At 41.7% G+C, this 72089-nt stretch overlaps 1 protein-coding gene and 3 non-coding genes across 4 annotated transcripts in view; 3 read left to right on the plus strand and 1 right to left on the minus strand.

Moving 5' to 3' along the window:
* Nucleotides 1–2608: 2608 nt before the first annotated feature.
* On the minus strand, nucleotides 2609–51409 carry LASP1 (LIM and SH3 protein 1). The gene is made up of 7 exons (XM_063458813.1): nucleotides 51059–51409; nucleotides 23335–23429; nucleotides 15981–16065; nucleotides 8522–8629; nucleotides 7801–7954; nucleotides 6173–6276; nucleotides 2609–6087 (listed from the first exon to the last, which is right to left on the minus strand). The coding sequence occupies exons 1-7, from the start codon at nucleotides 51125–51127 to the stop codon at nucleotides 5914–5916; spliced, it is 789 nt and encodes a 262-aa protein (XP_063314883.1). The 5' UTR covers nucleotides 51128–51409; the 3' UTR covers nucleotides 2609–5913.
* A 1680-nt stretch (nucleotides 51410–53089) lies between these two features.
* TRNAC-GCA (transfer RNA cysteine (anticodon GCA)) lies at nucleotides 53090–53161 on the plus strand. Its single transcript has one exon. It is a non-coding gene; the product is annotated as a tRNA-Cys (tRNA).
* Nucleotides 53162–71467: 18306 nt separating this feature from the next.
* TRNAC-GCA (transfer RNA cysteine (anticodon GCA)) lies at nucleotides 71468–71539 on the plus strand. Its single transcript has one exon. It is a non-coding gene; the product is annotated as a tRNA-Cys (tRNA).
* Nucleotides 71540–72040: 501 nt separating this feature from the next.
* The window catches only part of TRNAC-GCA (transfer RNA cysteine (anticodon GCA)), a 72-nt gene continuing 23 nt past the window's right edge, over nucleotides 72041–72089 (plus strand). The window contains exon 1 of the tRNA in view: nucleotides 72041–72089. This exon is cut by the window's right edge and continues 23 nt beyond it. This is a non-coding gene — a tRNA (tRNA-Cys).

The raw sequence follows: 72089 nt of genomic DNA on the forward strand, positions 1-72089 counted from the left end.
GCAGAATACAGTAACATACTTTTACCCAAAACGAAGGTTTGGCAGGCGGCCTGTGGTTAGACCAAGGGCCGGGTGTCATGGTTGATGGCGTACAGGTAATTTAGGATTTTCTAGATATAAATTGTCTTGAGACCAAAGTACAGCGTTCTTGAGCCGTTGGAGCCCGGAACCTGTGGGTCTCCGATACCTTATTGCTCAATGTCCATGGTGAGGGTTCTGGCGGGTCCCTGGGACGGTCCTGTTTGGGTGTAAGTGGGGGGGGTCCCCCATGATTTGAGGGGTAACCGGGGGGGGGGGATGTTCGGTCGGCTCTCGAGTAGGCCCACTGGTTGCCTAAGAGGGTGGAGAGGGAGGGTGGGGGGGGGGGTCTCGTTGCTTCTCGGGCTTGCCCAGGGGATCTTGTCTTAGGCCTCTTGTTTGCCAGGCTAGGCTGGAGGTGTGTGGGGCTAGGATTGTTGGGTCCCAATGAGTGGTCTCTGCTGGGTGGAGGGTTGGTTCCCCTGTGTCGGCGATTGTCTTCAACGGGGTTGGATGTTCAGGGAAGCGGGAATGAGGGGGGGGGACCATGTGTTGGGGATATAGTTCAGTGGGGTTTAAACCTGTATTGCAGTCCTGTGTGGAGGTTAGTCCGGGTAAGGTTACCGGTGTCCCCGGTCTGTGTCTTCATGAGTCCCGTCCTGCTCACTTCCTGGGCGTCTGCATCGACCGGCTTCTCTGAGACTGGCGATGTGCTGTAGTATCATCTCCAGTTGCTTGGCGGGCTTGTTGTGAGGCGGCTCTGGTAGTAGGAGCTGCTGCATGGGTAAGTTGCACCCCGATAAGCTTGGCGAAGTCCAGCATGTCTGCTGGGTAGTGGAGGGTGTAGGAGTGATTTTCTTTTCGGACCATTAACTTGAAGGGGTGGTCCCACATATATTTCCAACCATTTTGTGCCAGGGCAGTTGTGAGGGGTTTAAGTTCCCTCCTTTTGCGCAGGGTCACTGGTGTTAGGTCCTGGAATAGTTGTAGCTGGTGTCCCTGGTACATCGGTGGATTTGTGCGGGCCGCAGCCATTAGTTTCTCTTTCGTGGTGAATAGGAGCAGTTTCACGATTACATCCCTAGTTAGGGTTGGTGTGGGAGGCCAAAGTGCTCGGTGTGCTCTCTCTATCTGGAGGTCGTTGGCAGAGGCTTCTGGCCAAAGATTAGAGAAAATTTCTTTGACGGCTGGGAGGATAGCTTCCGTGGTGACCGTTTCTGGTAGGCCCCGGATTCGTATGTTACTCCGGCGGGATCTGTTGTTGAGATCCTCTAGGCCATCTTCCAATTGGACTATTCTGTCCTGCATGAGTAATAGTTCATGGTCGTGTGATTTAGTTGCCACAGTTAGGTCTGAGATGTCGGTTTCAGCCTGCGCGGTGCGTTCTGCCAGTGCGTCTATGTCTGTTCTGAGGCCCGCCATTTGCTTTTCGAGTTCCGCTGCTGTGTGGGCCTTGATGTCTTCGGACGTTTCTTTAAGGAGTCGTCGTAGGTTGCCCATCGTGATGGGGGCCGCGGTATCTCCAGGGACATCGCTGTCGTCCGATTCTGAGTCGGATTGCTGTGCAGATTGGGTCAAAGATGGCCGCCCCTGCTCCGAGGCGCGGAACAGCGTGGCTACCGAAGGGGTATGCTCCTTCCTTTTTTTAGTGCCTCCCATGGTGTAGATGTTGTGGGGGCAGTGTATGCGTTGTACAATGCTCGGTTTTAGGGTCGGATGGTTAAATTTTACCGCTGATGCTGGCTGATTGAGTGCTCAGGGTGAGGGAGCTCAGAAATCACACGTCCGTCTTCATCGGCGTTCCTTTTTTTTTTTTTTTTTTAAGTGTACCTTTGATTTTCTTTGATTTTTTAATTTATGTACGTAAGAAATGCTTTGAGGTTGGTTTCGCTCTCTTTGGCTATAACATTGTGAGTGCAATATTGGCTTTGTTATATCTTATATAAGATGCCTCTGATTTGTCAGATTTTAAATGCCCTTTCTTATTTTTCATCTCTCTGTTTACTTTCCCACTAATCCACATTGGTCTAAATTTGTTTCTTTGATATTGATTACCCATGGTACATAACCAAGAAAGTTCTCTTTTTTTATTTTTAACTGTTGGTGTAAATTATTTATCTTTTTTACTTATGTATGCACTGGGACTATTTTTTTTGTTCATATTAAATAACCCTTTAGTAAGGTCTGCCTTTGGTAAAGAATCACATAACCTGAAGAGGCTTATTTGATAGTATTTTCAAATTGCATACCTATTGTGTACTTGGGGGACAAAGGATTTCATTTTATAAATTTACTTGGTGGTGGCAGCTTCTGATACTAGAGTTAAGTGTGGGTGGTTTAAGAGCTTTTTTTTTTTATCATTCTTTTTGGTCTAATGCAAACAAATAAATTGTGAGTTTTAAAGCTCCTTGGGCTACAGTCATAACACTATAAAAAAACACTCCCAAAGATTTAACTCCACATGACAACTATTTGTTTCTCTAGGAAAGGGGGTGTTTTAGAATGATCTTCAAATAAAGCATATTTACATGTCATGCTTTATCATACAGGCATAACTTCATACAAAATAAAAACAACTAGACATCACACATAAAAATGATACCTTTATTTTTGTTTGTTTTTTTAATCTGAGTAAACCGAGAAAGCTTTTCTTGGTAGCAACATGATTGACTTTTTAAATCATGATTTTTTTGTAATTTTTTTTACTTGTTGATTATAGGCCCAAGCAATTCAATACAAAGGCTTCCCAGCTAGGGGTGGGGGGGTGATACAGAAAGGTAAAAAAAAAAATTCAAAAAAAAAATCAAACGAACCAAAAAACATAGCACAACTTAAAAGTGTGTGAAAAATGATTTGATCAGTACACAATACAAAAAGTGTCTGGGGTAGGGAGTGGAATGTATGCAACTGTGGGTCCACACTTCCCTAAGCAAGAGTGCATTTATTTAAGATAAAAATAATTTGGTCCAGTAAGGTTGGCTTGGGAAAGTGCCAACATTTTTAAACTTTTACTTGGTCCTATGAAAATGTCTAAAGTAGAATTCACTGTCTCACCCTTGCCTTGTGTTTATTCAGAGATAACATTCAGGCAAATCCTAAAACAGAAAAGGTGATGTCAAATTTAGTAGACCAACCAATTTGGTCCTTCTACGGCAGTCCAATGCCGATGTGAAAAAGGAATGTTATATTTTTACAGTATTATGATCTCCCAATATTCACTGTTCCAGTTGGTTTTTCTCCAGTAATTGTGCTTTGAAACATGCTGCAAAATGTGGTATTGCAAAAATTTGTGCTTGATAACCACCAAATCCTTTCTTTCCCTATCCTTAACATTAGAAGCAGTTCTGCAATAAGTCTTGTTGCAAAGAAAATGACAATTCATGTGTGTTGAGGACTGTGTAATATGCACTGAAGCCTCAAACATGGCAGCTTTTATTTCAGTCAAACCACAATGGGGCAAACTAAATTCAATACAATATGATACCCATAAGAAACTGGAAATGACACTATAAGAATAAAGGCCATGTTTTAAATGTATTAATATTTAAACATACTATTTTATCATCCTTATTAATAGGCTATTCCACACTATCCTCACACAAAACACACATTTAAAAGGACAGTAAAGCTTAAACATAAAGTTGATTATATATAAAAGAGCACATTTAGAGATGTGTATGTACACAAGTCTTACAGAATGTATCTATTTTACTTTTATTGCTATAGCTAGGCATGAAATTCATCACAGAGAAGTGGCTGCCATTAGTTCATTGTCACGTGCATTTTTTTTTAATGTTAAAATCTATAATTTCAGTTATAGCTATGTGGCGTTACCACCCTAACAGAATACAGTTTTAATTTATTTTTGTCATTCCCTGCTGTTCTAATTATTTGCTTTATCTAAAATGCGGGTGTCTTCTTCTAACCTTCACGTATGTATGTAATCGTATCTCAGTGTGCTATTTTATATAAAAACTATTTATGTATAGGCATTGCTCAACCTTTCATATTTTCTGTAAGGCAATTAAAATTAAATAAAATTAGAAAAGTGAGCAGAAATTTGGCTCAAGATGTTTGTGAGGGTCTGTGGCTACATTGGCACTTTACTGACGACCATTTATTATCTAAAGTATCTCAAGCAAAAAAATGTCTGACTCTCCAAAACCGCATGAAAACTAAAATGGCTTCTGCAATTCCCCTAAAAGCTACTTAGTAACTCTCTCTGATGACAGTTATTTGCACAACAAAATGTTGGCACAGTTTAAATAAATGGAGAAGGCAAAAAGCTTGCATTATTAAAGGGAGCACCATGTCAGATTAGCCTGTATGCAATGCCAAAAAAAATGGACCGTAAGTCATCAAAACAACACTTAAGAAAACAAAACCACACACAAAAAAAAAACCAAAAAACAAACAAAACCACCAAACAATGAAAAGAAAAATGTCCCGTGTATCTAAACTAAAGATTGTAAAATGTTACGGACCATGAGATCTACAACAGCAGTTGGGGACAAAAATAGAGCGTTGAGGGACACAAATTTAAATGCACTAAGTAAACCGTTAATGTGCCCCCTATTTGTTCAACACACCACCTTTACTTGATAACCATACACAAACCGTCCCTTGTTTAAATCCTTAAAGTCTGTTGTTGATGTTTTGCTATATAACAAAATGGGGAAAATATACACACACATATATATATATATATATATAAAATATATTGGGGGGAGTGAATCTTCAATGTAAAAATATTATAATTAAATCTCTCATGCTGTTTAACTAGACTATATATAGTTCTATTTTTTTTTTTGTTTTAAACTTTAGACAACTGAATAGCACATTTTCTTGCAGCAAAAGGATATTTTGTGACGAGCCCTAGCCTGACAACAGAAGGGTTGTGAACTGTACAGAAATGAGCATCTAAATTAAAATCTAAATAGATTTACGAAGACTCTTTAGACCCCAATTAGATGGGTTCTCTGCTTTCTTGCACCCATCATTTAATTTGTAGTCAAACATCACAAACATGACTTCTGTAAAAAACTAAAACAAGAAAACAAATGGCCTCATAACCCTTTCTGTGTCGGCACGGTCTTCGTCCACTTACACCTATTTTCTTTAATCTGTAGGTGTAACTTTCAATGTTCCTAAATAATCCTTTGTTGAAATGGCCTTCACATAGCGGTGCCAAGAACATATGATTGAATGGTCAATATCAGTGAAGGGGGACAATTTCTTTGCAGGAAGTGATACCACAAAATAAATGTTAAGTTGAGGAAATGTATGCATTAAGAATCCCAAACAATTATTTCAAGGTATCACTGACTAGCTGCTACTTCATGAATCTGAAGGTTCATGACAGAAAATGGAACATTGGCTATTTACACCAAAAGAGTAACCAAAAATGGTACTAGTATTAAACCCCTTACAAATGAAAACAGTATTAGACAGTGAAGCGAGCAGTTCTATTGCTGCCATGGTATGCTTCTTTAATCTTTATTCTGGGTTAATTTTAATTTGAGAAAGGGCAATGATTTTCTTGAATGTAATTGTTGGAGATAAGGGATCCCACTCCTTAAAATCTATAAAAAAACAAAACAAACAAAAAAAAACCTAAATTAAACCAGTGCAAAGCGCATACACAGAAGTCAATAAGACATGAAAGGAGGAAAATGTGGGGAGTGGGATTCCACCCCAATATACTTCCTCAAGAGTTTAAGGATGAAGCAAGAGGTAAATTATTCCTTCTGCATCTAGGAGGGAGGCAGAAGAGTCAAGAGAATGCTGGAATAGAGGGCGAGGTGAAGCCCACCCCTTCAGAAGCTACATGGGAGAGGGCTGCACTGGAATGCTTCATGATTTTTGGAAAGGAGAAAATGAGGTGAGATCTCCTGATCAGATGGATTCCACATAATTTGCAGGAAGCATGCCTGTATCCCCTGTGCGTTCCACGGTCCCATACATCCAACCTTCATCAATCTGCTGCACATTGACAATTGTATCGCCATCTTGAAAGGACACTTCATCTTCATCAGCTGCATTGTAATCATACACTGCACGGAAACGCTTCTGTTGGACAAAAAAAGAACATATGTAGCAGAGACGAAAATGAATGGAACACAAGCAAAAGTCTTTTAATGCAGTGTATACTCACCCCTCCTGCAGGGGTACTGCGCTGGGTGGACACTGGGACCACTGGTTCCTGGTAGCCATATTTGGCTTGCGGCTGGTGCTGCTGCGGCGGTTGCGGTTGATAGCCTAAAAATTAAGCAGGGCAAAGAAGACTTAAAATGAAACCTTGGGGGGGGAGCTACACAGGATGGAGTGAAAAGCAGCAGCTGGTAAATTGTTGCTAACTCACAAACCTGACCCTAATGGGGTCTTGGCACAGGGGTGACATGTTTTAATGAAATCTGTGGTATGATGTAAAGGCTCTCAGAATTTTATCCCTCATGACTACAAATTCTCTCTAGTCTCCTTCATGAGGATACCTATCAAAGTTATTCTGAGACGTACAAACATTGTCATACAGATCTAATGTGCTCTGGCCAGTGATCTAGAAATGAGAACAAACAGCTTACCAGCTAATTATGCATTAATAACCATTTTGTACCTCTGTTAACAATTTTCGGTTTACAAATGAAAATCCATTGAATATAATGCTTCGGTTTATGAATTTTTTTCGCAATACAGAGCAAATTTCCCCAGGATGCATTGCACCTGGGAGGTTTATAGTGCTGCCCCCATGCATGTTGGAATCTGTGGGTAGCACGTGGCATCGAGTGTGGAGGTGTTGGAGCAGCTTTTGCATCAAGTTTTGGAGCCATTCTGGAAATTATTTTGCATATTCAGGTAGAGCTGCATATTATTGTTTATACAGGCAGTAGACGTATTTCATGTTAGTCTTCGTCTTTCCCATCCCTTTATAAATATTGCATTGTATTATTACGAATGACTGGGTGATTCCCTCCCATACAATGTTGTTATATGTATTGGATTGAGTGTGTTGCCATAAGTTCAATGTAATGTGGATAGGTGCTAGTCCCGAATGCAAATAAAGCACTGTGTGTTAGTTCCCTTGGTAACTGTGTGTCCTGTCTGGTTTCTTTGGGTATTCCAGTAACAGAGTTGGCTGCCTGCACTGGTCCCTGGACGTGATAAGAAAGAGCAAGGCCTGAGAGCCACAAGTGCCTTTGTAAAGGCAGTATTTGGAGAAAGGGCATGCAGAGGGGATGATACCTGCCTGAAAGAAGAGAGCTACAACCTGGTCCGGTGGAAGAGGTCCTGAGAGACCCAGGCAAGCTTTGGCAACTGGGTATGAAGTGCTTCAGTCACCTCGAAGCAGCGAGGAGTACAGCTCTGTCACAAGGATTTTATCCATTAACAAGAAAAAATTAAATGCACTGGGATTGAGGCAGTCCATTTGTAATAACATGGTGCAACCCCAGATGATGCAATCTGAATATTACAACGGTGTCCTAAATATTGGATTTTTATTGCTATAATGGCATACAAGCTATTTTATTTATATGTTTACGTGCCAACATTTTTAAACTTTCTTAGTAGAGAAAAAAAACCTTTTACTTGGTCCTGTGAAAATGTCTAAAGTAGAATTCACTGTCTCACCCTTGCCTTGTGTTTATTCAGAGATAACATTCAGCCAAATCATAAAACAGAAAAGGTGATGTCAAATCTAGTAGACCAACCAATTTGGTCCTGCTACGGCAGTCCAGGTAATTAATGTTATTAATGGCATACAAGCTATTTTATTTATATGTTTACTTGAACTGCTGGCAGGGGGTGGGTGATGAGGAATGCTCTCTGATGGAGTTCTGCGGTAATTGGCACCATCGTCAGACCCTCTACGATCCATATCTGCCCCCTCAATCATTGGGTTCCCCATCCGACTCTTATCAAACTCTTCATGATATTTTATCTGTAGGAACAATAGAGGTATAGATTTTTTTTCTAAGCCAAAATAAAGTAGTCTTTACACACCACTCACACCAAGCAATGAATATACTTCTAACAATGGCCAGTCAGGCTCTCTTTTACCCATGTCTCAGTAGCAAAGTTATATATATATATATATATATATAATCTATCTATATATATTTATGTATAAAATAATCACACATGTAACAAATGATTAATAACTATATAAACAAAAAAAAAAAATTAAAATACATTTCTCAATCATCCAGTATAATCACCTTGTATCTGGATACTTGGAGGCTTCTGCTCCTTGTTTATAGAGCAAGAATATTACTCTGACAATCCCTCGTTAATCTGGAGAGTACATTACATGTACAAAAGGTATGGTATAGAACTGGGACAGCACAGAGCACTGCAGCAGTGATTTAGTACCAAAATCCCTCACTAATGAAAGAGTTAGACAAGCCCTGGCAGAGTTCCTATTTAGCATTATAGTAAAGTGGTTTGGCTTTCTAAATAATGTAAATGTTGCAGAGTGCAGGTGGCATGCCTGAGTGTTTACACTTACATTACTGATCTGGTCCTGAGTTTTCTTAATTCTCTGGAGTTCAGGAGTGTCGGCAACAACACTGAATCCCTTGCCCTTATTCTTTTCAAAGTCCTCCTTGTAACGAATCTGAAGAATAGCAAAAAAAAACAAAAAAACCTTAAAATTACACGGTTAACGAATCAGTGAAAAATAATAATATCTCACACACACTAAAAAGCGTTTGACTTGGTAAAATGTTAAATATGTCCTGCATCTCTAGGACATGCTTTGATAATAAGCACTCTAACTCTTTGACATCGAGTATATTAACCATTTGCTGGGCAGTGAATTACAAGAACTTTACCGTTATAGAGCAAAACAAAAAAACCTAAAAAAAATAAAAATAAAAAAAAAAAAACCTCTCTAACTTCACAAGATATTCTTTCCTTTACTGATATCCGCAACTTTGCTGTCTCTGCCCCTCCAGTTTAATCGCTTTGCATTCCCACTGTCATCCAGAGGTAATGGCCATTCTTACAATACACTCACATTTATCTTTGCTTCTATAAGCTGAATAAGAGCATAGAATGCTCAGCTGGGCAAAAGTCTCAACACATACATGGGACCTACAGAGAATCCATTCATTCAAATTGTGTCTGTTTTATATCCAACTGTAATCAAGTTGCCTTTTTCATTTAAGAATGAAGGTAAGATAAAATCCTCTTTTGATGAAACAAATAACATGAGTGACTGCAGAGTTGTGCAACTGACTAGTGCACTCCGACTGGAAATTAACCTATACATATTAACAACTATGACAGTGCCTACACAGATCCTAGCTTTGATTATTTCAATATTGAAACATTATTATTTATTGTATAATGGGAAATTTTCCTTGGTTGAAACTCCTCTACAACTACACTGAAAATAAATAATTATTCCTTCATCTTTAAATTTAGGCGAAGTATTAGACGTAATGATCTCCTGTTAATATATGTAGACAAATAACATTGGTATTTGAACAGTTCAGTATCTTGACCAAAAATAAATACCTCGATATTTTGCAACACTTTATAATGATATCACATGCTCTACCTCATAGCAGGTCTGTGCAGTTTAAGGTGCTTTGAGTTTTTCTTTAAATACGCTTTTTATTGGACAGTGCATCAATATCAGCTTTGTGACCTAATAAAAGAGTGGGCCTTGTTAGGAGTATTGGAGGCCCACCATGGGTACTTCATTCCCTTGTAGGCAGAAAAGCCATTCCAACTAGTGGATAGACATATTCCCAACATGTGCACCAAAGGATTAGGGGATAAGCACATTAATCCCAAAGTACAATTCAAATAGAGAAACTTTTCAATTGAGGAATGGCTCAATTTTACATCTACCTTAATAGGAATAACGCAGTTTCAATTATTGGGAAAATCCTCTTAAAATAATTTGGAGGTGGTATCTAGCTCCGTATTAAAATTAAACATCAGATTCTCTGATACGTGTTGGGGAAATTGCGGATTAGTAGGTTCTTTGTCACATATCCTATGGTACTGCCCAAAATTATCTTACTACTGGAAGGACAACATTTCCCGAAAACATGAAAAAAATTGACAGGCTCATTATAGGACACATTCTAAATCGCAGCTACCACAGTTATTCCCAGACATTGGCGGTCATCAGCTATTCCATCCAGGGCCGGCCTTAGGCATTTAGACGCCCTGTGTGGAAAATCTTCACAGCGCCCTCCCCCCCCGTCATCCATGTATGCTGTAATGTTTGTGTTGTCTGTGTATGTGATAGTAGGTGTGATGACTGTGTGTGATATGTATGCTATGTGTGATATTTGTAATGGGTGTATTAACAGTGTGTGATATGCGTGTATTGGTTGTATGTGACACACACACACACACACACACACACACACACACAGAGTCAGACGGCCATACACACACACACACACACAGGAAGACATCCACACACACAGGCAGACAGCCAGTCATACACACAGGCAGACAGCCAGTCATACACACAGACACAGACAGTAATACACACAGACAGTAATACACACAGACACAGACAGTAATACACACAGACACAGACAGTAATACACACAGACACAGACAGTAATACACACAGACACACACAGAGGCAGACAGTAATACACACAGACACACACACAGTCATACACACACACACAGTCATACACACACACACACACAGGCAGACAGTCATACACACACACACACACACACACACACAGGCAGACAGTCATACACACACACACACACACACACACACACACAGGCAGACAGTCATACACACACACACACACACACAGGCAGACAGTCATACACACACAGGCAGACAGTCATACACACACACACACACACACACAGGCAGACAGTCATACACACACAGGCAGACAGTCACACACACACACACACAGGCAGACAGTCATACACACACAGGCAGACAGTCACACACACACACACACACACACACACACACACACACAGGCAGACAGTCATACACACACACACACACACACACAGGCAGACAGTCATACACACACACACACACAGAGGCAGACAGTCATACACACACACACACAGACAGTAATACACACAGGCAGACAGTCAAACACACACACACACACACAGGCAGACAGTCAAACACACACACACACAGGCAGACAGTCAAACACACACACACACAGGCAGACAGTCATACACACAGACACACAGAGGCAGACAGTAATACACACAGGCAGACAGTCATACACACACACACACAGACATTAAGTCATACACACACACATAGACATTAAGTCATACACACAGACATTAAGTCATACACACAGACATTAAGTCATACACACAGAGGCAAACAGTCATACACACACACACACACACACACAGTAATACACACAGGCAGACAGTCATACACACACACAGACAGTAATACACACAGGCAGACAGTCATACACACACAGACAGTAATACACACAGGCAGACAGTCATACACACACAGACAGTAATACACACAGGCAGACAGTCATACACACAGACAGTAATACACACAGGCAGAGAGTCACACTCACCTGACAATCACACAGTTACCTGTGGAGTTCATTGTGGAGGCAGTGCAGCTCCTGGTGACCGTTTGGTGGGGAAGCAGGGACTCCTTCCTGCTTCCCCTGCAGCAGTTTTCCGGCGCTTTTAGCTCCGCCACACGGTAAGCTCCGCCCCCGCCGCAAATAAAATAAAAAAATATATATATATATATATATTTTTTTTTTTTTAATCCCGGCCGGCTGTGCGGCCGCACAGCGCCCCCTGCTCCATGGCGCCATGTGCGGCCGCACAGCTTGCACACCCCTAAGGCCGGCCCTGATTCCATCTGTCAAAGAGATGTTACACTCTGTACTGTAAAATAAATGTTACGAATTGGTTACTAGACAATCTTCACCAACACTAATAAAACCTGGTTATCATTGGGATATATGGAAAAAAGACATCAAGAAAATGATTAGAATTGTTTACTATATAATGCAGAAACATATTGTAAATTTCAGACTTTTACAGTCACCATGATACTTACTTAGGTAACGGATACATAACAATACTACCACGGAAAATTGTTATAATTTATTATGTAGGATGGATACCACCCCCGCCACCAAGTTTTATATTGTGTTACTTTGTATTATTGAATATGTTTAATTTGTTTATGTAATAAAATTGAAAATACTTACATACATTTTTTTTGAAAATAAACTTTTCAGATTATATGCAGCAAATAGATAAAGCCAGAAAGCGATCAACTTTTGCAATCAGACAAGTTCCAATATTCTTCTCCAGGATGTTAGATCCGAGGGTGAATGGACAAGATGCTCGATTGCAAAAATCGGATTTCTGTCTTTCCTCCCTTTCCACTAACACAGAGGATTCTCAGGAAAATACGGTGTAACGGACACCTTCCGTTGACGGATGCTCCTAGCGCTTCCTGAGGACTACAAGCACTGCAGACGACACCACAACCACCGCAGACTCCACAACCGCCGTAGCTTAACTGGAGCCACGCAGTCTTCCTTCCACCACCCTGTATAAACCTCCAGCATCCAGGACCGTGTGGGGAAGACCTCTCCTCCAAGGAGAGCGTAACCGGAACAAACTCTCAAAAGAGCTATGTGATTAAAGCTTAAGGGAGTATGTAGCGCATAGCAATCCCCAGTGTGAATATAGCTGTACCCTCGAATCACGAGACAAGACTACGTGTTGAGGGTCAAGAAGAACTAAATTTTAATGACAGGGATTCTCCTTTTATGCGATTCTGCCCATGAAAGGGAGACACCTACATAATTAGGACAGTAACCAATTACAAACATGTTACATCCCACACATTTCCTCCCCTCAGATACAAACATGTTACATCCCACACATTTCCTCACCCTCAGATAAACCGTTAACATAATTATCACACACACACACACACACTTTTACCCGAGTTTTGGATGTACCCCAAATACTTGGGGTACATTCATAAATCCAGTATCCCCAGATAGGCCCAATCTGGGGGAACAACATACTTAAAAATCATGCCATTCGGTTAAGGGGTTCGGGAGTTATGGGACTTTAAAGTTTTGACCGACTGCACAGGCACACTATCCGAAAATAGTTCCATAAGTTTTGGCCTTGCGGTTGGTCCTCATTCGTGCGGTGAAAAGGCACGAAAATCCTGCCATCTGTGCGTTTCCTGATGGTCGCTACAATCCCTGTGTGGTATAGTCTTTCTACCGAACGGCAGCACGGTCGGTAGTTCCAGCACGAATTTACGGTGTTATGGAGGTCTCAGCGGTGTTCGCCTACTCGAGTGTCCGATTTTGGTTTCAGACACTCAACGGCAAATCACCGCTGTTCGTGAACTAAGATGGCCGCGAACACGTGTAAAAGTCCCGAAATGGCGGCCACCTAGTTACTGGAACAAAGAGTTTGTGCGTTTCATACAGATGGTAAGTGCCGACCTGGGCGGTAAAATACCACATAATTGAATAGCAGGGTGGTCCGGTGTTCGGTAGTTTGTGTTCATTCTTATACATGCTGAATCTCTACTGTACGGATTGCATAAAATAGACAAAAGTGGTTAAATGTCCCGAACTGTGTTAAAAGTAATCCACATGAACCAGGTAAGCACATTCCATTGTGGTTATAGTCTCTGTTAATGTGCATGTACCTGGTTAGTTGTTAAAGGGCCGGTTTAGCAATAAATGTTCCCAGGCAAAGGTAAGGTTCTGTTACATACGGAAAGCTGAAGTGGACGTTATTGCCATTCTCCCGTATTAGCCCAGGAGATTGTAGCTTCCGTTACTTCTCCTGTTATTCCAGGAAGAACCATGGGAGATTCCAGCGAAACAGAATTTACCGTCTCAATGTCCGATTCTTCATGACAACTGTAGATGTACAGTTGGTTTTGGATTCAACCATCAAGCTATTCATGAGAGGCGTTATGAGAGTCAGACCTCCAATAATACATTTTGTTCCAGCCTGAGATCTCCCTACAGTTATCCACAGCATCACTGGCTGTCCATTTGAACCAATGGAATTTAACCCTAAAGTGTTTTTTCCTGATTTTCATCAAGTCTGCTTGTAGGGCTTCTGATCTTTAGGATCTGTATTTTTATTCCCTGTTTACTCTATTGGCACGAGACACTGCAGTTCTTAGCCTAGTCCCAGAATTCCTACCTAAATTCGTATTGAAATTCTATCTCAACCAAGATATTGTTCTCCCATCCTTTTTTCATGAACCATCACTGGAGGTGGCTAGGGCATTGCGAATTTATCTTGTAAGAACTAAGGATATCAGAAAATCAGGCTACTCATCACATCACAAGTGCATGTTTGCTGTAACCTTCACCATACACAGATGGATAAAATCAGCCATTCGGAAGGCATAACAAGTGTCAGGAAAAGCTGGCCTGAAGAAGTCAAAGCTCATTCCACCAGGGCTGTGTCTTGGAAACGTGGGCATCGCTGGCAAACACCTCTACTGTGGAACTTTATAGGGCAGCAGCTTGGTCTTCCTCCAACACATATGTAAGACATTATCGTCTGAATGTTTTGGGTTCTTCCACCACCTCATTTGGGATAAGTGGTCTTCATTCTGCAGTTTTCAATAATAAAGTTTTTGTTGCAGCTATATTATTTGTACTCTTTATTTCCACCCTTTTTTGAATTTTGATTGTCCCATAAGTGTTGCTGATACGGATTGCCAAGGAAAGCAGAGACATTTGAAAATAAGCAATTCTCTTTTCCTGGCTAATATTTGTGTCAGCATCAGCAATTTTAAACTAACAGCATCAATACCATGGCTGTTAGCAGTTTATAAACAACCAGGTTCACTGTTAAGTGGTTTAGCATTGGTTGATATGTGGATGCACAGTCCAGAGAGGACAGGGAGCCTTCCCTACTGTGTGTGCGCGCATGCTGCAGCAACTTTGCTGCTTGACTGACAGCCAGAGTGTAAATTCTTTCTTCTTCTCCACAAATTAGCACTCAGGGTGTTCTTAAAGGACCATTAAAGACACCCAGACTACTTCATCTCAATTAAGCGATCTAGATGCAATGGTCCTTTAGTTTTAATCATCTTCCTGACAGCCACTAGAGGCGCTTCTGCTGTGAGTATAGTCACACTCAGTTCTCACAGCAGACCTCCATTTAATTGGAGAAGTGCATCACTAGGCGCACTTTTTTGTTTTTGTTTTAAAGGGACACTGTAGGCACCCAGACTACTTTAGCTAATTGAAGTAGTCTGGGTGCTGTGTACCTTTTGCACTTAGTGCTGCAATTTAAAACATTGCAGTTCCAGAGAGCTGCAATGTTTACATTGCAGCTCCAAGTCTGCCCTCTGTGGCTGTCTACCAGACAGCCACTACAGGGCTTCCGGAATCCAAACAGACTTTTGGTCTGTTATCCGACGCTGGATGTCCTCATGGACCTCCAGCATCAGATTTTCCCCATAGGAAAGCATTTAATAATGCTTTCTTATGTGGAGATCTAATGAGCGTGTGGGCAGCGCCTGACCCAGCGCCGAGGGACATTGGCGCTGGATTCAGGTAAGTGGCTGAAGAGGACCTATTAACCCTATAGTGCCAGGACAACAGTGGATTATAGGATACCTTTAAGAGCATTGAATTGATCTGGAAGAAGATTCAGTATGACTTCGCAGGAAGCAGATCAAGCGGCTGCAGTGACTGGATCTCAGCCCTGGAAAAAAAGGTAAGGAAAACCTTTCTTTCCATTTTTTTTTTTTAAATCTAGATTAGGGGTGGGGTGAATCCAAAAAAACAAAGGCAAACTAATGCAATAGTGTTCTTTTAAGCACCAAGCACTATCCAACAATGGAAATAAAAAAATATTTAAAAATTTATTGTTTTATCAGTTAAACGGGTTTCCCAGACAACCCTCTAGATATGCATACACACAATCTGACTGGTATTCCTTACCTGGCTCTGCAATTCACTCTGCTGCTTCAAACGGAGATTTTCTGGTGTGTCAGCCACCATGGTGAAAGACTGCTTGGGGTAATGCCTAGAAATTAGCAAACAAAGAATGAGGCAATGAAAATACTTGACATTTTCAAACATATGGATTTTGCAGTCCTCTTAAAACATATATTTCTGTAAAGCTGGAGACCACACTCCTGTGACTTTGAAAATAAAAGAAAGGTATGTCTACACAGTTCTGTACCGTAGATCAAATTCTGTAAACATCATAACCACTACAACGCTGTGCTAATGGTTAGATCTCATTACTGGGATACAGACATTTAGCTTACTGGCATTGCATGGCTTAGCTCAGGAGAGCTAATGGGCATGATGTTGTGAATAAAAAAAAAAAAAAAAAAAAAAAAAAAAAAAAACTTTCCACACCCAACATCAATCCAGAGCCCTATATTCAGGCAGCTGCCGGGTGAATGTGATGTCATATCACTTCCTCCAGCAGTGGTCAGGAAGCATTCAACAGACAGTGTGTTGTTCCCTGACTCACAATGATAGTTCTGAAGATCTTCCATCTCCTCTCCTTCCTCATAGCCAAAAATAGTAAATAACAAGGAAAAGAGTGTATAATTGAAAAAGCAGGTTTGTGTGCCTGTCACACGGTTGGTTAGAGGAGCATTTTTAACCTCTCCTGATTAAAAAGGGGGATACGTTTTGGGTCAAGTCCCATTTGTGTGACACCATGACAACCTGGATTTTCCAAGCCTGAATGCGTGTATATAACTTAAATTTCTTTAGTAGCATCAGTATGCCTCCTGCATAGACTGTAGCATACTTGACTGCACCAGATACATAAAACCTGTACACATGAAAGTACAAACACGGCTTTAAAACAGCGTATATGTACTTGCACACTTTTAACTGAAATGCACATGTCTGTGTGTTGGGGAAAGCAAAGTCAAACATAAATATTAATTTTGTTTGACAAGCTTGTGCCAATTATAACAGGTCTGTGCTTATCACCTTTCCTTCAGTCAACCTTGGCACATCCACACCTTGAATACAAATACACACATTCAAGCTGATTGCATGTCTTTGGATACATGGCATGCAACCAGTCACTTTATCAAACAGCACCAAAGTAGACAACTAGAAACATGTGAACCCCTCTCTGTTCATGTTCCCCAAGGTTCTGTCCTTTGTCCCCTATTCTCAATCTATAGTACTTCCCTTGGTAAACTCATCAGCTCAGTTGTCTTCCAATATCACGTCTATGCAGTTGACACACAAGTCTATCTGTCTTTTACTGATCTCTCAACGTCCCTTTTGATTCGTGTTCGGACTGGCTTTCTGTTATTTCTCACTGGATGGCTTTACTTCCTTGAACTGAAGCTCTCCAAAATAGAACTTCTCTTTCCTGCCTCAAACATATCTACGCTCGTGTACCTCCAAGTCAATGGCACAACCATCAGCACTACCTCACAGGCTCACTGCCTATGTGCTGTCTTTGACTCCAACCTTTTCTTCACCACTCATGTCCAGTCAATCGTCAAATGCTGCCACTTCAATCTCAAAAACATTGCTTGCTTCTGCCCCTATCTAACACCGGATGTGGCTCCAGCCTTGACTAATGTAATCGGCTTCTCATTAGTCTTACACATTCCCAGCTAAGTCTCTAATGAATACTGTGGCGAGGCTCATCTTCCTGTCCACTTGCAAATCTATACTAAAGATTGCTCCTCCCTAGCTATCCTCACTAATACACAAAATGTCCCGTTCGGGACCCTATGCTCTGCCAAAGGCCTGTGTCTATCCTCTGTTTGTACGGTCATTTCTGATGACAACCTTCAAGACTTCTCTAGGGTTGCACCATACTTATGGAACTCCCTTCCTTGCTCCATTAGACTCTCACCCAGTCTCCATTCATACCAACAACAACAAAAATCATTGAAAACTCACTTCTTCAGGAAGGCTTATTAATGAAACTGTTAACATCTCTCGCTGCACCATGGTAACTCACCTTGCCTCCTCTTTTGCTACTGTATCACCAACAAATGTATATACTCCTAGCAACCTACTTTTCTCATATATGAAATGCATCTTACCCCTTGTGTCATTTTACCCAACCAAGAATTTAAGCCAATTTGAGCAGGGCCTTTGACCCCCTTTGCTTTCAACTTATTTTGTTGCAAATACTTCACTATTAGTCCACCTACTGTATAGTGCTGCGGAATATGTTGGCGCTTTTTAAAAACGAATAATGATAATGTAACTTATTCATAGAACACACTATATGCCCACATGAAGCACAATACAGGTCAAAAATTACAAAACTAGACTCCTTTCATGTCCAAATCCCATTTTCCAGACATATTTCCTTTAATTAACAGACACACAACTTCAGTTCAGCATGGTAATCTTTTCAACTGCTGGACACAAGCAGGAGACTACAGAACCATATTAAGTTATTTTGCCTTAGAAAACTATTTGCTAATTTAGGATGCAAAGAGCAAAGGTCACAGGTCATAGCCCTGGTCTGAGGAATGTTTGAGGGCTCCAGGTGCAAATAAATACTTTCTTCACTCTGTAGTAATCTATGCAACTGAAAAAAAACCTCCAATTATTCTGCTCAAAGTTCTAATCACAACACAGCATTGAAATAGGTTCCAGCCAAAATAAATACAGGATGGGTGAAATGACTTAGTTCATTGGCTAATATGCAAGCATTGGTATCCTTAAAAAGAAAAATAGTTGAACTACAAGAACTATATGCAGTTTATTTTAAATAAAAGTGTACCTGTCATGGTAAATGTTTAATTAAATACTAAATTATATTTCATCTGTACATTGTGCCAGCAAACACATAGATTAAAAGAAAAAAAATGTCAAAAGGTTCCACGGGTAAAATTAATTGGGAACCCGTGCCTTAAAGGATTACTTATTGATCTGATGTGGTCATGGTGATACGAATCTGGATGTGCAGTGTTTCTGCTTGAAAACTCAACATGCAGATTTTAACTGTGTGCTAGTTGCACCCCCACACATGTGACATAGGCAGCCCAGAACTGTTCAGGGCTGCCTAATGTCAATTCTGTGCACATTTTATGTCTGACGTCAGAGCACTGCTTGCAAAGGGGAAGATAGCTCTCCTTCCTCCTTTCCACCCTATAGGCGCTCCCTCTCGACTCCCTCTGTAACTTACAGTTTTTTTTTTTTTTTATTATTGTAATTAAAATCCTACTCCCGAACCTTCTCCTTCCCCAGCTCAGATTGCGTGCATGAGTTCTGAGCGGGGACATTTTTTTTCCAATCACAAGCTTGTGATTGATCCTAGCTGATGACATCAGGAAGAAGTGTGGGAGATCATTTTTTTCCCAACGATTGAGTGCAAGTAAGTAAAAAAAAAAAAAACGTTTGTACATGTATTATGGGGGAAGGGGGAACGACACTTAAGAGTAGAGCATTTGAAATTTCAAAAATATTGTTTGCATAAGGGTTGGAGTAACCCTTTAGGACAGAGGCAATTGTATTTCTGTAAGTTCTGAACTAAAATAAAACCTAGAATTTGTCTTTTCCACCATAATTAAATAAAATAAATAAATAAAATAAGGATAAATAGATAATGTGCCCTTCTACATGTTAGATATTGCTTTTTGGACATAAAGGTCTTTTTTTATAATCTGCTATATGCTTTTTTAGCACTACATACACCTTATCAGAGAGCCTGGGCCACTAATTGTGGCCACAGAGTACAAAGGAGAGCCCCCAGGTATTACACTAGGTTGTCCCAATACCTTGGACAGCCTAGTGTAATCAATAATTTAACATTGCTCACACCAAACCGTTAGGATGTGTTAATACGTCCTAACAGCACTAAAGCAGAGTAATAACTCTTAAGTAATAAACCCCTGCTCACACCAAACTGCAGGACAGCAGTTAAAAATGGCTGCAGCAGTGCTCATTTTGAGCAATTGTTAAAGTGCAACTGTCAGTCTCGGGCCATTAAAAATAGCCCCAGCAGACAGAGGGCAGCACCCTCTAGTAGTTACTGATACTTTGGTCTACATATCAAATTGCTGTCAATGGGGATTTAAATGACCATTTAACTTTGAGTGCCTCATACAGCTAATCTGTAACTCTAAGGCCACTAGTGGATAGTTCCAGGTATTAGACTCATACCGAAGACACCCTGGTGTGAGTAGGGATTTAACATTAGCATGCACCAAAACGTTTGGATGTGTTAATAGGTCCTACCGGCACTAAAGCCCATTAACAACACGCCCTAACATCATGAAGTGGTTAAACATAGCTTTTTATGCTTAAAGTACACCATAGCCACCAGCATACCTACAGCTTATTGTATTTGTTCTGGTGGGTATAATCACCCTTCAGGCTTTTGCAGTAAACACAGTTTTTTCAGAGAAAAGGCAGTGTTTACATTACAGCCTTGGGATACGTCTGCATGGAGACACTTAAAGGACCACTATAGGCACCCAGACCACTTCAGCTTAATGAAGTGATCTGGGTGCCCGGTCCATCTAGGGTTAACCTTGCCTGCTGTAAACATAGCAGTTTCAGAGAAACTGCTATGTTTACAAATGGGTTAATCCATCCTCTAGTGGCTGTCTCATTGACAGCCGCTAGAGGTGCTTCTCACTGTGATTTTCAGTGAGAAGACGCCAGCGTCCATAGGAAAGCATTGAGAATGCTTTCCTATGGACTGCCTGAATGCGTGCGCGGGCTCTTTCCGTGCATGCGCATTCAGCCGATGACGACCGAAGGAGGAGGAGAGTCCCCAGCGCCAAGGGAGCCCAGCGCTGGAGAAAGGTAAGGATTTAACTCCTTCCTCCCTCTTCAGCCCAGCGGGAGTGGGACCCTGAGGGTAGGGGCACCCTCAGGGCACTATAGTGCCAGGAAAACGAGTTTGTTTTCCTGGCACTACAGTGGTCCTTTAACTTTCCTCATAGAGATGCATTGATTCAATTTATCTCTATGAGGAGATGCTGAATGGCCAGGGCTGTATATGGTTTGTGTTGGCTCTGCCCCTTATCTGCCACCTTGACTGCCATAGCCAATCCTATGGGAAAGCATTGTAATTGGCTTTTGTTTAACACTTCTGATGATGTTAGCCAAGCAGGCAGATCAGGGGCAGGGCCATAAAAGTAAGACTGCCATAAAAGTAAGATTTTGCTATATTTACAGGGTAAGGGGAGCCAGATAGTGGTTTTAGCACTATAGGGTCGGGAATACATGTTTGTGTTCCTGACCCTATAGTGTTCCTTTAAACCTTAAAATGATGTTATTCTTAATACCTTAAACAAAGTGCTGCTACCAAAAGTCCAGAACTCACATGCACATACACACCTCAAAAAGCCAGTCATCAGACATTACTCCCACAGAAAGCAAACATATCCCAAAACCGATCACTACTACAGCCACTACAACCACCGGCATCTCATATGATTAAAATCATCTGGTGAGTTTTAATGTTATTTACTAAACTGAACTCCATTTTTTGTGTATTAAATCTGAATGTAAAACGGAGGTAAAAATAGTTGATCTGGGAAAATTGTTCAGCCATGCCTCAGCCTCAACTTTTTTTTAAATTCAGATGTAATTTAGGAAAATGCAGAGTTTTAGTGAATTACCCTGAAAATCACCAGACCATTTTAAAACAAGTTTCAATAAAGGTTTCACTATGCGGCACAGAAAAAACAAACAAAAAAACAAAAACAAAAAAACCACACACTGATTAACAAACTGATCCAAATAAATAATTATAATGTAACAAGTCAGCAGCCCTCAAATGCGAGCCTGCATGCATTTCCTCCATCAGCAGTTACATTTCTATCCACAACTTAGTAAAACAGAAATTAACTCAGTGGGAGGTTGTGTTAAGTGACCACACAATGCTCCTATTTATATTATGTCCACAGGGTGACAGGAAGTGACTTGGCCTACAAAAAGGTGACCGCTCATGAATACCTTCAGCAAAGGGGCTGTTCATGCCTAACCACAAGCATATCCTCTCCAAAACTTGTATGATTATTTATAGACAATATGACACAACCTATGCTTAGTCAGTACAGCAAACACAACCCACAAAAAATGTACATCCTGTATCAGAGACAGGCAGGTAAAAAGAGAAAGAGCTTTGAGCAGAAGGCAAGGATGCAAGGTAAAGACAACCTTTATGATGCCAAAAACAGAACGCAGACTGCAAAATAAACAATCTAGACGGGAGTAACTGAAGGACGTGCAAACAATCATGAAAAGAAAGGAGAAATAAAGGGAGCAAAAGGAGACAAAGAATCATTTGATCAAAAATATACATGCTTGGGCAGACAGCGACAAGAGGGAAGGTGCAGGGAAATCTATTTTGAGAAAAAGAATGTTATACAGGTAGATATGGACAGCTAAATAGATACTAATATTGATGGAGAATATGAGAATATGTAGAAGGAAACACTCTGCAAGATAAGAAAAATAGCTGAAAAGTGTATTATGGCGATAATACAGAGCGAGGCTACAAGCAAGGAAGGTGAAAAAAATAACAAAAATAAAAAAAGTATAAAGACCGTAAGAAATATATTACAAAGAAAATAAATGTCCTTTAAAAGTCTAACCCAGACAAGTGTGAGATAGGACAATAGGCATTGGCCGTGAAGCAAAGAAATTATACTTGAAGGCCTCTAAATCATCATGAATATTTAGCAGGTCCTGTTTTCAAGAACTGCAGTTTGGCTATGTCCAAGAGGAACCCCTCTTGTTTACCCAAGGACAGTGTCCTATGACATGAGGAGGAGAAAGGGTTGTGTCATGTCTGTGGAATGATCGGAATCTGGCTGCAAATTACCCCTTCCTTTCCATTCTCCCACAATGAACAATCAGCATACCTATGATGTTATCTTGCTAATCCTACAATACTGGAGGGATAAGAAATGTGGCAAGGAGGTTTAGAGACCAGAGAGTTTTCTATTTTTGTTTATTTAACTTTTTTTTTTTTTTTTTTTTAAAGAAAGGGTACCCTTTCTCTTTAGTAATCTACGTTCCCTCTCATAATTCTTTTTTTTCTAATGGCAAATAGTGACATCAGGGGAGGCATTAAGCCAGTTGATATATTGTCATATATTAGGAGACCTATAACATTTAATATGGAGGGATTTAATCCCCCTATATATAATTTTGACAACTTCTGAAACATCCTGTTAACATATGCTTGTTCCAGTGAGTGGTCCTGTTATTTTAATAAATGCTCCCATCTCTCACAGTCAATGCCCCCACTGTCTGTGTTGTGCAACAGCACAAGTGTGCTCAATATGTATGTCAAGCTGGAAGCAAATTAATAACCGTTACTTACGCGCTGCAGTACGGCTTCTTGTCATATCCCTTGTAGTTCTTCATGTTCAGAGTCATTTTGCAGGTCTCGCAGGAGAAGCATGCTTTATGCCAGTACTAAAGAGAGACAGAGACATATGGATCATCAGTACCAAACCAAGCCAGTGTTTCAACCACATTCAATGTAATTTCAACAAAATATATATATATATATATATATATATATATATATATATATTCCATTGCTAAGGGTATCTGCAGAAAGTCAGTATGCACAATGCCTGTCTGTCATTTGCATGTTAAGCTGGAAACTCTGGGATAGATGTGGAGACATGATTTCCCAAGTAACTTTGCCCAAGAACTACCCCATTAAGGTACAACTTGAGAAATGCAGGTGATACACAATAGTTATTTGCTGTATTTGCACTGTTGGAAGTTTTATCATGCTTGGCCTCACCGCAATCTTTTTGGTACCTAGCTATACCTCATAAACACTAGCATGCTAACCTACAGAAAGATAATTTGGCATTTTTATTTCATGTAAGTTAATAGCCTCAGCAGCTGAATACCAGGTAGCAAAGGGAAAGAGGTATTATTACCACTTTGCATATCACTTGTATAGCTCCATCTGGCGTTATAGTTTTTCCACTAGAGAGAGATCATATCTCCAAAAGGGCAAGGGAGAAAAACACAAACAAAGGTGGTGGATTTTAGAATCTTAAAGGTAACTGCAGAAACATACATTAGACCAGTGATTCCCAAACCAGTCCTCATGGCCCACCAACAGTCCAGGATTTATGTATTACGCCGTTTTATTCCAATGAAGATACTAACAAAACCTGGACTGTTGGTGGGTCTTGAGGACTGGTTTGGGAAACGCTGCATTAGACTGTTTGTAATTCACACATAAGAAAATCAAGCTGCAACTGAGCACTGTGAAAATGTGTGCAATCGTCTGTGAATTTTAACTCACGTCTCCAATAGCAACCCAAATGCAAAATAATGAACACAAAAAGATGATGCAACCAAAAGGAATAAAGAAAAAAAAAAAAAACATGGAACACTTCCATGTGATTAAATATATACAATCCACACACACATCCTCAACTCTGCATGGACAGAAAGAGGTTAATAGGCTTTGCAAACATTCCTGTGAGACAGTGCAGAAACCTTTTGCACAGTTCTAGTCACAAGACCTCTGCACTTTTAACTTTTTATGGCACAGTCTGAAAGATCCCACAACACCTGCATTTAGCTAGGTGACCTTTTTGTTTGTTCACTGTGGTCTTTTGGGCCCACTTTGATCATACACAGCAGACTACCTCTAACGAGTCAGTCACTGAAAGAAGAACCACCACAGTACTGTTTATGGTGCCCAGAGTGCCCTGCACTTTTCTGTAAAGAAAGAATTCAAATCATTTTAGTAGAGAGAGCCCTAGTGCACACGTGGCAAATGCTGTGCCAATGAGATTCGCCTCACAGAGAAACACAGTGCTTCTCTACAGGGAAGTGTAACTACAGAATGAAACAAAACGTGAAGACTTTACATTATTTCATTATTCACTAGGAAGCGCATTTAGTGGTTCTCTGACTGATGGTCACCTGAAGCACACTGACTAACAAATGTAAAAATGTAATTACGGTAGTCAGAAATTGCAATGCTTACACTTGTCAGAGTGAAAGGACAGCATCTCGGTACCAAGACCACTACATTAAAGGAACACTCCAAGCACCATAACCACTACAGCTTACCATAGTGGTTATGGTGTAAGGAGTGCCCTTACATCACAACCACTTACAACAGTTTGACTTCTTAACCTGGGGTTCTCAGGGCGCTGCTCCTTTACCAACAAAGGATAGCCGGAAGCTCTCCTAATAACCTAGGGTCCGTCAGGTACTGGTCCCTGCCTCTCCTCTTCCTGTATTAATACCCGGAAGCTTCTATGAGTTTTTGTTAGTTATCCCGAAATAAGCCATGCAGCGCAGGGTCAGCTGATTGGTTGAGGTGTCAGCTGATCGCTCTCAATCAATGAGCTAAACCCTGCACTGTCGGGCTTAACTTGGACTGAGAACCTCAAGTTGCAGAGAGGCAGGGACTAAGTCCCAGCAGACCCCAGGTAAAAACTGAAACCATTAGCAAACAGTTTGACTAGTTACATTGGGAGGGGTGTAACACATTTTTCTCCACATTCAAATTACATAGTTTGGCAGCTTTCCAAATGTAATGCCCCACTTCCCCCATAGTTCAAACTTTTCACCATGCAACGAACTTATCAAACAGACTCTGTGTACATACTCAGCTCAGCTAAGGAAAGATAAGTGTGAGCTAAGCTATTGACATATCTCCATCCAAGAGATATTGTCCTTTTATGATATCCCCCCCCCTTTCCTAACTTTGAAATACTACAGATAAGAAGACAGTGACTGACTGATGATAATCTTGGCCCACCTAGACTGCCCACTAAGCTTAATTATTCCATTTATTCAATGATGTGGCACAAATTAATGGTTCAACATAAAAATAAAAAAATAAAAATTTGTAGACAATGGACAGACTGCACTGAAAGAGTTTATCACAAGCTGCACACAACAAAACAATGCCTCAACTATAGAATAGCCAGACTGAAGACATCTGAAAAGCAATTAAATAAAAACGAAAAACAACAACTATGTATGGACAGATCAGATGAAAATCAACCTTTATAAAAGAGACAGAAAACTTGGCTAAAGTAAATAGGTAAACATAATAGGGAAGACACTACCCAAGCAATAAAACACGGATGGAGGCATAGTTGAGGCTTTGGCTTGTATAGCCACCACGTTAACCATTACACTTTTACTAGTGATGTGTCCAAGATGGTAACAGAAGTGTGAATTCCTAATAGTAGAGCACTATATTTAGTGTTCAACCAAACTGATAAGCACCCATGACTGCAAAACAGACTTGAAATAAACTTATTAGGAAAGACACCCAGCATCTGATGATTCCTACTGTGAAAATGCATACGGACTGTGCTGTATACACCCATTAATGTTTTACACTATTTACTCATGCACTTCATATACAGCTAGTTTTAGAACATCCCTGCCAGAGAAAATTTGTTTAATTGGCTGAGCCAGTGATTACCCACTCACACAGCTCAGCATGAAATAATACCGGGTACTCCAGCATTAAACACTGTGTAGTGTTCTGTAATGATATAGCAAATTTCAGTGTCAGACTCAGAAGTGCATTCATGAGGAATCTGTGCATGAAAGGAATAATGCCGTCTGGCAACACTAAGACGTAGAGGTTTCACCACCATATACAGAGTAGAATTCCTTATTTCATTCATAGTACTAAACAGTATATGGGGAAATCAGAGAATCCTCCAGTAGCACTTCATTACAAAGGGACACTTATACATCAAGCATATCTAACAAAAACAGTAACCAAACTAGGAGTAACCAAAACCAATACCACTCTGTAACATTGATGTATACAGGTCATCAGTGTATGTGACTTGGGACTATGACAATTAAAAACAATGTCCAAGGCAGTTATTACTTACTAGGCAACCAATGCTTGAGAAATGCATTTCCCACAAGTTCAGCCAGACAAAGCGGAGTAAACATCAAGGGAGATTTAGTTCACAAACATCTAGGATGCAGACATAAGCTACCATTAGTGTATGGCTTGACCAATCCCAAGAGAAATGTTTGCCTAATTAATCATGATTTAACCAGGAACTACTCTCAGACAGGTAGAACACTCAGAATCTCCTGTCCTACAAGTTTTTTTGAACAAATGGGAATAAATGTTAAAATCTGAAAAGTGATACAAAGTTTAAATTGTGTGGAAAGTCAACATGAAAATAATGCAACCCCAAAGTACATTACACAGGTGATTACACCATTTGCAAACCTCTTCACCCTATATCATATTTTGATAAATCATCCATCCCTAACGGTTGTAACATCCATAGCCACAATGTTGCTCAGCTCACTGAACCCACCGAGCCACAGTAACAAACATCAGAGAAGTGGTCAAATAGCTTAGCACCGAACTCACCTCACCAAGATTTAGACTTTATTCATACTATTAGAATAAAGTGCCAGAAAATATTAAGTGTCCAATACCCCCAGTAAAAGAATACCTCCAATAGAAGTTTATTAAAATTTACCTTTTTTGCCACTCTTATGTTTATGAAATTCTACAGAAAAAATATAAATATTATGAGTACAGATTGAATATTTGGGGTGCAGCATGTAATGTTTATACAATAACAATTGCTCAATTCACTGTAATGATGTGGATACAGAATAATAGACAATCATGTTATAGGAGCAGTGTATCTGTGAAAACAAAGAGTCCTAATATTAGTTATTAAATACCTAAGTATTTGTTTTTTCCCCAGAGGCAGAAGGTGCAGTGGACTACTATTTATGTATGATGTAAAAAGAATGCTTTAGATCAGGGGTGTCCAAAAGGTAGATCCCCAGATGTTTTAAAACTACAACTTCCTTGATGCTTTATCATTCTAAAGGCTTGTTAAGCATCATAGGACTTTTAGTACTACAACTTATGGGTATCTACCTTTGGGTACCCCTGCTTTAGATACAGTCCAGGGAGTCAAATTGTCTAAAGGAACTCAGTGAGGATTGGGGTGATCATCTCCAGAACTCTGTTTTCACATTGGAGATTTTCAGAAAGGTCGACTAGGCATCCCTACGTTCAAAACAGCGCTATAACTTTACTTTAAAGGACCACTAATAGACACCCATACCACTTCAGCTCAACGAAGTGGTCTGGGTACCAGATCCCCCAGGTTTTAACCCTGCAGCTGTAAACACAGCAGTTTCAGAGAAACTTATGTTTACATTGCAGGGTTAATCCAGCCTCTAGTGGCTGTCTCCTTGACAGCCGCTAGAGGTGCTTCCGCGACGCTCAATGCTTAAGTCGCATTGAGCACGCAGAACGTCCATAGGAAAGCATTGATTAATGCTTTCCTATGGGTGGTTTGAATGCGCGCGCGGTTCTGACCGCGCATGTAGCTCCACTCGGGAGCTGACGTTTGAGGGGAAGGAGAGGTCACTAGCGCCGAGGGAAATCGGCGGTGGATTTACGTGTCTGAAGGGGTTTTAACCCCTTGAGCATCGTGGGAGGGGGGCACTCCAGGATTCTCTAGTGCCAAGAAAACTGGTTTGTTTTCCTGGCACTAGAGAATCCCTTTAAAGAACAACTTTCCTCTAAATGAAGTTCCATTGGGAATTCTACTCAAATCATTGCAATACTCTCTAGAAAAGAGTAACAGTACTCAGATATGTCCACTTTCCCTCTAGCAACTGGTCAGTAGAAAATCTATTCATATGAAAAAAAAAATTAAAAAATTCCTAAAAAGGGCTTTTTTTATAAGCTGTATTAGCTGCAGATCTGACTTCCTTTTTCCAGGCTGGAAACTGTCCAATCAAATATTTCTCACAGAGAACCATTTGACTGGATAGCCATCAGCCAATAAACCAATCAAATGCTGGTGATAGAGAAGAGCTGAATGCCTATAAGCCAAGAGCAAACTGTGCAAAGAGCAGCCAGGTATGGGAGGGGATGAGGATCAAGACGTGTGCACGTGAGACGTGTGCACGTGAGACGTGTGCACGTGAGACGTGTGCACGTGAGACACATACACAAAGCACAAGCTCTGTAGAGATTGAAAGACATCTGTCCCATTAGCTACAAGCCCGACTCACACAACTCAGACACCAAGGCTGCAACAAACAACTTACATATCCTTAAAGCAAGCTTAGAGATGTAAAATGTTCAGTGAAAAAACTCTTATAAAACTAAAAGTAATGTTGATACAGTGGGAGCATAAAATGCAGTGTGTATAAAACAATATTGGGCTTGAAATAAAAGTATAGCTTTTTCAGTAAATAAACTAAATTTGTAATTTGTTACACATGAAACTACAAGGTCTGGATATATTAAGAACACATGAACTATAAGGAACCTCTTGTCAGTACATGAGAACAGGCAACCACCCACTCCACTACCACCACAAAACAGTGAAAAAAATGAAACTTCAAGAAAACAAAGTTATTTTCTCTCCTTTGATCCCTCCTACTGATTTATATTGCCAAAGAGGGAGAATGCGTTTCCATAAATGAGACAATCCAGACCCCTGAAACACTTCAGGTTGCTAATTTGCTTTAGGGGTGTTTAGTTTAGGAGGTTCCCCTTAGTCCCATTTTTTTTTTAAGTATCTATTTCCTGAGAAAGTATTTTAACCACTTAAAGGTACAGTATAGCCACCAAAACAACTTTAGCTTAGTGAAGCAGTTTTGGTGCAGAGGTCATGACTCTAAAGTCTCACTGCTCACTTATTTGCCATTTAGAAGTTAAATCACTTTTGTTTCTGTTTATGCAGTCTTAGCCACATCTCCCCTGGCTGTGACTAACACAGCCTGCATGGAAAAACAATTTTCAATCAGATGTTCACTTGCTATTTATCTCCAGTTCTGTAAATTGAATTTTAATTGCATACAGGAGGCTCCTGCAAGGTCTAGCAAGCTATAAACAGAGCAGGTGATACACAAATCTAAATTAAGTAGAGTTTACAATAAAGGAAGTGTAAACATTAGAGCTCTATTTACAGGAAGTATTTAGGAAGGCTGTGTAAGTCACATGCACACATGCAGGGAGGTGTGACTATGGCTGTATTAAAGTGATTTAAAGGGACACAATAGGTAGCAAAATAAGGTAAGCTTAAATTGAAGATAATAGGCTCAAATTACCTGTGGTTAGTTTCTTTTCATTCAATTATGTGTAGATTTTCTGCAGTGCTGTAAAATGTTTTGCTGATTTAAAGGACCACTCTAGTGCCAGGAAAGCATACTCGTTTTCCTGGCACTAGAGTGCCCTGAGGGTGCCCTGAGGGTGCCCCCACCCTCAGGGACCCCCTCCCGCCCGGCTCTGGAAAGGGGAAAGGGGTTAAATCTTACCTTTTTCCAGCGCTGGGCGGAGAGATCTCCTCCTGCTCTCCTCCTCCGATCCGCCTCTTCTCCTCCCCGTCGGCTGAATGCGCACGCGCGGCAAGAGCTGCGCGCGCATTCAGCCGGTCACATAGGAAAGCATTCATAATGCTTTCCTATGGACGCTTGCGTGCTCTCACTGTGATTTTCACAGTGAGAATCACGCAAGCGCCTCTAGCGGCTGTCAGTGAGACAGCCACTAGAGGACATAGGGGGAAGGCTTAACCCATTCATAAACATAGCAGTTTCTCTGAAACTGCTATGTTTATGAAAAAATGGGTTAACCCTAGAAGGACCTGGCACCCAGACCACCTCATTAAGCTGAAGTGGTCTGGGTGCCTAGAGTGGTCCTTTAAGCAGTGTAACACAGCCTCCTCCCTCTCAAATCTCAACATGTTCCAGATTCCCACTCTCTGAAAGAAATTTACCTTTTGCAGCCAATGAAAATAGAGGCATGTCTTATCTAGTGTAAAGAATGCTCACAGCACAGACAGCACTGCAGCTAGAGCCTATATGTGCTCCTCTCCCTTCCTCCTTGTAATGCAAGTAATACATTCTCCTCTAGTCCCTGTCAGCCAGCCTCCCTACCCAGTGTTAGCCCCTTCCCTGCCAGCCAACCTCACTACCCAATGTTAACCCCTTCCCCTCCAACCCCTGTTAATCAACTTTCTAAGACAGAGAGAGGGATAACACAAAGCTCTATAGGTATTTATGAGTGTGTCTGTCTCTTTATATTTATTTCTAATACACATGACACTATAAGATACCTTATGTGGTGAGGAAATGATTGTGTGTGTATGATGTGGTTTGTAAGTTCTAGTGTCTGAATGCTGAGGACTCCGAGGAGACTTGAGCCGTGGCATTGAGGGCATGTGTTGAGCTGAGTGAAACTCAGGCACACCCAGTAACGGGTGTCATTACTGATTATCATAAAAAATTGAGTCTGGCTGAAGTACAGAAAGCAGGGAGATATGCCATGCAATCAGAGGAGGAGCAGAGAATCTGATCATAGTATAGATTAAAATAGGTACTTCTAAAGCTCTTTTACACTATTTAGGGGGGAAAGCATTCAGTGACACTAGGTTTACTGTTGGGGAAAACAATATATGCTTTTTTTAACCTATACAGTTCCTTTAACTCCTAAATATCAGAGAACTTAGCAGTGGCCCCAGACAGACCTATGCTCTGTTTGCAGAGCTCAAAGTGAGCGCTGCAATTAGGGACTTATAGGGATTAAAGGGTTCAATGTCTGCTCACGCCAGAAAACACACCTGGGGCTCCCCTCTGTCAGCTGGGCTACATTTGGTGGCTCCAATCTAACAAATTAACTGCATGCAGAGCTCAACGTGAGACCGGCATGCAGCTCTTTTAATGAGGATGTCAATCTCATCAATAGATGGCAATATAGTGTTAAAACTCTGCTTACACACCAGGAAACACATGTATCAACAGATAACTGGGGCTCCCCTCTGTCAGCTGGGGCCATTTTTAGTGGGCCCAGACTTCTTGATGAGCTGCATGCAGTGCTGAAAGTCAGCGCTGCATATAGCCCTTTAAATCCACAGAGAACACTTCAACTAGATTCTCTCACTGGTTGGGAGACCCAATGGCATTTTGATCACTTCAGTATGGGTGTCCATCAAGGCAAACTTAGCTGCTCATCTGCCCTCCTTCCCCCTCTCCTCTTTTTCGGGTTCTATAGACAGAACTCAATCATGAAAAACAAAAACTGCTCATCTACTGGCCGTTTCGATTGTTTTGTGATATTGATGATTGCCCAAAATTCAAACAAATTGGAATTCAGTCAAAACCACACACATCTAGCATATATATTTTTATGCAGATCCCAGTTTTACTTGATCTGCAGCTTTATTCTTCCCCCAGCATGTCTGTGATATTTGCATGCACAGCAGTTACCCAGCAACCAAGAAAAAACACGGTAACAGCTGTGTATGTAAAAATGATAGGAGAACGCAGGATAAAAGTGACCAGAAAGTGAGCTGCATTTATATTAAATCCCCATTGAAAATATCAACCTGTGGGCAAGTAAGCATTTTACTCAAATTCTGTGCTTTCCTTCCCTAACATGCTCTCAGAAAATGTGATGTAAAAAGTTTAATAATTGTATTGCCAATTATAGAGCTCCTACATAGTTCATAGTTCTGTACATTAAGCAGGCAAACAAATAAGCAGTTTAAAGGCTTGGTTCAACCATCATAACCACTACAACCACATGTAGTGGTTATGATGAGGAGTACTGTAGCGCCGTTTCCCGGTAACTGGGAAATAGTTCAGCAGCAGTTTTCTCTCTTACCCATGTCCCTGCAGAGCTCCAGGTCTGCTCTGAGGTTAGGTTTACAACATCCGGCTTCCGCAGAGCTGCAATGCTGCCGCTCATTTATTTGCTGAGAATGTTAGCTGACCATTCTCAGCTAATTAATATTACAGCAGAGACGTTAAACTCCTTATAGGCTGTATTTCAAAGCGAAAAAAAAGGCTGCACATACCTACTCCAGACACCATGGCCACGTTTAATTCCTGACCTGGTCATGATGCTCGGAGTAACCATTTAACTAGAAAAGTTGTATGTACAGGAACATAATGTGGTGATGGTCCTGCTCAAAAGAGGTTAGAGTCTAAATTTAAAACTCCATTTGTGAAATTCAGGCAAAAATTGTAGATTTGGAGAAAAATGTTTTAATTCAGAGCAATTTTACAATTAAGGTTTCAAGTCAATTTTCAGTTATCACTGACTCAGGAAAATTACAGTGCCAAGTGCCTGAAAGTGTGTCAGATTTTGCCCATCTACACCAGTAAATACTAAGCACTATGGTATTAAAGAACAATCACAAACACACAAAAGTATTATTATGTACTAATGATGGCCAATCTGTGGCACAATAGCTGATTAATGATATTCAGGCAGTTGTTCTGGTGGAAACAACCGCTATGCCAAAGGATAACCATCACAACTACACAGATATATTTAAATCATGCATACATTACACAGCAATTTTGCCAATGTGCTTTGTTTTAACTTGTCCACTTCCGTTCCACCGTGCCTGTTCACTCCACACACACCCTTGTAAAGGAATGACAATGGGAAATAAAAAATAAAAAAAATCTTCCCTTCAAGGCCCAATATTCAACCATCATCTTGTTATCTTAGAGCAGGCTTCCCCAAACTTCGGCCCTCCGGATGTTGCTGAACTACAACTCCCATGATTCTCTATTTCTTTCATAGAATCATGGGAGTTGTAGTTCAGCAACATCTGGAGGGCCAGAGTTTGGGGAAGCCTGTCTTAGAGTGACTCTTCGATTCTCTTCCCTATATGTTTAAAAAGTATTTGTAATCCATCAGTAATTTGAAGTGCTCATGGTTTGGAGTCTAGATGTACAGCATTTTGCTACGAAATGCTGCACATACTGAATTTAATCCCATTTCTTCGGGTAGGTGTAACTCTACCACCAGCATCATCACTGCAGCATGTAAGCATAGAATTACATACATTGCCTGAGCGGAGTCAGCTGACACTCTCAGGCAATGAATGGCGAAGGATCAGCACCCGGCTTCTTCAGCTTTGAAGAAAGCACATCACCAGAAGAGCCTTGGTGCCCAGACTATTGTAAGCCCCAGAAATGGGCCAGAGTGGTTATGGTGTTTGGAGTAGCCCTATAAGGTTGTTTCTTTGTGTGTTTATCAATATTATTAAAGTGCATCATTTACACATATAATAATATTTATGAATGCAGCAAATCACAGTGGGTAAAAATCGATTTTTTTTCCAAATAAATGAAATTAGATTTTTTTTTTAATTAATTATTATTGCCATTTATATAGCGCCAACAGATTCCGTAGCGCTTTAAAATATTATAAGGGGTGGATTGAACTATAAATAGGACAATTAAAAGAAAACTTACAGGAACGATAGGTTGAAGGGTACCCTGCTCAAATGAGCTTACAGTCTATAGGAGGTGGGGTGTAAAACACAATAGGGTAGGAAATGTCAATCAAATAAAGTGGGAGTGAGGCAGAGCTGGAGGAGAGATTGGAGTGTTGCCCTATAGGAGACAGGTATGTGAGGTGGAGGTTACTCTGGGAGGCCATAAGTTTTCCAAAAGAGATGTGTTTTAAGGCACTTCTTAAATGATTGAAGACTAGGGGAGAGTCTAATGGCGGTAGGCAGGGTATTCCACAGGAAAAGAGCCGCCTGCGAGAAGTCCTGCAAGCGTGAGTTGGCCAAACGGGTGCGAATAAAAGGCTTTGGAGGCAAACCACACTGTAAAGATAGTTCTCTATTTCAGACAGATTATAGCTTAATGGTTATTCATCATATAATAAGGATTAGGTATGCAGCACGTGACTATTAAAATGAATTTCATTAATCCAAGTGAATTGAACATGTGTCTTCAGTAACAACATGCACTTAACAGCACAAATGTTATAAAATAAACAAAGTTCAGAAAAAGACATTAAAAGGGACACTCCAAGCAGCACAACCACTACAGCACTTTGGTGTGTAGCTTCCATTAGTTTTCTAAGCTAAGCATTGCATAGCTTACATCAGACAAAGAGCTTCAGGCAGACTCCATGTAAAAAGTCAAACTGTTCTAAAACGGTTTGACTACGCACAAAGGTGGACATGACGTAGAACACTGTGTGGGTGGAGCATCCGTAAGGTTCCATGGCTCTGGTGAGCAAGTGTGGCTGCTAAGATGTCCCTGGCCAAAGACATACTTCCAATTGAAAAGGGACTTAGATCTTAAAGTAGACAGAGAATCAGTATTTTTCAAAGACTCTTAAACACGGATTTAAAGATTTATGCGGTAAACTGATTGTGGCCTTTCCCGGAGGCCTTGAAGCAGGACATCGCTGAGAGTGCACTTGACAGGACTAGAGTTTGGAGATAAAGTCAAGGGAGAAAACCCACTCCCTTATGCTATATTGCTATAGTGCTATATTGATCTGAAACTGATTAACTTTCCTTCTGAGTATTGCGTCTGCCTATACTTTATGTATCTACAGAATTCCATAATCCACTTTTATTAGAGGATTAAAAGATCCTAAAGTACATTAAATATCTTAAGACACACTCTGCAATTATAAACGCTGCGAGTTGTCCACAGTTGATGGTGAAGTTGCTTCAGCAGAGATAAAAAAAATAAAAATACCAACCGGGATAAAAAAAAACATAAAAAAAAAAAATATGTTAAGAAATGCAAATATCGGGAACACACATCATAGTGGTTCAAGAGATGCTGCTTTTGTGCACACCCCCCGCCATCCCCCTCCCCCCCTAAAAAAAAAAAAAAAAGTAAGGGTGACTAACAAAGATAATCAGGAAAATATTTAGAACTACATAAGGGGGAGAGCATCACAAAATACTGTTGAACATTACTATAGCAGAAGAATAATTTATTGTATAAGAATACATAGACCGTAGCAAATAAATATAAACAAAAGTATCAAGTATAAATAACAAATGTGTACAAAGTGCATGAATACACAAATACTTGATAAATCACTAATGCAGTTAACAGATTTTTTTTTAATTCAGAATTGATAGAATATTCTTAAAGGATTCTCAAACAAACAGAATATACTTTCAGGGCATCACTTTTCCTGAAAAAAAAAAGAAAGATAATAAAAATAATCCCAGTAGGGGACAGATGGGCAAAATATTTCTCTCTCAATATATAAATTATTTTGTCACACTGACATATTATGCAAGAACTAAAACTCCAAGTTTGTATACACGAAAATCCTTCTGAACAGGTAGAAAATGTAGTGCGATTAGGTGGTCGGTGTCCCATGCAGAGCATACAATAAACTGTCAGGAGAGGTGGTCAGTGTCTTATAACAGTCTCCACTATGTTTGCATATTTATCACTGCTGGATAGCAACATTTGAAAAATGGAGACAAACACACACACACACACACACAATATATATGGATAGGTAGAGATGTACCGGCCACCCTGTATTAAAAAGCTGGAGATCTGTATATTAATCTTACCAGAGGCAACCGGTTTAAATCCAGTAGCACACAGGGGTTTGATAATGAAATAGTGCTGGATAAATTATCTTTTCCGGCAGTCTGGTGGTAGCTAATCATTGGATATGTTGTTTCTTTCCTACAATGTGGGTTTTATAGAATAAATGCATCTTTACTACAGTAATCGATTATATAATATTTTGTGCTGCTCCACCCTATCTAGTTCTGTATACTTCCCTGGTGAAGTTGCTTGCCATTTAAAGGCAGTGATACAAAAAGAAGAAAGGAGAAAAAAAATTGTCTCCATATAAGAAACTGCAGAAAAAGGACAAAAAGGAGGTAAAAAGGTAAGCAGTACTAGATTGATGAGAAACAAGATCACTAAAATATAAGAGTAAAATGGCTTCTAAAAGGAATTCAGAATCTAAACACAATCAGAAAAAAAATTCAAGAAGATAAAAGAGGAAAAAAAGAATCTGAGTATTTTCAAGTAATACAATGAAGAGAGATCCACCCCCCTTCACTCAGATCAGCCACTTGGACACAATTATTTTACAACCCAAGCAAAACTACAACAACGTATGGACGCACAACTTAAAACAAGAGTTAAAAAAATACTTCCATGTTCAAAATGAGCAGCATAAAAGAAAGAATACAAAATATGCATAATAGGGCGGAATCCATTGAATTTGACCTGGAGGAATCCAGGTTAGAAGTTTAAAATACGGTTATTGAAACTAAAATTATCAGAGGCTGAATACTGAACGATAAGGAAGAATCTTCCGATCAGGGGAATTTCAGGGAAATAAAATGAACAACATAGACAACATATTTGTGGTCTCTTTGTACTGCTCTAGGGTTGGAAGAAAAACAAAACGCTTGATTGTATAGAGGGCCCAATCGCACATTTAAACAGAAGAATCTCCCTGAATACATTCCCCGAGATGTCATTGTTAGATTTACAACTTTTCCATTAACAGAAAAAATTATGATGGGTTTCAGGAGTTCTAATCTAACCCCTTAAGGGCACATGACATGTGTGACATGTCATAATTCCCTTTTATTCCAGAAACTTGGTCCTTAGGCGGTTAAAAGACCCAAAACATGAGAAAATAGCCTTGTTTCAAGATCAGTTGACACAAGACAAAAAAAAAAATTCTAACTGATCTCCTTCGGTATTTAAATCTTAAATATGCTTGGGGTTTTCCCTTTCGACTCTACATTGTAACAAAAACTGTCTGTGTTACAATAGACAATTTGGAAAAAGCCCAGGAATGGCTAGATTAAAATGCAGTTTAGTAGTTGATTTTTTGGTAAAAAGGGGAAGGAGGGCAGTACATTGACTAAGAATCTATATATTTATTGTGATAAATGAGAAATGTTTCATATCAATAAGACCACTTTATGGGTATTAAAATCAAGGTTTATGATATACACTTAGTAATTCTTAATAGGATATTCTCAGAAGGTGGGATGTAGAATCCCTATTGATATAACACTATTTGATTTAATTAGTTGATGTGTTTTTTCCCCCCCTCTATCAATAAGTGTTTAATTTTTGCTAAAACTATTTTGACTACTTACAACGTGAAGGCACTCCTGGCACTATAACCACTATATTGAACTGGATATACAGAGTACAGAATAAGTTCAGAGAATTTGGGGCTAATAATATATATGCGGCAATCAGCTGTGACTTCCCCACAAACAAAAACACCATACAAACACTTGATCAGATCATGAGTGGTATCGTATCCAAATTCCTTAACATAAAACAAAATGCGAATTATGGGAACACTTTCCCCCACCAAACATTTTCAGTTAATTCAATGTTATGGGGGCAGAAGGGGCATGCTCTATCTTACATTCCTGCTAATGCTCTCAGCAGACTACTGGCCTGTCATTGAAAGAAATAGTACATACCTTTATCTTAATGGGTTGATGCACTCAGCCCATCACTGGCCACTCTGCTAAACTTTCTTATACTATCGTGGCAGAAAGTAAGGGAACTAGAGAATCCATTGTGACAGTTGTGTCGGGCACTACAGGATTCATTTCACAGTTAAAGCATTGGAAAATGGTTTATACCCCGATGGTAAGACAGCATCCTGACACTCCTGCTCTTATTATAGTTGGAAGACAGTGATGAGAGATGTGCATTATGCATTAGTCGTCAACTGGATTTCCTAAATAATTCTACAGCTCAGTTTCCTAAACGGTGAACAGAGTTGTGTATAAACAGATAGCAGCCATAGTAAGACTTATTTTACTGAGCAGTTCCAATCATCCTATGTGGGAACTGCTCGATAGGGGATTATGCGGATAAAATCAGCCAGATAAGACCAGACCTGAAAGACACTACTAGAGTAGGAATTTCAAACTACATCTCCCATGAGTCTCTGGCCAGCTTTTGCATTTGAAATACTCAGAGTTGTAGGCCATCAATCTCATCCTGGTGTGGGGACGATTCTGTCTGCAATGGACACTTTCAAATGTATTTTTTTTTTATCATTATTCTTAATTTACATTTTTGGAAAGATATTTTAATACATTAGGTATTGCACTAAAAACAGACACATTTTAAGAAAATAATCCATTAATGCATAGAATTGGAATAGTATAATGTTCTATTTTAAAACTATTACTATGGAACAAATGAGTGGACGCTATAAATTTGGTTGGTCTGAAACATCCCCTTTTCTTGTGACAGTCAGTAAATAATGTTTCATTTCCCGTCCTCCAGCTTTTTACAGAATCATGACATGTGTCACTTCAACAAAAAAAGGTCTACAACAGTGACTTGATCTGGTGTTCAGTGAGTCTATCCAGTCCACTAATATGCTGAGCAGTGAATTTAATGTATGCAGTAAAGATAACTCACCTGCAAACGGAATTGCAAGTTAATTAATTATTAACAATTCCTACACCTTGGTCATTAGAAATGCTGCATGTATTAAAAGATTTGAAATAAATGTTATCGTTATATGCAAAAGATATACATTGGCTGATAGTCTTTTCTACAGCAACATGTTATAATTTTATCATCTTGCGATGGGTAAAGGGACTTCTGGATAAACTACTTGCATGTTTTAATAGAAGTCAAAATTGGAAGTATTGTATAAATCTAAAATTTGGCATGCTTCAGATGTAAAGTGTTGAGCAGAGCAACCAGATGCAATCCCTTACACCCTTTGATTCCTGCTTAATCCCAGTGTCTCATGAAATGAATCCCATTATGTCACTTACCAGCTACTTGTTGCTTTCAGTTAAACAAAATACGGCTATAATTATGGTCACTGACGATAAAAGGGACACTCTAGGCCAGGGGTACCCAAAAAGTAGATCACCAGATGTTTTAAAACTACAGCTTCCATGATGCTTTGTCATTCTAAAGGCGTTCAAAGCATCACAGGAGTTGTAGTTTTACAACATGTGGGAATCTACCTTTTGGGCACCCCTGCTCTAGGCATTCACTAAACTGGCTTGTTAAAGGTAAGTTTCTTTAAAAAACAGTTTTGTAAAGTTTAGGCATCTTTGTGGTTAAATCCCTTGAAAGCTGTTTAACTCTTCCATTAAGAGTGCCTCTGTGGGCCTCCTGGCACCATAAAAAAAACTTATTTTCGATTACACTGTTTTGGAGCCTAGAATTACATTTTAAGTAATGGCGGCCCTCCATTATGCTATGAACTGCAGGCTTCCTTGACGCAATACACCTAATATTAGTATATCCCATAGATATGTCTCTATGTGTGCTTTAATATATAAAAGTGAACCTGTGGACAATTCCCTAGGGAGCAAATTATTTATAAAGAAACAAAAAAAGTTTGCACTCTAATTTGACAGCCAAGCTAATGCACTAATTTTAAAGGGATCCTACAGTGCCAGGAACCTGTTTTCCTGGCACTATAGGTTTTTAAGGAGCCCCTCCGTCCCACGGGGGTTAAGGGGTAAAAACCCTTTTAGCTACTTACCTGAATCCAGCGCCGATGTCCCTCGGCTCCTCCACCACCGACACCAGCCAGCGGGGGAGACCTAATGCGCATGCGTGGCAATGGCATTAATGGGGAAATCTGACGCTGGAGGTCCTCATGCAGAGCGTGAGGACGTCCAGTGTCAGATAACAGACCAAAGGTCTGTTTAGATTCCAGAAGCTCCCCCCAGTGGCGGTCTGGTAGACAGCCACTGAGGGCAAACTTAGTGCTGCAATGTAAAACATTTTACATTCTAGCTCTAAGTGCAATAGGGACACAGCACCCAGACCACTTCAATGAGCTGAAGTGGTCTGAGTGCCTACAGTGTCCCTTTAAGGAACAACATTCCTGTCAACTGTTAGACAGTATCCAAATGTAACATGGCATAGGGACAATTTTTTATAACTGAGTGTTCAGTTCTTAAACACCATACATAGAAGCAATGACTGTGCATTCTAGGTAAAATGATGGTGCCCCTTGCAATAAAGTTCAGATACAGGTAATGCCCTGCAGTCAGTTTAGAACATACTTTACAGATTATCTTAATATAAAGATAAAAAGACAGACAATACTTTGGGTGAAAAATGCCGGATTTAGGAAAGAGGTGTGGCTAAAAACAACTGTAGGTTGTTTGAATGTAGAAAAATAAGGAATGTTTCAGTTTTAAGTCAGTCTCCTTTATTAGATGTTGTAATGTGTTCTACTCAAACAAATGACTGAATATTATTTTATGCCTCCTTCACCAGAGTCCCCTTAATGATGCCGAGAGGAGTGCACTCGTATAGGAAACAGCTCGAGTCCTAATCACTACACAGTCCAGTCAAGGATAATGAGATTTTGACCTACCACTGGATATATAATAGACAACAATTAAAGGGACACTATAGTCACCAAAAAAACCTTAACTTTATGAAGCGGTTTTATTGTTTAGATCATGCCTCTGAAGTTTTACTGCTTAATTTTCTGCCATTTAGGAGTTAAATCAGTTTTGTTTCTGTTTATGAAGCCCTAGCCACATCTCTCTGGCCATGCCTAACACAGCCTGCATGAAAAAAATGGTTTCACTTTCAATCAGATGTAACGTGTTTTAAAAGTGTTTAACTCCTACTCTGTAAATTGAACGTTATATACACACAGGAGACTTCTTCAGGGTCTAGCAAGCTACTAACAGAGCAGGAGATACGAAATTCTAAATGAAAGAATTTACAACAAAAGGCAGTGTAAATATTAGATGACTCTTTACAGGGAGTGTGAGGAAGGCTGTGTAAGTCACATGCAGGGAGGTGTGGCTAAGGCTGCATAAACAAAGTTATTTAATTCATAAATGACAGGGAATTGAGCAGTGAGACTGCAGTGGCATGATCTATAGACCAAAACGGCTTCATTAATTTAAAGTTGCTTTGGTGACTATAGTGTCCCTTTTAAGTTAGATCTAACAAATGCTTTCCTTTAAGCTAGAAACACTAAAAAGAAAAGAAAAACTAACTTACACTTGTCTTGTGTTAGGAGTAAACCATTCTTTGGTGGGAAAACATATACAGGGGTTATTCACTAAGTGAGACTTCAAATGTAATTCCAATTTAAGGCCACTATAGCCGACTTTAGGAAGGTTTGCCATTCAGCTACTTTAGCCTTTGAATCTTCACTTTAGTAAACCCTGTCAGAGTTGTTAATTAATGTTAGACTTTAAAGTGATTTTTAAATTGTACACTAAATCAGCCAATCGAGAAGCTTAGCTGAATTTCTCCAACTCAAATTTTTTTTATTTGAAATTGTTATTGATTCTTGCTTTTAAGAATACAGTTTTAAGTCTGCTATTCAACAAAACATGAAATTCATGCATGGTGTGAAAAGTTGTCTATTGGTTTTAAGTCAGTGTACCTCTGTTGCTTCCTCTAAACAGGATTGGTCAAAACACAACGTCATGTACCCAGGACATTTCCTACACATGAAACACAGAATTGCATTGTATATGCAGGAAGTGAATGTACAAGCGTAGATTTTGACACAGAGGAAGTTGTATATCTTGGCAAGCTTGTACTGAACATAAAAGGAAACACAAGCAGGTTAAGATGACCGTTGTAAAGTGCAAAATCTCAAAAAGTATTTTTTTTTTTTTTTTTTTTAAATAAGACACTAAGCACACATACACACAAAAAAACCCCAGTAAACAATCAGTATAGTGGTTATGGTACACAGACGCCTTCCTCTATTTTCTATTGTCAAAATGTTTGAAAGTGGTATAATAAAAACCGGTGTTATTACCAGCGCCTGCAAACCTACCATTCTTTCTTTACCCACTCACTAAGATAATGTGGAATTTGCACTGCATTATACATATCAATTACATCTAGCCTAGATGGTATTTGATAGACTGAGAACACTTGGCTAACTTAACAATATGCTCTCAGGCTATCACTGCTGCTTAAAATGGACACATATTATATTGATAATGCATGAATTAGGCATAGTCTTTTCTGGCTGTTACCCTTGCCCCAATCTTTCCACATCTCCATTATTGTCAGTAATAAAATGTTTTTAAAGGGACACTCCAGGCACCCAGACCACTCCAGCCTATTGAAGTGATCTGGGTGCCAACTCCCATCACCATTAACCCTGTAAGTGTAATTATTGCAGTTTTCATAAAGTCCTCCTCTAGTGGCTGTCTAGTGAGGACTTTTGGCTTCTTAGACTACTTCTGGTCGTCTAAACAATGCTGGACGTCCTCACGCTATGCACAAGGACCTCGAGCGTCACCGGAATCCCCGTAGGAAAGCATTAAATAATGCTTTCCTATGGGGAGGTCTAATGGGCGCACACCGGGGGAGGAGCGTGGGCGAAGCCTGACCCAGCACCGAGGGACATTGGAGCTGGTTTCAGGTAAGTGTCTGAAGGGGCTTCCGCGACATGGGACAGGGGGCACCCCAGGATTCACTAGTGCCAGGAAAACTGGTTTGTTTTCCTTGCACTGGAGAAGCCCTTCAAAATGAAAACATCTACAGATGTTTTCTATTTAAGGTACGTTATAGTCCAAAGGTTGATCAGCATTAATTATGGATTAGATATGTAGGATGTAGCTGTATACATATTATAGCAGAAATGTAAATATTGCATCATTCCATTAATCTAAGTTAATTGAATTTGTGTCCGCAGCTATAAAATACCATTGTTACTCCACAAATCTACGTACACACAATGAACAACTGTAATTTAAGTCATACTCCAAATATGAGTGATTAACCTATTAAACTGGAGTTCACCTTGCAATAATTGCATCATTACCTATGTATTTCTAATGGCATATAGCAAAATCAGTTCAGATAACTGTTAAACAAACTAAACTAATCAGAAACATTACTATTTTAAATATGAAATCTTTATCTGGTTGCAAATATTAAAGGAACACTATAGGGTCAAGGACACAAACATGTATTCCTGCCCCTATAGTGTTAAAATCACCATTTAGTTGGCATTTAGTTGGCTTTACATTTAAAACTGATTAGATAGATAGATAGATACACACAACGTTTTCAGCATTAAAGGGACATGCATCACTTTGAGACAACTGTCTCATTCAAAAGACATTGTCTGACTTTGCATGCTTTAAAAAGCAGTTTTTTTGTTTGTTTGTTTTCATATTTACTTGCTTCTTTGATGTGATGTAACCAATCAGGGTCTTATCCCTAGGAATGCAAAAAAAGTGCACCGGGCATGCCTGACAGATTTACACATGTGCATTTGGAAGATCTATTCACCTTGCTACATCCTGACAGGGAAAGAAGAGAGGGAGTGTGATCATGCACAGCAGGCTCTGGTGTCAGGTCTCTCGCTCTCCTGCTGATGCACAATGATGCCCTGTTTCTGTCATTAGTGGACTGGCTTGAAATTGAGATGGGCAGAGGGGGGTAGGAGGGCTAAATAAACTCCCCTAGCAAGAGGCATGTCCAACAATGTAATGTTATATTGGTTTTAAAAGTATTTACTTGCTAGTTAAAAAAAAAAAATATGAATATTGTGAAGTGATGCAAGTCTTTTTAATTATAATTACAAATACAGCATTGCACCTGAATTATCTGCAATGCATCTCTTACAGAAGACATGGACTATCTTTCTTTCAGTAAGTATTATCCCTCAAGCTATAGGATATATATTTATGATTGTGCTAGTATAATGTGTAGAGTAACTGCCTACCTAACAGGTTTTGTGGATTTCAGAGATCCTTTTAGAAAAGCAGGTCATAGTCATACAAGGAGTAATCAATCAGTAACTGGTTGATGTGGACTAGATGTGCATATGTATATAGAAGGGAAAGAAAACGGATAGACGTGCAATCAGTATCAAATATATACACTATAATAAATGGTAAAGAACAAGAAATATAAGGTATTAGAAATATAATGCATTACAAATGTACGTGCATACTTAACCCCTTAAGGACACATGCCATGTGTGACATGTCATGATTCCCTTTTATTCCAGAAGTTTGGTCCTTAAGGGGTTAAAGGGTTACTCCAATAACCATAAACACTTCAGCATTTTGAGGCCACCCTTGAGCTTGCAGCCTATATGTGAAGCATTTCAGTACGGAACACTGCACATACAGAGATATTTAGACCAGCTGCCTGAGGTGTAACCCTACCTCTGGCAACGTCATTAGCCAGTCCGGAACAAGAGTTAATTCTGTGCATATTTCTTTGCACATAAGTTCATACATATACGGAGCAAGCTCAATTGCTACTAAATGGGTGGCAGGATCAAAATCAGGCATCTATAGCTTTGTAAAAAACAGAGGCTGGTCAGCAGGCTTTCCAGGAGACTCGATATCCAGCTAGACCATGGTAAGTGGCAAACCATTGCTAAATTGCCAAACACCAATGAAATTTGCATGCAGATTCCATTTATTTCTTAATTTTAGAACTTTGCATCACTTTTCTGATTACTACATGTTGATATAACTCATCAAAAAATGATTTAAAATAGTAAGGAGTAGGACAGGCATAGGCAACCTTCGGCACTCCAGATGCTCTGGACTACACCTCCCATGATGCTTTGCCAGCATTATTAGCGTAAGAGCATTATGGGGGATGTAGTCCACAACATCTGGGGTGCCGAAGGTTGCCTATCCCTGGAGTAGGAGTAAGAATAAACTAAAAAATTGTTTTTACTGCAACAGACCTAAAAAAAAAAAATTCAAAAAATAAATGTGAAAGGTGTGTAAGAGTGGGAGAAAGACAACTCTACTTGCTTTCAAAGTTAAACTATGCACCGTCATTCACAGTTCATTTCATTCATAAAACCACCTAAGGACAACATAAAAAGGTTTAGACCAGGCATGCTAATACAAAATAAGATTGGTTGTAGATCATGCACACAGGGGTGGGAAAAAACCCAATGTATATTATTTGCACTGTTCTATGCGTATTTACAAAGTAAAGATAAAAAAAAAATCCATGATGCCTTTAAGAAAATTTACACTCAGTTAAATGAGGATAGGAAAATGTAAACATTGTATTTGATAATTATTCAAATACCCTAAAAGAAGAAGTTACCACTCAGCTTCATAAGGCTGCTGATTCTTCCATCACGAGATACAAGGTGATTTAACCATGTAAGGAGTTGCATACCTTCTGAACCAAAATTTACACCCATTATGAGAACAAGCTATGAAGATATCACTAATCAGACAGGTTTTTTTTTTGTTTGCATGGTTTCTTTGACTTGTGTTATACTAACTGTCTTATTAGTGGAAATTAATAGATTTCTGATTTAATCTTATTACCTAGGTCTTGCTATGTACCTTTGCCTTCATTTTGCACTGGCTTCATTATATTCTTGTGAATAGCTCAGACAGACTGACTTTAAAATTCTCGAAGGCTTGGTGATCATTAATAAATTCCTATTTTGCACTAATTACACTATTAAATAAAAATAACGCAATTTATAACTTGAGAGACAGATCATATATATATATATATATATATATATATATATATATATATATATATATATATATATATATATAGATATAGGATATATTATTCACACATACATCTAAGAAAGCAAAATTAGTTTGAACCAATCTGAAGTGGTTTCAAGAGTGAAAAAAGGGTGTCTTTATAAAACAAAAAACAACACCTCTACATGTCTGCACTTCAAATCACTAAAATAATGGTATTTAACAGGAGAAAAATCTGCCCCGTGTTTGTGGAATGTACGTCTTCTAAAGATGCCATAAAATATTTGTGTCTGTGAAACACATGGGCCATGGGAGAGCAGAAAGTTAAAGTTTTAGTAGCACACACACAACCTCTGATGTCTTGTACCTGGAACATGTCTATATCTGTCACGCATTGGTTAATAGTGCCGGTAAGGAAAATAAGGAAAAATTAAACATCTGCTTAAAGAACCACTCTAGGCACCCAGACCACTTCAGCTTAATGAAGTGGTCTGGGTGCCAGGTCCAGCTAGGGTTAACCCATTTTATTATAAACATAGCAGTTTCAGAGAAACTGCTATGTTTATACATTGGTTAAGCCTTCCCCCTAATCCTCTAGTGGCTGTCTCATTGACAGCCGCTAGAGGCGCTTGCGTGATTCTCACTGTGAAAATCACAGTGAGAGCATGCAAGCGTCCATAGGAAAGCATTGTAAATGCTTTCCTATGCGACCGGCTGAATGCGCGCGCAGCTCTTGCCGCGCGTGCGCATTCAGCCGACAGGGCGGAGAGGAGACGGAGAGGAGGAGGAGAGCTCCCCGCCCAGCGCTGGAAAAAGGTAATTTTTACCCCTTTTCCCCTTTCCAGAGCCGGGCGGGAGGGGGACCCTGAGGGTGGAGGCACCCTCAGGGCACTCTAGTGCCAGGAAAACGAGTATGTTTTCCTGGCACTAGAGTGGTCCTTTAATGGGAGAGGGATAACATGTACACTATGCCATCCAACATGGGAAATGGTTTCTCTTCCTTATTAGGTACATGAGGAGAGGTGTCTTTCATGGAATAACATGTGGAGAGAATTGAATCACCCTAATGATGGAAGCAACTAGTTTGCATAGAAAGAAGCAAGGTTCACGTGGAGATTTAGAACAGAGAAGAGTGTTCCCCATTACAGAAAATAGATTCTTGGCCAGAAGCAGGAAGGACTGGCAGTCAGTACTCAGACAAAAAGGTTTGAGCTATTGATGTAGGGAAAAGGCAGAGAGGAAGATAAAATCCAGATAATTGCTATGGGGGAGATAAAAACTATTAGCTTCTCCAAAGAGAAGAGTATTTTTTTTTTATCATCAACCAGGATGGAAAGAGAGATTCCAAAGATAACTTCTTACTTTAATCAGCCTCTCAAGTCACAAGAGGTGACTAAAGTCCAGCAAGTATTCAACACAGAAAACTTATTGTGCAACAAGTATGCCTTACACGGATATACATGCAAAAACAAAGAAAGGCACGCTAATAGACAGGCATTTACACAACACTCCAGAATTTCTTAGTTCTATTCAGTTTAACGGAAGCAATACACAAAAGGAGACCATTTACAGAGGGTGGGGGGACTTGGGCGGAGAAAGTATGCTGCAAGATATTTTAGCCCTGGGAAAATGAACTCCAGGGGTCAGGACTAGGCAGTGTGGAGGGAGCTATTAACCCTTGCCAGCACAAAAAAAAAAAGTATCTGCACGTCACAGAAAGAGTTAAACTAAAACATGTTTTAACAAAGGTGACCTAAAAAAAAATAATAATAATAGTAAGTAGAATAGAACTGCCAAATTGTTGCTACATGCATGCAAGCAGATAATGGAAAATTCACAGTGCTTCCCCATAAACCGCTTTTTATTTCTATTCCCTTTCAGTAGATTGTTTCCCTAATGCAAATTAGGATGTATTTACATACATATATTTTTGGTAATAGTTATTGCTTAACTCGAATTATGATTTTGGGGAGGTGGGGGTTGGACTTCCCAAGCAGGAAGACTGAGAGGGAGTGGATGTAGGAGGCGATAACGGGTTAACTCCAAGAAAATAAATGATATGCAGTAGATGCCAGGGATAGATGAACTTCCGCATACATGGCGGCTTAAAAGAGGGAGGGGGCATTACACAAGAGGTAGACATAAGGGTCAAAATGTACTCAAAGCAGAGGATAAGAAAGGGGCTCTGTATTTTGCAGCACAAATCTGAGTGACTGGATTACTCTGTAGCAAGGACTAGCTGTGATAAGGGATTCAGGATGTGCACCACCCATCAGCAGTATGTACACATCAAGTAGTACACTAAACAGAAACAACTGACCAATATAGAATATCACCTACAGAATGTTTTGCAAATTGACAATTTTGAGTCAACCCTATTCTGTGATGCTTGAATAAATGTAGTCTAAAGATATCCACAGACAAATGAACAATAAAATCCCAGATGAAGATGAATTGTGACAAGTAATACTTGTTCATATTTAGGACACATGGCCAAGTACAACTGATACTCACTGTGTGTGTTACACACACACACAAGGTCAAGTACCTAGCATGAATGTTCTATAAATGCTGAATAGGCCTTGTAGGTTACTCTATGCGTACAAAGACATGCAGTTTATTGAAATGGCACAATTAAGAGATGTCCTGCTACAGCAGTTAAAAACCAACATTAGAATAAGAAATTGAAATGAAATAATACATTTAACATGGCAAGGTTCAAAAAAACAAGTAATTAAATTTCTAGGCTTAATATGGTAAACAATTTGTATATCAAAATGTGTCCCTTGTGCAAAAGTACTGAGGAGGTGGATATCTGTCAGCATATGAGGTGTATGTAGAAATTCTAGTATACAAGTAGGAAGGCCTAAAGAGGAAGGCCCGTTTCATTCTAAAAGGTGCATATCCAAGTTTAGACTGAAGGATATGCAGCTCATGTAATGTACACTATGCCAAGTATACCTGATACTTTTGCTTAAGCCCCATGTGCATTTTACAATGTATTAAGGATTTAATAGTACACTGCTACATGACAACAGTTTGCAAACATAGGGGGGTGTTCAGGATGTATCACTAAACTAAGTGCATATTTGTAATGCTAGATACTAGGGTGCAGAGCAGGTATAACAAAGGAAAATGCACATGTGCTTGGGATCATACTATTGGGCAGTTCAACCATATGTGGGAACCATAAGTGGGCAATGTACTTATGAGAGAGAACAAACCTGGTCTCTGAACATATATATATCCCTTGGAGTTATACATTGGGGTAAATATTCAGTGTCTATATAATACATATTGAACAACATGCATGTGTAGAGGACTTGTATGTGCACTACAAGTCTCGGCAGAGAGCGTGTATGCAAACTAGGCGCTTGGGCAGAGTACTTGTATATGAACTACACACTTGGGCAGAGTACCTGTATGCAAACCCCGTGCTTGGGCAGAGTACCTGTATGCAAACCCCGTGCTTGGGCAGAGTACCTGTATGCAAACCCCGTGCTTGGGCAGAGTACCTGTATGCAAACCCCGTGCTTGGGCAGAGTACCTGTATGCAAACCCCGTGCTTGGGCAGAGTACCTGTATGCAAACCCCGTGCTTGGGCAGAGTACCTGTATGCAAACCCCGTGCTTGGGCAGAGTACCTGTATGCAAACCCCATGATTGGGCAGAGTACCTGTATGCAAACCCCATGATTGGGCAGAGTACCTGTATGCAAACCCCATGATTGGGCAGATTACCTGTTTATGTAGGTTATATGCTTGGGTAGAGTAAGTGTATGTAGGCTACATGTTTGGGTAGAGTATGTGTATGTAATATATATGCAATGGAGGAGCACATAAGAACTAGTATATGTTCCATGAAGAGTTTTTATAGAGGAAAGAGGAGTATATGTATGGGATAGGAAGGCAGAATATATGTAGAAGATGGTGTATATTGGAAGGTAGAGCATGTGTATGAGATAGTGTTAGGAAGGCCGGGTATATGCATGAAGTGGTGTATATTGGAAGGCAGAGTAGTTGTAGGATATAGAGTATATTGGAAGGTAGGGTATATGTATTATATGGTGTATATTGGAATGCAGGGTAGAGCTATGAGATTATGTATACTGGAAAGCATATCTATGAAGTGGTGAATATTGGGAAGCAGGGTAGATGTATGAGATGGTGTATATTAAAAAAAGCCATGGAAAATTTATTATATGGTGTATATCGGGATGCAGGGTATATGTATGAGATGGGACAGGTCAAATATGGTGTATATCGGGATGCAGGGTATATGTAATGTATGGTGTATATCGGGATGCAGGGTATATGTAAGGTATGGTGTATATTGGGATTCAGGGTATATGTATGATACATGTAAGGTATGGTGTATATTGGGATTCAGGGTATATGTATGATACATGTAAGGTATGGTGTATATTGGGATTCAGGGTATATGTATGATACATGTAAGGTATGGTGTATATTGGGATTCAGGGTATATGTATGATACATGTAAGGTATGGTGTATATTGGGATTCAGGGTATATGTATGATACATGTAAGGTATGGTGTATATTGGGATTCAGGGTATATGTATGATACATGTAAGGTATGGTGTATATTGGGATTCAGGGTATATGTATGATGCATGTAAGGTATGGTGTATATTGGGATTCAGGGTATATGTATGATACATGTAAGGTATGGTGTATATTGGGATTCAGGGTATATGTATGATACATGTAATGTATGGTGTTTATTGGGATTCAGGGTATATCTATGAGATGGTATATGTAATATATGGTGTATATTGGGATGCACAGCATTACCTTGTCCAGACAGTTGACTTTCTCGGTTGGATAGACGATCTTCGTGCACCGGGCACAGCTCGGGTTCATTGTGGCGGGCTGTCTGTCTGTCTATATCTGTAGCTGTCTGTCTGTCTGTCTGTCTCTCAGTGTGTCCCTGTCACAGTGTCCGTGGAGCAGTCTAATTCCCTCCCGCTCACTCAGACTGTACAGCTCTCCTGCGGCTGTCTTTCTGGACTCTCCTGCTCTCTATACCCTTCTCCCCGGTGGTGTCCGGCCGTCTCTCGCCAGCCGTCTCTTGCAGTCTCTTTGCCGCGCTGTCGGTGACAAACAGTAGGGGCGGGGGCCGCGGGGGCGCGCACTGTGCGGGTAACACTAGGTGGACCCTAGCGTGGAGCGCGCGCCAACCAGCGACCGCAGACACGGTGACGCGCAGCGCGAGCCCGGAATGGGGGCGTTTCCATGGGAGCGAGAGTGTGACTGTGTGTGAAAGGTGTACATCACAGTAACTGTGTGTATAATATGTATATATTACACTAACTGTGTGTACAATATGTAAATATTACACTAACTGTGTGTACAATATGTATATATTACACTAACTGTGTGTACAATATGTATATATTACACTAACTGTGTGTACATTGTATATATTACACCAACTGTGTGTACATTGTGTATATTACACTGTGTGTACAATGTGTATATTACACTACTGTGTGTACAATATGTATATATGACACCAACTGTGTGTACATTGTATATATTACACCAACTGTGTGTACAATATGTATATATTACACCAACTGTGTGTACAATATGTAAATATTACACTAACTGTGTGTACATTGTATATATTACACTAACTGTGTGTACAATATGTATATATTACACCAACTGTGTGTACATTGTATATATTACACTAACTGTGTGTACAATATGTATATATTACACCAACTGTGTGTACAATATGTAAATATTACACTAACTGTGTGTACATTGTATATATTACACTAACTGTGTGTACAATATGTATATATTACACCAACTGTGTGTACATTGTGTATATTACACTGTGTGTACAATGTGTATATTACACTACTGTGTGTACAATATGTATATATGACACCGACTGTGTGTACATTGTATATATTACACCAACTGTGTGTACATTGTATATATTACACTAACTGTGTGTACAATGTGTATATTACACTGTGTGTACAATGTGTACAATTACACTACTGTATGTACAATATGTATATATGACACCAACTGTGTGTACATTGTATATATTACACCAACTGTGTGTACAATATGTATATGTTACAGTAACTGCGGTTACAATTTGTATATTTTACAGTAGCTGTGTGTGAAAGGTGTATATTACAGTAACTGTTTGTACAATGTGTATATATTACAGAAACTGTGTGTATAGTGTATATATTACAGTAACTGTGTGTACAATTTGTATATATTACAGTAACTGTGTGTACAATGTGTATATATTATGGCAACTGTGTATATTACACTATTACATTAACTGTATATATTTTGTATATTACAGTAACTGTATAAATGTATTTTGCAGTAGTTGTGTGTATATTACAATATCTGTGTGTACAGTGTGTATTGCAGTACCTGTGCTTGTACGTTGTATGTATTCTAGTACATGTATATGTATATTGTGTGTATTGCAGTAGCTGTGTGCAGAGATTACGGTACCTGTTTGTGTGCATTGTGCATATTGTAGTACCTTTGTTTATATATTGTGTAGTTTACAATACGTGTGTATGCTGGGGTACTTATGTGATTGAACATGTTATGATATATTGTGTTAATAATTAGAAACATTTGTGTAGCTGGGGCTCATAAATGTACAGAGTGGTGTATGGATTATCTATTATTTATAAAGTGCAAAGAAAGCACTTCTAATGAAATGGAAGAATGTGGTCTGTGTATACTAATATTTATAAATACAAATTTTATGTCTAAGTATACGTATACGGTGTTAAGACATGTACAAATGTTCAACTGGAATTAATATAGAACGGGGGTATAGCTCAGTGGTAGAGCATTCGACTGCAGATCGAGAGGTCCCTGGTTCAAATCCGGGTGCCCCCTTCGTTATTTTTGCTTATTCATTTAAAGTTTATAAAACATTTTGGCCCTTGTATTTAATTTTTCGTGTGAAATTTTGATACTTTAACATACATTTCACCCTTCATAGAAAAAAAACAGTACATTATGCTAGCCATTCCAAATTTATAAATTGAATTATTTTTCTATATTCCAATAGGGGGCACACAAGCTCTAACCCAGAAGTATCTTTCCTATAGTTACACCACTGCTTTCATTCGTGGAAGCTATTGCATGATTTAACCCCCTACTACACAATGCTTCCCCAGGGTGAACTGTCACTAAAAAGTGAATGGCACATTCTAACAGCTAACTAATAGACTCTGTAAGAATTTCAGTGACATTCCAACCCAGTCAAATGATATATTGAGACAAAGTAAGGACTACTATGTCTTAGTATTTTCAAATGTGTCACAAAAGGCAGATATACCTTTGTCAAGTTTTGACATTCCACCAGCTGACACCAGTGATGGTTGTAGGGAAAAAGGCTCTGTGAATGGAGGGTGTACTCCATAGACCTCAGTGTTGTATTCGTACACATGAGCTAGAGTACAACACTGACGTGGGCTAGTAGCAGAAGTGCCTGGAGCCGAAGAGGACAGGTAGAAGGACCATGGCAGTGGCCGAGAGGGAAAGGTTCCGGTAAGTACCCTGCATCCCGTGACCATCAGACACCTGGGGAAGCAGTTGTCGTCGGGCCTCTTAGGAAATGATGCAAGACCCCAGACAGTGGCACGGCTGCTTTGACTCTTGCTTTTACACTTATTTATGGCTATCATGGCCGCCATCAGGGGATGCAACCGATACAGCAGTATGTGGCCAAGCACTATATTTCCAATGTATGTATATATACGGTGTTTCCCCGGAAATAAGACCGGGTCTTATATTATTTTTTTCCCTGAAAACTCACTAGGGCTTATTTTCGGGGGAGGTCTTATTTCGGACGAAAACGTGTGCTAGAATGCAGGTCTATGTTCGGGGGAATTTCCCGAACATGGTTAAGCGAAGGGCTTATATTAGAAGCATCCCTTGAAAATAAGCTACAGCTTAGTACAGTTTGCACGCCGCGAGACATGCTGTCCGCGTGACAGCCAGACCCAGGGCTCGCCCAGGGGAGAATCACTCACCCAAATTGCATCAGATGTGGCCAAGATCACAGCCAATATGCTGTCCCGTGCAGACAAAGCTGAGATGCTGGCAGAAATCAGGACTGCAATCAGGGAGGAAGTTATGGAGGTGAGGAAAGATCTGACAGCCCTTGAACACAGGGTAGAGGCCCTAGAAGCAGAAAGAGCCCAGACTGTGCAGCACCAACAAGCCACTGCCACTGCCACCACCAGACAGGGCAATGTCCTACTAGATCTTAGGAGACAACTAGAAGATCTGGACAACCGCGGACGGAGAAACAATATCCGCCTACCCGAAAACGCGGACGAAATGCTGCCAGAACTCCTGACAGACCTGTTTACCCATATTCTGGGAGACAGAGCCCCAGAAGATTATGGCATCGAACGAGCCCATAGGGCGCTGCGACCCTTGTCTCCGGAGGGGCCGCCGAGAGACGTAATTTGCTGCTTGCTCTCTTACGCCTTAAAAGACGACATCATGAGAGCGGCGCGAAATCAGCAGAACATCGCCTTTAGAGACGGACAGGTCTCGCTTTACCAAGATCTCTCCGCGCTCACGCTGGAGGCCAGGAGGGCGCTGCGTCCAGTAACCGCCATCCTCAGGGAGCGGAGGATCCCATCCAAATGGGGCTTCCCCTTCAGCCTGCAGGCAAAGGTGGGCTCTACCTGGCATATTATCCGCTGGCCTGCGAATGTACCACGCTTCATACGAGCCACTAGTCTACCCGCGGTGACGGTATATCTAACTGGGTCCTGGAGCGACAACCACAGCATCCACGAGCCGCAAGTGACAGGCCGGGCACGGGCCTCACAGGTAGCGGGTTCCGGCGGGGTGGCCCGGACAGCCACGAAGAATAATGGAGTCCTATGAACCTGGCCCCCTATCTCCCATTCGGCTACCCCAACCGCTGACCTGCCACCTCACCACCCCCCCAGCCAATACAGAATGAAACCACGCGACATCTCTGAAGGCCTGGCCACCAACCGTCAGAAGCACCAGTGAGTGTCGGACACCACGTGATGGCATGGACCCCCACGCACCTGGTCGAGCCACGGCACACCTTGGTATGTACTTGATTCCCTGACCTAAGCCCGTAACACGGGGTTCTGAACCACACTAGCAGGGGGTGGCCTAGCCGGAGCCTCACACCCAGGGGGACACACTCATGGGACAGACTTTGCTTGGACATGCCATGCTAGGACTCGCCCAGCTGCCACGGCCCGGGAACACTAGCTACCTTTGGGTGGGTGGGGAGTGGGGGTGGAGGCCAGGGGACTGCCACCATACCAGGGTTGTACCCACCGCTGTGAGGATTAACTCCCTATGCTCTAGCCTGGCGGGTCCGACCAATTCCAGCACCTTCTGGACAGCCGAGGGTTTTTCAGGCATGAAATGGTGCCACCGAAGAGGGGTTACGGGAGGCTCCTTGGGGGGGGGGAGAGTGGGGGGCCTTGCTCCGCAACTGTTTTATTATGATTGTTACATGGGTTCTAATGTTTGAAAACAATTGCTCGGGCGCTGTAAAGTATGTATAGCAACAGTAACAAACTAGCGTGAAACTAGGGGCCCGAGTCAGATAGCTCACACGCAGGCCACGACAGGGAGGGACGACAAAGGCGGGTGGGGTTTCCTGGGCGGAAACATGCTCGGATAGATCTACAAACTGACACGATAGGTGAGCTGGGAGCCAAGGGAAGGGCTCGCCACGACATTATCGAACGACCCAGACCAGAAGGACCACATACCCCAAGAAACGGACTCACGTTGTATATACACTCGGAGGCCACCGAGGTGACTCACCCCTAGGGGACCAGACACCAGAGGGCGACAAAAACCGAGGTTAGTAACAGTTGCATTACTCTCGGACAGACTTTCCCCCTTCCCAGACACGGGACAGACCTAACCCCCACACCCCCAACCACTGACGCACACATTTCCACATACACCCCACACATAACGCTGATAGCGATGGGCTCTAACTATAAGCCGACACCACTGACCCTATGGTCTAACAATGTGAGAGGCCTAAACATCCCCGAAAAGAGGTACCAACTACTTCGCACACTGTGGGCAGAGAGCGCCTCAGTGGCGTTTTTACAGGAAACTCATTTTCAGGGCGCAGAGGTGCCGACCGTGAGAAACAGGCATTACCACACAGGATTTTATGCCAATCACCCAGATGGGAAGAAGGCCGGAGTAGCAATCCTACTCTCCAGTACAGTCCCATTCGTCTGCATAGAGCAGAAGCTGGACCCCGGGGGTAGATACATATTTATCAAAGGAACAATTGCACAGACCACCTACACATTTGCCTGCTTGTACTCACCTAACCGACGCCAACACGTCTTCCTAACTAAGATGCTAGCCTTACTAAACAAATTCAGAGACGGCCTTCTGATTGTGGCTGGTGACCTCAACTCTCCCCTTGACTCTAGATTGGATACATCTAGGGGAGAAACCTCGATACCAGGTCACTGCTTACGCTCAACAGGGAGGGCTTTAGCCTGGTGTGGCTTGGCAGACTGCTGGAGGGTGGCAAACCCCGAGGGCAGAGATTACTCCTTCTATTCGGCTGTACATCAGCGCTACAGCCAAATTGACTACATCCTAATGGCTCAAGAGGCCTTAACACTACTCCAACGAGCTAGCATTGGGCATATCGCAGACTCTGACCACGCCCCTATTACAGTTCAAATCCAGTCCCCCCTACATAAACCCGCAGAACGGCAATGGAAGTTAAACGAAAACCTATTGCTCGACCTGGCGGACAAGGAACAAGCCAGGCAAGCTCTGACACAATACTTTGAGACTATTAACACTCCAGATACTCCCCCCCTAACCGTCTGGGAGGCACATAAATGCGTTATCAGGGGCCACTATATCAAAATATGCTCACAGCGTAAAAAAGAGCGCACACAACAATTGTCCACCCTAAACGCACAAATCGCCACACTAGAGCAGGCACACAAACAAAATCAGGGGGGGGACGAGTTCCACCAACTGACGGAGCTTAGGAGGTCTCTTGCGCACCCTTAGAAAGTCGGCTCGGCACTTCTTCGAATACTCCAACAAAAGCGGTAGGCTTTTAGCCCGACAACTCCAAGACAGACGAAGGGTGAACCACATACACAAAATTAAAACAAGAGACAAGACCGAAACAAGTTTACCCGACGGTATCCAACGTGCCTTCGTGGACTACTACACTGACTTATATAACATCCCCCAACCCACAACGGTCGCCGCACATACTCAACGCCGCAACCAAATTTCGCAGTACTTAGACCAAAACGTAGAACGACAACTAACCCCTGAAATGTTAGAGGAACTAGAACAACCCCTCACAATAGAAGAGTTAGCAGCAGCATTAAAAATCTCCAAGTCCCGGAGGGCGGGGCCTGGCCACTGACCGAGCAAGACGTGTGCTACATGGGCTCCTGCGACTGACACCTTGTACAAGGCATAACACCCGAGCAGATAACTTGTCCGACCGCAAAGCAGGACCAAGCCTGCTCACGACATGCCGGTGATGCTGGGGATACCTCTTTCGAGCTTCTCCGCCACTGGAAACTTTACCTCGAGGCTCTGCGGCCTACCAGCGACCGGGCGGGGGAGAGGCGGCCGCTCTCCTAATGCCTTGCCTGGAGGTATGACGCTCACTCAAGGTTCCCCCCCCCCCTATGGACCGGCGGGGGTTATCCCGGTCCCCACTGGCCGGCCTAGAGTACTCACGCGGCACCCAACAGACCGTCTTCTGCCACATGGAGACTACGGCTTACTTACCCAAGATGGCGGACGAGCTCCCTGAACAGGGGCAGGTGCTGCACGGGAAGGAGCTGATACTGCCAATCTCCACAGACGACATACAGCAACGCATAAATAAGGCATTTGAAAGATTTTGGCAGCAACTGGAAGCTAAAATGTCACCCTCACAGTCCAAGACTAAGAGACTTGCATCGGAGACTAAGCAAAGGCAGGGGCCTCAGAATACCTGGCCTCCTTGCGGGGAAATTCCTCAGACCACTCTGACACTAACCCACGGGAGCAAAGGGCCACAACGGCTACTACCGAGATACCCAGACTACGGCTTCAGAGACAAGGTACTCGTTTCAGGCGCCAAGCAGTCAGAGATCCTCGCGGCACTTGGAAGAAAATTGCATCGACCTCACCTGCGGCCCAGACCAGCGGAACCCAGCGACAGACTCCCAGGCAGGCCGAAAAGAGCGCAGAGGCTACCCTGATACACCTACCGGGGGCCACACAACATAGAGACTTTCCCGCGATACTGAGCAGGGGCAAAGGCTACAGCAGAAGAATCCTACCGCAGCACTCTACAGGCCAGGACTGTGTACAGCCACAAATGGGCATTGGTTAGTCGCAAAAGCAGAGACTGCCTCGGCCATAGGCCTCCCTCCATGCTAGGCCACACATAGCAGCATTATAATTAGCTAGCCTAGCCTGATACTTACCACAGCTGGCCAAGTTGGCACACAGAGCAATTCTTACACTCCGTTGTTTTACTTTGTTTTAATTTTCTTACCCACGTGTCTTGAGTAATTTTCTTACACCACAGCTAGCTACAGTTATAAGGCAGGGAGCCCCATTTTGTCAAGCTTGTATAGATGAGGCCGAAGGCCAGTGGCATAATATATTCAGTGTTCATCCGAGCATGTTATACTATATCTCTCTTAACACTACTTAGCTCCTACCTAGCATATACCATGCTTCAAGCAATACGTTACTCTTCTTTAAACTTGTAATCCCTCCGATCTAATGTTCAAACCCTCAGATAAGCTTGATTTCTCATACCTATAAAATGAGCAATTTCCCCATATGACATGACAATGTATCTCGATGTATGTTCATACTATGACTGTCACTGCTGTCATGGCATCTCAAGCCTATATGTCTATCATTAACATGTTTCCTATCCTGATTCTAAAAACAAAAAACTGTGCTATGTATTTCAATGCCATTCTTACGTTAATGTATGTTTACTTACTTCCTTGCACCAGCTATTGTGGCAGTGCAAACATGATTGTTCACGCTATGCACAAATAAAATAAAGAATAAAAAAAAAAAAAAAATCTCCAAGTCCCACAGGGCACCCGGCCCGGATGGCCTCCCACTGGCATACTTGCGTACATTTCGCGACCTCCTACTGCCGAACCTCCTACGAGGTCTTGGCTCACTTCAAGACGGGGAGCTGTTTCCCACTGACACACTAGCGGCCATAGTCACGGTAATACAAAAGGAAGGCAAGGACCTGACGAACTGCGCTAGCTATCGCCCCATATTCCTGCTCAATGCAGACCTCAAGCTGTTCGCCAAGATACTAGCCCTGCGAATCGCGAAGCACCTACCACACCTAGTACACTCGGACCAGGTCGGGTTTGCCCCTGAAAGGGAAAGAAGGGATAACACCATCAAAGCCCTAAACATTCTGCAAGTGGCACGGTCGCAACACCGGGAGCTACTCCTGCTCTCGACGGATGCCGAGAAGGCTTTCGACCGAGTGGACTGGGTGTACTTGGAGGAAACACTCACACACATGGGATTCGGCCCACACATGCAATCTTGGGTCCTTTCCCTGTACACAAGCCCTAAGGCTCGGATTCGGGTAAACGGAGCACTGTCCGCCCCCTTCACCATTCGAAATGGAACCCGCCAGGGTTGTCCGCTGTACCCCCTCCTGTTTGCCCTCTCCCTGGAACCCTTCCTGGGGGCGGTCAGATGGGACGGGGGTATAACGAGATTCACCGTCGGTCAACGAGAATATCGGGTAGCCGCATACGCGGATGACATGTTTGTTTTTTCTCACCTTACCGCGGATCTCACTCCCTAATCTTCTGGCCGCATTCCGAAGATTTGGCTTGATATCTAACCTTAAGCTCAACACTGATAAGTCAGAGGCCCTTCACCTACCAGGCCCACAGGACCCCTCACCGACGCTATATACCCAATTCCGCTTCAAGTGGTGTCCAACTAAATTGAAATACCTGGGCATATGGCTACAAGACATGACTCAACTGTACTACCAAAACTACCATCCGCTGCTACAAACGATCCAGGCAGACATGAGAAAATGGGCCCCTCAATATATATCTTGGTTTGGACGCATTAACGCAGTCAAAATGAACCTACTACCCAGACTGCTCTACTTATTCCAGACAGTGCCGACCGCAGTCCCCAGAGCGTTCTTTAGCTCCCTGACGATCGCCATCCACAGATTTGTCTGGAATTCGCGTCCAACACGCACCAAGAGAATGACATTGGAACTGCCGAAACCATTGGGGGGAGCCGGCCTGTCCTCAATTGAGACATACTACCGGGCTGCACATTTACACAGGCTCACAGACTGGCATGCACAACATCCCACAAAACAATGGGTTACACTGGAATTAGAACAGTCGGGAGGGCACATACCCCCCAAATTATGGCTACACACAGCCGCATACGCAGATCTACAAACCAAAAATCCCTTAATAGACACCACCCTAAGGGTCTGGACGGCAACCCGATACCGTCTGCAACTCACCACTTCACCCAGTCCCTTGACCCCCCTCATACATAACCCGGACTTGGCAGATACGCTAACGCGTGGTGATTTAGCCGGAATCCAACCGACGGACTGGTTATATATACACCAGTGGCTCAGTTCCAACGGTCTCAAAACACTCGGAGAACTATGCCCCGACAGAACACCTAAATTCCTTGAACAGTTCAGATACGGCCAAATAAAATCATACTACTCATCCCTGTCGGGTAAGGGGCACTTACATAGACCCTTAACTGACTTCGAAACCCTATGCACCGCACACACATCACCAGGGGTATCTCAACTCTGTACACACTACTCATGTCCTAGACGAACAGGGACGTGGAGCTTAGGTTCAAGGACCACTGGGAGAGGGACGCGGGAGAGACACTCACTGCACAAGAATGGGACAAGATTTACACCCTCGGGGGGCGGAGCCAGCAACTACACAGAGCAGACGTGCACTAGCAAAGCTCCGCACCAACAAGCCTGAAATAAGCAAATTATACACCTTCTCCACACAAATTCAAGCTCCACTGAAGTAAACAAAGATGGGGAAGAAAGCCAAACATCAAGGAGCAACAAAAACAATGGGATCGCGCGACATTGGGGACCTTCTCCTCCGGCCTGCAAAGGCCCAGAGCCTCACCGCGCCAAAACAACATGGCGACGCAACCTCGGCCTCCTCCGAGGAACGCAACATGGACGAGCTGGATGAATTCCCAACATCGGGGGGTCTCTATCACCCCTCCTCCGACGAGGACAGCGAACTGCCCTCCACGAAGGGGGACATCAAGGCCTTACTCTGCAACCTCCGCAAACTGTTTGCTGCAGACGTCGCCATACTGCGAGAAGAAATACATGGTGTGGAGGGGCGAGTTAAGATCATAGAGGAAAGCTCGCAGGATCTCAACGCACGCTGCACACAGCTGGAAGCCCAGAACGCTGATCTACAGCGCACTCAGACTCAGCTTAATAACCGTGTGGATGCACTTGAGGACCGGAACAGGAGCAGAAATATAAAGATCAGGGGAATCCCGGAGACGGTATCCCCAGATGAATTACTGCCATACATCCGGAGGCTCCTCAATTCCCTACTCACGCCACAACAGGTGAAAGTGGCCACGATCGAGGGGATATACCGCATACCGAGGGCCGCCAAAGCCCCGGCGAGCGTACCAAGAGATGTCATATTACAGCTGCTGACACGGTCGGCCCAACTAACCGTCATGGCTGCGGTAAGAGGAACAGCTACCCTCCCGTTTGAAACCGCCACCCTGTCCTTCTTCCAGGACTTATCCAGACCCACATTACTATGGCGAAGCAAATTCAAACCGCTAACCACCACACTTCGCCAACATGACATCCCCTATCGCTGGGCATTCCCTCGAAGCCTGGTCATTTCACATGGAGGTGCGACAACACGCATTACTGAAGCGGAAGAGATGGACTCGGTGCTGAACGCACTGCAGCTACCACAACACCCCATGCAGACCACTCAAGCCCCGAGACAACATCCTCCTCACATCTGGGACATATCCAAAGTCCAACCGTTCCAGCCGACCGGAGCCACGGCTTCACCCTCTGCCGCATTTAAGGCACAAAGGGCCAACCGCCAGTCAACAGGCACCTGAGACCGGGTGGCACAAACAGGGACACTCGCCGCCGCTGAGGGGTAAACCCCCAACCACAGCATAATGCTCACTGTCAGAACTGGTACCTGGCTATTGTTTTTACTGGCTGTTCCTGCTGGTGGCCTCGCTATTTTTCTTATTTGTTTATCTATTTATTTTACCTCTTATATATGATTAGTTGTTCTCTTGTTCTTTTTTGTACTACCGTTAACAATGTGGACTGATAGCAGCTAGGGCGACATTTAATCCTAAGCGACCCCCGCGGCAGACCTTAAATGAGGCTAAATCCTGATCCTAGCTTAACCCTAACCCCAAATCTAGCCAGATGAAACACCTACACGCTAAGAGGGGGGGGGGGTTAACACAACACCGACTCACCTTTGTTGTCCTGACACCTCGACCACATAGCCCCTAACATAAGAGTACACCACCTCTCGCAAACTAACTTTAATCCTGCGGACTAGACGACTACACATATTAACGAACTAGCCCCCAAAATTCTTATATGTCTTATCTAGCCTTACCTGCTCTGCGCCTTAAGCCGCCATTATTTGCTAATCCTAAGAGAAAAACACAAACGTGCAAGGTGATACGAACCTAGTTAACAATCCTGTTAAAAACCTATTGCATATTATATATAGCATCTCCTGCTAAGCGCCCTACGCCGACAATATTTGCTACTCCTGAGAGGAAATCTCTAATGTATAACGCCTAATGAACCTAGTTAATACTCCTGCTCAAAAACTAATGCATGTCATATAAAGCATAACATGATATGAGCCTTAGACCGACATTATGTGCTGCTCCGGAAAGGAAAACTCTAATGTACAAAGTGTTATGAACCTAGTTAATAATTCTAATGAACAACGAGTTATGAACCTAATTGACAAGCCTGTTAAAAACTAATACTTGTCATGTATAGCCTTACCTGCTGTGCGCCTTAGGCCGACATTATTTGCTACTCCTGAGTGAAAAACTCTAGTGTACAACGTGATAAGAATCTAGTTAACAATCTTGATAAAAACGAATACAAACCATGTGTAGCCTTACCTGCTGTGCACCTCAGGCCGACATTATGTGCTGCTCCTGAGAGTAACACTATAATGAACAACGAGTTATGAACCTAATTGACAAATCTGTTAAAAACTAATAAATGTCATGTATAGCCTTACCTGCTGAGCGCCTTAGGCCGACAATATATGCTACTCCTGAGAGGAAAAACTCTAATGTACAAAGGGATAAGACCCAAGCTAACAACCCTAATAAAAACCACTGCAGGTCCCATATAGCCTTACCTGCTATGTGCCTTAAGCCGACATTATTTGCCACTGATGAGAGACAAACTCTAAGGTACAAAGTGTTATGAACCCAGTTTAATAATTATGTTAAAGATTTATGCATATTATATGTGGCTTTACCTGCTGTGTGCCTTACGCCAACATTATTTGCCACTCCTGAGAGGAAAACTTGAATGTACAACGTGTTATGAACCAAGTTATTAACCCTGTCTTAAAAACCAATGTATGTCATATATAGCGTTTCCTGCTATCCGCCGCCAGCTGACATCATGGTTGTTCCAGAGAGAAAAAAGCTAATATTAAATATTACCAAAAAGTGCAACACTATCAAATGCCACACTATTGTTAAGTACTGTTATATTACTTGTCTGTCGATGCTGTTGGGGCATGGACGGAATGTTTGTAAACCATATGCACACAAAAATAAAGAATTAAAAAAAAAAAAAAAAAAAAGATTTACACCCTCACGCACAAATGCTCTATTAGCTCGAAATTTCAGGAATTAAACTATAAAGTGCTAACACGCTGGTATAGAAAGCCCGACACACTGCACCGCTTGCACGGTACCACGTCAGACGTAGGCTGGCGATGCGGCACACAACCTGGCACTTATATCCACATGTGGTGGTCATGCACGGTAATTGCCCCTTTTTGGGTACAAATTAGAGGAGAGATCAACAAAATCACAGGCTCCGATATCCCCCTCGCACCCTTAACGATGCTTTTGCACCACACCCGAAGCCCACTGAAAGCATACAAAAAATTTCTGGTGCTGCCGCTACTCAATGCCGCCAAATCCCTCATCCCGAGGATGTGGAAACAGCCAAGTGCGCCCACCTTGAGGCAGTGGGTGGTGGCAGTGGAGGACATACACTCAATGGAGACCCTGACGGCCGACCTACACGGGAGACCAGAGCGATGTGCATTGACCTGGTATCCGTGGACCACATACGTGGCTGACAGAATTGCAACCCCCGAGCCAACTTAGTTGAAACATCACGACAAATACCTTACCTCTCATAGACACAGACACGCCCTACCTACTAACCACACACAGACAACTGACAGTTTCCCCCATGACCAAAACTGACATCGGAAAGACATAACATCCACTCGGACAAACTACCCACACCAACGGGACCTGGAGCAATCCAGGACGGACAACTTGAATCAGCCGGTAGCACAGAGACAGGTTTGAGACACGGGCTCACTCGACTCGCGGTAAATAGTAAGACCCCAAAGCTCATGCAAATAACCCCGAACACCGCACCTGCAGTTGGTAGACTGCCACTAAGTAAAACGGAGGCTCCCCCCGAATCTGAGATGCACAGGCAACCTCCCATACGACCAGCATGTCACTTAGCACCGCAGTCTGCAGTGGGGAAGGTACACCTTAGGACGACAGATCCAAACCGGGAATCAGATAATCGGGTCCAATCGTAAACATAGCACTCCAAGTAGCACAGTGCACCCTCTAAGGCTACGAAAGAAGCTAGGAAAGTATCCTTGTGACAGCGTACCAAACACGGATAGCTAGATTCGCAGTCTAAATCAGTTAGAGCCCGAGGCGGCTATCGCCGCAAAGACCTGGGATTCCGACCTAGCTTCGTAAGATCGCTATGTAACCGCAGGCATTAGCCTCAACAGTTAGAGGGTCCAACAGAAAGAACCTACAGACGGGTCTATGTAGTGGCAGGAGCATAAACTTGTTTGCGCAATGTTGTTCATTCAGACTAAATGTACTTAACCTGACTGACTAATGTTACATTATCTTTTGAAAAATCCAATAAATAAAGATTGTCAAAAAAATAAAAAATAAATCTGGATGGAAAATCTAGAAGCAGACATCCAAAGAGGCAGAAGCAGATCCAGTCTTCTAGAAAGTCTCAAAGATATAAAGCTTGCAGTAGACTTTACTTCTGACGCTTCTGTGGACCTAGTTAAGGCCTTAGCCAGAAATATGGCCCTCTCCGTTTCAGCCAGAAGAGCTTTATGGTTAAGATCCTGGATAGCAGATACCTCTTCTAAATCCAGTTTATGTGCCTTACCTTTCCACGGAGACATGTTGTTTGGGAAAAACTTGGATGAATGTATCAAAAGAGCAGCCGAAGGCAAAAGAGCTTTTCTCCCACAGGATCGTAAGCCCAGAGGATCCTTTCGGTCCAAAAGATATCCAGACTATTTTTCCTTCCGAGATGCTAGATCTTACAAACCAGGAAGAGAGCATGGAAGATCCCAACCATGGAGAGGGGGGCAGTCATCTTCCAGAGGTGGAAAATCTAGAGGCACCTCTTTTCACAAAAAAAACCAGATCCTTATGACTGGTCCCCCCCCCCCCCCCCCCCAGTCAGTAGGAGTGGAGGCACGTCTGTTACTCTTCCAAGAAGCATGGGAAAAATCCACCACAGACAGATGGGTGTTGGATATCATAAGAAGAGGATATCGTTTAGAATTCTTCAGACCCCCTCCAGCTTACTCTTTTCAAACAACCAAATGGCCAGGAGAAGCAGAAAAAAGACAGGCCTTAAAGGATTTCATCTCTACACTCCAGGAAGAAAGAGTTATCATTCAAGTTCCTCAGAGCCTACAAGGTCAAGGTTTTTACTCTCATCTGTTCCTCGCCAGAAAGGCTTCAGGTGGTTGGAGACCTATCTTAGACTTAAGCAGACTAAATCAGTACCTACTCATCCGAAAGTTCAAAATGGAGTCAATTCAATCCATCATAAAGGTTGTTTTTCCACTCCAATGGATGATTTCTATAGACTTGGCAGACGCCTATTTCCACATCGCTATTGCAGCAGAACATCAGAAATTCCTTCGTTTTGCAGTGGAAAAAGGGCATTTTCAATTCCGAGCCCTACCATTCGGTCTCAGCACAGCTCCAAGAACATTCTCCAAAGTCTTGCTTGTTTTTATTGCAGAGCTCAGCAAAAGGGGCATAGCCATTTACCATTACCTAGACGACATCCTTATCTTGGCAGAAGACAAAGATACCCTTCAGACCCATGGGCACATCTGTCTACGTTTCCTACACCGTCATGGTTGGAAGATAAACGAGAAGAAGAGCCAATTACAGCCAGCTCAAAAGATGAAATATTTGGGGGCCATATTCAACACGCTAGCAGGCACAGTGCAACTGTCTCCAGAAAGAGGTACAAAGTTGATAAACAAAGTCAAAGACATATTGGCAGCCAATATGACCTCAGTAGAGAAATGCATGAGTCTGTTAGGCTCAATGTCCTCCACCATCGGGCTGACAAGATGGGCCCAATGGAGGATGAGGAAATTCCAGAAGAATTTCATCCTACAATTCAAAACGAGAAATCCACGACAGCCTATCAAGATTTCTCCTCAGGTCCATCAATCACTGATATGGTGGTTACAGAAAAAATCCCTGTTCAGAGTATTTCCATTGGGGAACATCACATGGACGGTTATTACCACGGATGCAAGCCAGTGGGGATGGGGAGCTCACCTGCAAGATCAGTTTATCCAAGGAAAATGCTCTTTTCCAGCAACAGAGACTCCCTCCAACCTATTAGAACTTTTGGCACTGCTAAGAGCTCTAGAAGTTCTCCTTCCCCTCATACGCTTCAAGTGGTTCAAGAGCAGATCAGACAATGCCACTGTAGTCGCCTACATAAATCATCAAGGAGGAACAAGGAGTCAGAAAATGATGTTGATTATGAAACCTCTGATGTCCTTTTCGCAGAAACATCTAGCAGGCATATCAGCAGTTCATCTTCCGGGAATCCAGAATTCCATTGCGGATTTCCTGAGCAGAGCGGAATTAGATCCAGGGGAATGGAGTCTGTCAAGCAAAGTATTCGAGGACATTACACAAGTATGGGGCATGCCACAAGTAGACCTAATGGCAACACACAAGAACAGGAAAGTGAGAAACTTCTTCTCAAAAAACATCGATCCTCAGGCCATGGGAAGAGATGCTCTATCAAGCGATTGGCAATTTCACCTAGGTTACGCATTCCCTCCTACACCCCTCATCTTTCCACTTCTGAGACGGTTGAGACAAGAGACGGTATCCATCATCCTCATAGCCCCCTTTTGGCCTCGCAGACCTTGGTTTCCCCTGCTATTGAGCCTTTGCAGTGCAGACCCCTGGCAGCTTCCAGAGATTCCTTCGCTTCTACATCAAGGTCCTGTTCTCCACCCAGAACCTGCCTCCCTCAAGCTGATGGCATGAAAATTGAAAGGGAAAGGTTGAAAGGCAAAGGTTTTTCTCATTCTGTTATCGAGACTCTACTGCAAGCAAGGAGACGCTCTACATCTACTGCTTACTACAGAATCTGGGATGTTTTTTCCTCCTGGGCTACATCTAATCAAAGGAACATTCAGTCTATCTCTACCAAAGAGATCCTGGAATTCCTGCAATCAGGTCTTGACAAGGGGTTAAGTTACAATACCCTGAAAGTACATATTTTGGCTCTTTCAGCCCTTACAGATCAAAGATGGGCCTTGAACACAGATGTGATCAGATTTATGGCGGCAGTTTTAAAGATAAAGCCTCCTATCAAGCCTTTCGCTCCACCATGGGATCTTCCCCTGGTGTTAAAAGCTCTGAGCAATCCTCCTTTCGAATCTCTAGAATCCATCTCTCCTCACTTTCTCACCATAAAGACAGTTCTATTGGTGGCCTTAGCTTCAGGCAGAAGGGTGTCTGAACTCCATGCCTTATCAGCCAAAGAGCCTTTTACAGTATTCCATAAGGACAGAGTTATTTTCAGGACTGTTCCTGAATTTCGTCCTAAAGTAATTTCTGCATTTCACATCAACGAGGAGATAGTTCTCCCAGCCCTTCATTCGGAGACTCCTGATAAGGATGCATAACCTAATCCTTCTCCATTAGATCTTGTGAGATGTCTGTCTGTCTATCTACAGAAATCATCAGCCTGGCGTAACTCTCAAAGACTATTCATTATCCCCAACGGTCCCAGAAGAGGGCTTCAAGCTTCTAAAATAGCCATCAGTAGATAGATAGTAGCCGCTATCATTCAGGCTTACAAGGCATCGGATGTGAAAATTCCTGAAGGACTCAAGGCTCACTCTACAAGATCCCTTTCCTCATCTTGGACAGCAGCGGCCAATTTATCACCAGAACTCATCTGCAAAGCAGCCACATGGTTCTCTCCATACACATTCATAAAACATTACCAGATTGATGTTAAAGCCAGCCAGTTGGACCTTTTTGGCAAGTCTGTTTTGTCTGCAGTCAACCCTTCTTAACTTGATTTATCTATGATTTCACGTGTGATTTTCTAATACACCAGCATCTCAAAATTTCTGAATCTGAGTTTTTCTTTATTCCCTCCCTTGGTTATTGCTTGGGTATTACCCATTGTTGTGCTGCCATGGATATGGCCAGGAAAGATGAAAATGTATCCATACTTACCGTAACTTTCCTTTCCTGGTCATAGGCCATGGCCGCACAAAGATCCCGCCCTGGGATTTTGCTGCTAACAAGACTAAGGGAGTAATGGTGGGAGGGGGTATTTATACCCCTAATTTTAAATCTGTTCCTGTCTAATTAGGGATAGGGAGGAGCTAACCCATTGTTGAGCTGCCATGGCCTATGACCAGGAAAGGTAATTACGGTAAGTATGGATACATTTTCATCTATATACAATGGGAGTTTTGCACTCCAGCTCTTCTCCAAGTCTTGGCCCGGTGCTCAGCTGCACACAAATACAGTCTCCAAAAAGAAAGCCAGCACTCAAGGACTTCAACGTGAAAAAATAGGCATTTAATCCAAGTGGTCAACGTTTCAGGAAAAGTTCACAGTTGTGAACTGAAACGTTGACCACTTGGATTAAATGCCTATATTTTCATGTTGAATTCCTTGAGTGCTGGCTTTCTTTTTGGAGAATATATATATATATAAACTCCCATTGCTACCAGGCCACTGCTGGCTTGTATAGTGGTAAAGGGCCCAGAAGACGCCATCTTCCACCCTTGGCAGGCCCTCTCCCTCTCTTTCAGGTTATCATGGCAACGCTCCGAAGAGGCACAATGCTGGGGCTTGCTTGCGAGAGAGGGAGAAGACCTGCCACTCTAAACTAAAGTAAAAATTGCTGAGAATTTAAAGTGACTTTTAAAACTTAGGCAAAAATAGCTTAATTAGAAAAATTGTTCTTGTAAATTCTGTTTCAGTTTGACTATTTTGGACTTAAATTTTAAATTCCCTTTGAAGTCCCAGCAATTCTCACTTTAGTGAGTAACCCTGTATGGTTAGACTGTGTTCGTCTCTAACTCTTTCAGGTAACGGATCTCTATGAGTAATCACAGCTTGAACACATCAGTGACATGACAGGAATATGCCGTGGGTGACCACCAGAAACACACAGGAGACCGAGGAAAGCTACATTCTACGCACCTCTACTTTACACAGCATCCGTGTAAATGCACCAAAACCTTTAATAGGCTTAAGAAAACAGGAACGATCATTAACAAGAAGTGACAGTTCCTCTTTATAGTGGTTTATAGTGTTTGCCACAGTGTTAGTTATATATAAAAAAAAAAAGAGGTTAACATTTTTTCACACTTTTTGCTTATCTCTTAATTAAGGTTTATGTGGCTAGAGAATATTAGGCAACATTTAATCTGTCATGAACAATATCACGGAATTCAAGTAAAAGAATACTCAGAGCACCATAACCACTACATCACACTGTTGCACACATGCTGTGTTGATTATGGTACTTAAAGGAAAACTCCAGTGCCAGGAAAAGAATCTGTTTTCCTGGCACTGCAGGTACCCTTTCCCTCCCACCTCCCATCCCAGGTAGCTGAAGGGGTAAAAACCCCTTCAGGTCACTTACCTGAGACCCCGCCGATGTCCCTCGGCGGTGGTTTCGGGTCGGCGTCGCTCCTCCCAGTAATCACGTCAGCCGGTGGGCGAGACTGATCCCGCCCACTGGCTGAGGAAACCTAATGCGCATGCGCAGCAATGCCGCGCACGCGCATTAGGTCTCCTCATAGGAAAGCATTGAAAAAGATTTTCAATGCTTTCCTATGGGGAATTGAGCGACGCTCTAGCAAAAAAAATCTTTGCTATGAATCAGGAAGTGCCCTCTAGTGGCTGTCTAGTAGACAGCCACTAGAGGTGGAGTTAACCCTGCAATGTAAATATTGCAGTTTATAAAAAACCTGCAATAATTACACTTGCAGGGTTAAGAGTAGTGGGAGTTGGCACCCAGACCACTCCAATGGGCAGAAGTGGTCTGGGTGCCTGGAGTGTCCCTTTAAGGTGTATCCTTAACACATAACAATAATAATAATTTGCGATTTTTATAGCGCTTTTCTCCCTGTGAGACTCAAAGCACTTTACAAGTATAACACTTACTTATATCCAGTATATTTATTATGATAGATAAATGGCTAGGAAATATAACTTAGCTAACACAAGGCGTTTATTCACTAAACTCTAAATTGGGGCTAATTGTAATCCAAATGGCAAAACCTAGGCTAAAATAGCCTATATTCGCAGCTTGGCTACTTTGTAACTAAATCATCCCATTTCGATTACTGTTTGATACAATGTCATGATGGGTAAATAAACCCCAATTTCTTAATGAAAAAAACAAGAGTAACATTCGATGTGAACCTATGTAACTCAGTACAGTTACATACTGTGTTGGTTTCCACAATACAATTTCCTGTTTTGCCTTATATGTACAAAGGGGGTATAGCTCAGTGGTAGAGCATTCGACTGCAGATCGAGAGGTCCCTGGTTCAAATCCGGGTGCCCCCTTCAATATTTTTTTTTTATTTCCCCCTTACTCATATAAATAGTTCCCTTCTGAAATAAAACTAGATAATTAACTATAGATTTCGCTTTTCATCTCTTGTCATTTAAATACTGAGCAAACATTTTAAGCAAAAGCACCTTGAGGTTTAATTTAATCAATGCTATTTGCATTGACACTTTCAGGTCTCACAGGGTATATAGCTAGTTAAGGTAGGTTGATAGAACTATTGAGCAACCCATGGCCAATGTGCTGTTCAGGGAAAAGCACACTTACCTAAGCCCTTATTTTATTTGGGTAACAAAAAACAGAGTTGTCTGTATTAAAAGGTTTGTGTGGTTGTATAAGCCAGATACATAAGTTGCTTTGTAGCAAAGAGAAATGTTTATATAATGCCACTTTTCATTAGTAAAAAACTATAAACCTAGCGAACTAAAGTACAGTCTTGAAGAAAAAAAAACAAATCCGGATGCAGTGATGTCTTTTATACGTATATGCATGGAGCAGGGGGTATAGCTCAGTGGTAGAGCATTCGACTGCAGATCGAGAGGTCCC

Source organism: Pelobates fuscus, chromosome 6 (assembly GCF_036172605.1).
Source record: "Pelobates fuscus isolate aPelFus1 chromosome 6, aPelFus1.pri, whole genome shotgun sequence".
NCBI classification, from domain to species: domain Eukaryota; kingdom Metazoa; phylum Chordata; class Amphibia; order Anura; family Pelobatidae; genus Pelobates; species Pelobates fuscus.

Excerpts from the sequence above, each read along its gene's own strand:
- LASP1 (XM_063458813.1), bottom strand. The coding sequence starts at position 51,127 with ATGAACCCGAGCTGTGCCCGGTGCACGAAGATCGTCTATCCAACCGAG. Across the intron at positions 8,630-15,980 it reads AGAGTGAATTGCAGAGCCAG|ATTCGTTACAAGGAGGACTT; the intron begins GTAAGGAATACC and ends GCTATTCTTCAG. Across the intron at positions 6,088-6,172 it reads GCAGTACCCCTGCAGGAGGG|AAGCGTTTCCGTGCAGTGTA; the intron begins GTGAGTATACAC and ends TTTGTCCAACAG.